General features: G+C 47.3%; 1 protein-coding gene across 1 annotated transcript; it reads left to right on the top strand.

Moving 5' to 3' along the window:
* The first annotated feature begins 35,285 nt into the window (after positions 1-35,285).
* On the top strand, positions 35,286-67,020 carry SLC25A37 (solute carrier family 25 member 37). Its single transcript, XM_073588593.1, has 4 exons — positions 35,286-35,731; positions 53,105-53,333; positions 54,601-54,657; positions 59,480-67,020. Exons 1-4 carry the CDS (start codon positions 35,537-35,539, stop codon positions 59,980-59,982), a joined length of 984 nt encoding a protein of 327 aa, XP_073444694.1. The 5' UTR covers positions 35,286-35,536; the 3' UTR covers positions 59,983-67,020.
* The last annotated feature ends 5,069 nt before the right edge of the window (positions 67,021-72,089 follow it).

The following is a 72,089-nucleotide window of genomic DNA, read 5'->3' as shown; positions in this document are numbered from 1 at the left end:
GGCTCACCTCTAATTGTTCATCCATCAGTGATTGTAAATTAGCAAGAGCTTCCTGTTCATCCTTTGTTGGAAAGAGTTCAAAATTCTGAGACTTGAAGTGCAATTTTTTAAAAATCAACTTTCTTGAGTAGAGATGCAAATCCTTAATTACCGTGAACGGGTCTAAATAAGATGAAGGGGAAAATGTTAACCCTCTCTGCAGTAATTTAATCTGTATATCAGTCAATTCATGACATGATAAATTTATTACCTTAAGAAAATCTTCTCTTTGATTCTTATTAGGTCCATTATGTGTTTGATTTATTCTACCATTTCGTCTTGTTTTAGGACCATTCCCCAGTTCCATTTCCTGGCTTTCATTTTCGCTGGCTGATGATATAGATTGTACTGATGAACTCCGTGAAAAACCACGTTTAGTCGAAATTTTTTTCATTTGCCAACGAAAAATTTTTCCTGAGGCGTAGTCTGAGCGATCCCGCTCATATTTATTAAATTTATCTGAACTTATGTTCTTTTCCCATTTTTCCATATCTTTTTCCAAGTTAGTAATAGCTTCCTGAAATAATGTCGCCGTCATATTTGTTTGTAATTGCTTTTGTAAATCCTGCAGTTCATCATCAATCTTTTTAAGAGAAGATACATTTTTTTCAATTATTATTTGAATGAATTCCAGGGAACAGGTATTAGCAGCCTTGATCCATCTTTGTGTCAAATTTTCATCTTCAAGATCAAATGTTGGATATACCTGTATCCTTAATCCCCTTGGTACAATTTTCTGCTCCCAATAATTCTCAAGTGCTGTTTTAGTCCACCATAATTTAGTTTTTTTGTGAAGGATATCCTTATATCTTTTTAAATTCTCCTGACAGGTGATAGATGTGTGGCCAACTCCTATTCCTGTGCCTTTCTTAAATACATCAGTAGCTTTTGCCAACCAGGTGGTTTCCCTGGTTTTGAAATCCATGTTCAACGGACCACTGTTGAAACAACAGTACTATATAATTATTATTGCACAAAAAGGTCCTTAAGCAACCCCAGATAAATTAGTCCACTCAGAACAATTTATGTAACAAAATCAGATGCTTCAAAAAACTATCCATTTGTTTTTTTTGAAGAAAAGAGAGTGAGACATATATGATATAAAAATATAAATCTAAATCTTTATTAATCCATCCATATACATGTTAAAAATAAGAAAGGTTTAGGAACAAAAAGAAGAGGGACAATGGGTCTAAGATAATTTATGCCACCTGGTAAGTGCCATGTTCAAAAATAGTTCCATGAGTTCTAATTAGTATATAAAGTAGCCATAGAGTAAATTTAAAGCAAAGTGACACATTTACCATTTAAAAATCTATAACAGATTAACATTAATCAGGTATCTCAATGCCTTGAAATATATTATACCAAAAATTGCATCATCGCACACTATTAAATGTCCATTTCTACTGTGCATTTAAATAAATTACTAAGACTCATGACTAACCGCTGTATCACTCTTATAAACTAGCACATAAACGCTCCCATAAGCATGGGGGAATTAATGATCACGGACACATTACCTGGATCCTGGTGGCTAAATAATTGTAAACGAAAGCCCAGTCCCTCTGCCCCGACGCGCACGTTTCGCCCAGCTTCATCGGGGGGCGTGTCTGGGCAGAGGGTGAATAGCCCTTAAATAACAGTCAGAGGCTCTTAATTAGCGGTTTTAATTGTTCACCGGGTGTACATGATGTTCTATGGCGCAGGCGCAGATCACGCAACGCTCTTGTAAAAAGACACAAGCGCGCGGCCCGGTGGGTTACCCACAATCCACCTCACCAATCAGGTGATCAGTGGGCGGGCACACCAACGTTCTTGGCCGCGCGTTATGTATCGGGAGCGAGCGCGACACAGCACATGCGCACTTCAACCGTACACCCGTGAAGTAACATCAAACAACTTGCACAGAGGTAAATACACCGCGATATCGCAATCAATACATATGACAATTAAAGCAACCATAGGAAACGCAGGAAATACACAAATCATACCCTCCCAAAATCATGTAGTGTTATCCATAACAATATACATCATGCACAAATGCACAAAGTCAGCAACAATACAGTAACAATTTTCATCATAAATACAAACTACACTTATCATTATTACTGTGCAAAAAGTGACAAATTCCAATGTTTACATTTATTTATAGAAAAATATATTGATGTAAAAATTCTACATACAAAAATAAAAATAAAAAATATTAAATAATAATTTGCAAGTGTCATATACAGTGAACACTGTCCGATACCAAACAAAGGCCTACTTGCACTTCAAAGGGTGTGATTTATCAAGCCATATGTCCTTGCAATAAGGCTTACATTGGATTAACAACTCGAGAATTAAAGGTGCGCACAAGAGAGCACTGTTTGGACATAGAGAAAGCAAAATCGGTAGTCAATGAGGCAACATTAAAAACAATACCGCGACATTTTAAACAATATCATGGATGTAAAGCACACCTATTGAAAATTAGGGGAATCGACATGATAGATTTGGGCTTTAGGGGTGGTGATCTCGGGAAGTGCTTAGCTAGACTGGAATGCAAATGGATATTCAGATTGGGAACCTTGAGTCCACAAGGTCTCAATGAAAATGATGGCTTTGGGTCATTTCTTTAGAATTTTCTTTTTTTCTTCTGATAGTTTTTGTGGTATAGGGTGATATTTTAATTGTTTTATAGTTGTTTTAATGTTTTTATAAAATTCTTTCTTCTTCTTTTTCTTAATTTGAAAGCCCTTTAGCAGTTGGAGTATTGCTTTTGCATAGCAATTGGAGTTTTTCTGCTGTTCGTTTGGCGGTCACAAGAGGAAGAAATAAAGGGCGAAAGATTGTATCATATACATGTGGAAGGAGAATGATCGGAGGAAAGATATCAATGGAAGATGAAGAAATTCAGTAGATGAACTTTCATATGTTAGACACTGTTTTTTAAAAAATTGTTTAAAAAATTGATTGAAAAAATAATATACATGGAAATATGACCATTATGTGACTGTATATGTGAGTATAATACACTATTTGTTAATTTATTTTTCATTTGCTTATATCACGTAATTTTTGATGTATACTAAGTTTAGGGCATAGGGGACACGGTCCGATGCCTGGCCTTTGTTTGGTATCGGACAGTGTTCACTGTATATGACACTTGCAAATTATTATTTAATATTTTTTATTTTTATTTTTGTATGTAGAATTTTTACATCAATATATTTTTCTATAAATAAATGTAAACATTGGAATTTGTCACTTTTTGCACAGTAATAATGATAAGTGTAGTTTGTATTTATGATGAAAATTGTTACTGTATTGTTGCTGACTTTGTGCATTTGTGCATGATGTATATTGTTATGGATAACACTACATGATTTTGGGAGGGTATGATTTGTGTATTTCCTGCGTTTCCTATGGTTGCTTTAATTGTCATATGTATTGATTGCGATATCGCGGTGTATTTACCTCTGTGCAAGTTGTTTGATGTTACTTCACGGGTGTACGGTTGAAGTGCGCATGTGCTGTGTCGCGCTCGCTCCCGATACATAACGCGCGGCCAAGAACGTTGGTGTGCCCGCCCACTGATCACCTGATTGGTGAGGTGGATTGTGGGTAACCCACCGGGCCGCGCGCTTGTGTCTTTTTACAAGAGCGTTGCGTGATCTGCGCCTGCGCCATAGAACATCATGTACACCCGGTGAACAATTAAAACCGCTAATTAAGAGCCTCTGACTGTTATTTAAGGGCTATTCACCCTCTGCCCAGACACGCCCCCCGATGAAGCTGGGCGAAACGTGCGCGTCGGGGCAGAGGGACTGGGCTTTCGTTTACAATTATTTAGCCACCAGGATCCAGGTAATGTGTCCGTGATCATTAATTCCCCCATGCTTATGGGAGCGTTTATGTGCTAGTTTATAAGAGTGATACAGCGGTTAGTCATGAGTCTTAGTAATTTATTTAAATGCACAGTAGAAATGGACATTTAATAGTGTGCGATGATGCAATTTTTGGTATAATATATTTCAAGGCATTGAGATACCTGATTAATGTTAATCTGTTATAGATTTTTAAATGGTAAATGTGTCACTTTGCTTTAAATTTACTCTATGGCTACTTTATATACTAATTAGAACTCATGGAACTATTTTTGAACATGGCACTTACCAGGTGGCATAAATTATCTTAGACCCATTGTCCCTCTTCTTTTTGTTCCTAAACCTTTCTTATTTTTAACATGTATATGGATGGATTAATAAAGATTTAGATTTATATTTTTATATCATATATGTCTCACTCTCTTTTCTTCAAAAAAAACAAATGGATAGTTTTTTGAAGCATCTGATTTTGTTACACTGTACACACACCATACCAATACACACTGTACACACACACACCGTACCAACACACACTACACACTGTACACACACTCCGTACAAACACACACTGTACACACACTACACACACACCGTACCAACACACACTGTACACACACTGCACACACACACCGTACCAACACACTGTACACACACTACACACACTGCAAACACACCGTACACACACTACACACTGTACACACACACACCGTACCAACACACACTACACATTGTACACACACACTGTACACACAAACACTACAGACACACACTCTACACACACACACTGGTTATGGGACACTGACACTGTGTGGGCACATTAGTACACTTTATCATGGCACTTGTTATAGGACACTGGCACTGTGTGTGACACAGTACAGTTTATGGGGACATTCTGACACTGTTTATGGGACACTTTGGTGGTGGTTTTTAGGAGTCTAGCACTGTGTATGGGCACATTGATGCAGTTTATGGGGAGACTGGCACTGTTTATATGGACACCGAAGCACCATTTACCAGGACACGGTCACTGTGTGTTGGCACATCAATACAGTTTATGAGACCCCGGTCACTGTTTCTGAGGACTCTAGCACTGTGTTTGGGCACATTAGTACACTGTTTATAGGACACACTGACACTTTTATGGTGACATCCTGGCACTGTTTGGGTACTGTTAATAGAACACTGCCACTTTTATAGGGAGACCGTGGCAATGTTTATGGTGCATTCTGGCACTGTGTGTGGGTAGGTTGGTACAGCTTATGGGGACAATGGAACTGTTCATAGGGGTCCCTTGGCACTATTTGTTCATGTGTACCCTCTGCCACTGTTTATGGGGCACTCTGGCATTGTTTATGGGGACAACTGACACTGTTTATGGGGGGACATTCTGGCACTGCTTATGTGTATTGTCTGACACTGCTTATGGGGCACTCTGGTCCAGTTTATGTGTACTTTCTAGCACTGCTTATGTGTACTCTGACACATTTTATTGGGGCACTCTGGTACTGTATTGTCTGCAGGGCCAGCCCGAGAGATTACGGCGCCCTAGGCGAAACTATTTTGTTGCGCCCCTACTATTCTTGGCAGTAGATGAAAACTTGGGATATAAATTTAGGAGCAAAATAAACCACAACAACAATGATTAATTAACTCTCTCCTAACTCTTTAATCTTCTGAGAAGTTGTATAGGACAAATATATACAAAGTAATCAATAACACAAAACAAAAACGACCATAGGTAATTAAAATTTTTGTTTCCTTGCCTTTTTTTTTTTAAAAGGATGACACTAAGTCACCGAGATTAATTTGTTTAGCAACTTCAGATTCTATCGAAATTGTTGCCAACCTAACCAACCTCTCTTGCGTCATATTTGCCCTTAAATATGTACACTTTTCTTTCCATCCCTAAAACTTTTTGCCTTTTGAAAAGATTTTTTATATTTTTTTCTATTTTTTCTCTGGCGCCCCCTTTGGGTCGGCGCCCTAGGCGGCCGCCTAGTTCACATATACGTTCGGGCCGGCCCTGATTGTCTGACACTGTCTATGGGGACAATATGACACTGGGGACAAAATGACACTGAGGACAACATGGCCCAGTTTATGGGGGCACTCTGGCACTTATGTGTATTCTCTAGGACTGCTTATGTGTACTGTCTGGCGCTGTTTAAAGGGAATCTGTCACCTCAATTTGGCAGGCTATTTAAATGCCTTGTGTCCGGTCCGATGGGCGGTGTTTCATCTCCTTTCCTCCACCCCATCCTTGTTCGCTGTCCACAATATTTTCGGGAATTTGAGTAGTTGTCCTCCATAGTCGGCGCGTGCGCAATGTAATCTTGTCTCGCGCATGCGCAGTATGCTTTGCCCAACTGCAGGCAAAGCCGATAATCATTACTGCGCATGCACGGGTACACTATGTCCCGGAAGTATTTTGCTGTGCTCAGGGACATAGTTCACCGGCGCATGCGCAGTAATGCTTTACGGCTTTGCCCGCAGTTGGGCAAAGCATACTGCGTGTGCGTGAGACAAGATTGAGGGCAGAGCAGAGTACTGCAGTGCGCAGGCGCCGAGAAAGGTCAGAGAGGTCCGGCGCCTGCGCACTGCAGTACTCTGCTCTGCCCTCATTAGGGCAGATATAGTACGCCTGCACAGCAGCCGAGGGAGAAGCAAGGAGGAGGAAATCATCGTATGAAGATGGGAGGCGCCGGACGGGACAGCGACACCCATCGGACCGGACCGAACGCCGGGGTGAGTATAATCTAACTCTTTTTTCTTATCTTTCAGGTTACATTGGGGGCTTATCTACAGCATTACAGAATTCTGCAGATAAGCCCCTGATGGCGGTGCCGGCAACTGATAGGGCTAAAATGGGGTGACAGATTCCCTTTAAATGGACATCCTGACACTGCTTACGTGTACTGTTTGACACTGTTTATGGGGGCACTCAGGTACTGTTATATGCTGTCTTTGGTATTGCTTGGGTGTACTCCCTGACTGCTTATGGGGGCGCTCTGGTACTATGTGTACTCTGTGACTGCTTAGGGGGGCGCTCTGGTATTATGTGTACTCCCTGACAGCTTATGGGGGCGCTCTGGTATTATGTGTACTCCCTGACTGCTTATGGCGCCGCTCTGGTATTATGTGTACTCCCTGACTGCTTATGGGGGCGCTCTGGTATTATGTGTACTCCCTGACAGCTTATGGGGGTGCTCTGGTATTATGTGTACTCCCTGACTGCTTATGGGGGCGCTCTGGTATTATGTGTACTCCCTGACTGCTTATGGGGGTGCTCTGGTATTATGTGTACTCCCTGACTGCTTATGGGGGTGCTCTGGTATTATGTGTACTCCCTGACTGCTTATGGGGGCGCTCTGGTATTATGTGTACTCCCCGACTGCTTATGGGGGTGCTCTGGTATTATGTGTACTCCCTGACTGCTTATGGAGGCGCTCTGGTATTATGTGTACTCCCTGACAGCTTATGGGGCCGCTCTGGTATTATGTGTACTCCCTGACTGCTTATGGGGGCGCTCTGGTATTATGTGTACTCCCTGACAGCTTATGGGGGTGCTCTGGTATTATGTGTACACCCTGACAGCTTATGGGGGTGCTCTGGTATTATGTGTACTCCCTGACAGCTTATGGGGGTGCTCTGGTATTATGTGTACTCCCTGACTGCTTATGGGGGTGCTCTGGTATTATGTGTACTCCCTGACTGCTTATGGGGGCGCTCTGGTATTATGTGTACTCCCTGACAGCTTATGGGGGTGCTCTGGTATTATGTGTACTCCCTGACTGCTTATGGGGCCGCTCTGGTATTATGTGTACTCCCTGACTGCTTATGGGGGTGCTCTGGTATTATGTGAACTCCCTGACTGCTTATGGGGGTGCTCTGGTATTATGTGTACTCCCTGACTGCTTATTGGGGCGCTCTGGTATTATGTGTACTCCCTGACTGCTTATGGGGGCGCTCTGGTATTATGTGTACTCCCTGACTGCTTATGTGGGCGCTCTGGTATTATGTGTACTCCCTGACTGCTTATGGGGGTGCTCTGGTATTATGTGTACTCCCTGACTGCTTATGGGGGGCTCTGGTATTATGTGTACTCCCTGACAGCTTATGGGGGTGCTCTGGTATTATGTGTACTCCCTGACTGCTTATGGGGGCGCTCTGTTATTATGTGTACTCCCTGACTGATTATGGGGGCGCTCTGGCATTATGTGTACTCTGTGACTGCTTATGGGGCCGCTCTGGTATTATGTGTACTCCCTGACTGCTTATGGGGCCGCTCTGGTATTATGTGTACTCCCTGACAGCTTATGGGGGCGCTCTGGTATTATGTGTACTCCCTGACTGCTTATGGGGCCGCTCTGGGATTGTGTACTCCCTGACTGCTTATGGGGGTGCTCTGGTATTATGTGTACTCCCTGACAGCTTATGGGGGTGCTCTGGTATTATGTGTACTCCCTGACTGCTTATGGGGCCGCTCTGGTATTATGTGTACTCCCTGACTGCTTATGGGGCAGCTCTGGTATTATGTGTACTCCCTGACAGCTTATGGGGCGCTCTGGTATTATGTGTACTCCCTGACTGCTTATGGGGCCGCTCTGGTATTATGTGTACTCCCTGACAGCTTATGGGGGCGCTCTGGTATTATGTGTACTCCCTGACTGCTTATGGGGGCGCTCTGGTATTATGTGTACTCCCTGACTGCTTATGGGGCCGCTCTGGTATTATGTGTACTCCCTGACAGCTTATGGGGCCGCTCTGGTATTATGTGTACTCCCTGACAGCTTATGGGGGCGCTCTGGTATTATGTGTACTCCCTGACAGCTTATGGGGCCGCTCTGGTATTATGTGTACTTCCTGACTGCTTATGGGGCCGCTCTGGTATTATGTGTACTCCCTGACTGCTTATGGGGCGCTCTGGTATTATGTGTACTCCCTGACTGCTTATGGGGCCGCTCTGGTATTATGTGTACTCCCTGACTGCTTATGGGGGCGCTCTGGTATTGTACTCCCTGACTGCTTATGGGGGCGCGCTGGTATTATGTGTACTCCCTGACTGCTTATGGGGGCGCTCTGGTATTATGTGTACTCCCTGACTGCTTATGGGGCCGCTCTGGTATTATGTGTACTCCCTGACTGCTTATGGGGCCGCTCTGGTATTATGTGTACTCCCTGACTGCTTATGGGGGCGCTCTGGTATTATGTGTACTCCCTGACTGCTTATGGGGGCGCTCTGGTATTATGTGTACTCCCTGACTGCTTATGTGGCGCGCTGGTATTATGTGTACTCCCTGACTGCTTATGGGGGCGCGCTGGTATTATGTGTACTCCCTGACTGCTTATGGGGGCGCTCTGGTATTATGTGTACTCCCTGACTGCTTATGGGGGCGCGCTGGTATTATGTGTACTCCCTGACTGCTTATGGGGGCGCTCTGGTATTATGTGTACTCCCTGACAGCTTATGGGGCCGCTCTGGTATTATGTGTACTCCCTGACTGCTTATGGGGGCGCTCTAGTATTATGTGAACTTCCTGACTGCTTATGGGGCCGCTCTGGTATTATGTGTACTCCCTGACTGCTTGTGGGGCCGCTCTGGTATTGTGTACTCCCTCACTGATTATGGGGCCGCTCTGGTATTATGTGTACTCCCTGACCGCTTATGAGGGCGCTCTGGTATTATGTGTACTCCCTGACTGCTTATGGGGGCGCTCTGGTATTATGTGTACTCCCTGACTGCTTATGGGGGTGCTCTGGTATTATGTGTACTCCCTGACTGCTTATGGGGGGCTCTGGTATTATGTGTACTCCCTGACAGCTTATGGGGGCGCTCTGGTATTATGTGTACTCCCTGACAGCTTATGGGGGTGCTCTGGTATTATGTGTACTCCCTGACTGCTTATGGGGGCGCTCTGGTATTATGTGTACTCCCTGACTGATTATGGGGGCGCTCTGGCATTATGTGTACTCTGTGACTGCTTATGGGGCCGCTCTGGTATTATGTGTACTCCCTGACTGCTTATGGGGCCGCTCTGGTATTATGTGTACTCCCTGACAGCTTATGGGGGCGCTCTGGTATTATGTGTACTCCCTGACAGCTTATGGGGGTGCTCTGGTATTATGTGTACTCCCTGACTGCTTATGGGGGCGCTCTGGTATTATGTGTACTCCCTGACTGCTTATGGGGGTGCTCTGGTATTATGTGTACTCCCTGACAGCTTATGGGGGTGCTCTGGTATTATGTGTACTCCGACTGCTTATGGGGCCGCTCTGGTATTATGTGTACTCCCTGACTGCTTATGGGGCAGCTCTGGTATTATGTGTACTCCCTGACAGCTTATGGGGGTGCTCTGGTATTATGTGTACTCCCTGACTGCTTATGGGGCCGCTCTGGTATTATGTGTACTCCCTGACAGCTTATGGGGGCGCTCTGGTATTATGTGTACTCCCTGACTGCTTATGGGGGCGCTCTGGTATTATGTGTACTCCCTGACTGCTTATGGGGCCGCTCTGGTATTATGTGTACTCCCTGACTGCTTATGGGGGCGCTCTGGTATTATGTGTACTCCCTGACAGCTTATGGGGGCGCTCTGGTATTATGTGTACTCCCTGACTGCTTATGGGGCCGCTCTGGTATTATGTGTACTCCCTGACAGCTTATGGGGCCACTCTGGTATTATGTGTACTCCCTGACAGCTTATGGGGGCGCTCTGGTATTATGTGTACTCCCTGACTGCTTATGGGGCCGCTCTGGTATTATGTGTACTCCCTGACTGCTTATGGGGGCGCTCTGGTATTATGTGTACTCCCTGACAGCTTATGGGGCCGCTCTGGTATTATGTGTACTCCCTGACTGCTTATGGGGGCGCTCTGGTATTATGTGTACTCCCTGACAGCTTATGGGGCAGCTCTGGTATTATGTGTACTCCCTGACTGCTTATGGGGGCGCTCTGGTATTATGTGTACTCCCTGACAGCTTATGGGGCCGCTCTGGTATTATGTGTACTCCCTGACTGCTTATGGGGCCGCTCTGGTATTATGTGTACTCCCTGACTGCTTATGGGGCCGCTCTGGTATTATGTGTACTCCCTGACAGCTTATGGGGCCGCTCTGGTATTATGTGTACTCCCTGACAGCTTATGGGGGCGCTCTGGTATTATGTGTACTCCCTGACTGCTTATGGGGCCGCTCTGGTATTATGTGTACTCCCTGACAGCTTATGGGGCAGCTCTGGTATTATGTGTACTCCCTGACTGCTTATGGGGGCGCTCTGGTATTATGTGTACTCCCTGACAGCTTATGGGGCCGCTCTGGTATTATGTGTACTCCCTGACTGCTTATGGGGCCGCTCTGGTATTATGTGTACTCCCTGACTGCTTATGGGGCCGCTCTGGTATTATGTGTACTCCCTGACAGCTTATGGGGCCGCTCTGGTATTATGTGTACTCCCTGACAGCTTATGGGGGCGCTCTGGTATTATGTGTACTCCCTGACTGCTTATGGGGCCGCTCTGGTATTATGTGTACTCCCTGACAGCTTATGGGGGCGCTCTGGTATTATGTGTACTCCCTGACTGCTTATGGGGGGCGCTCTGGTATTATGTGTACTCCCTGACTGCTTATGGGGCCGCTCTGGTATTATGTGTACTCCCTGACTGCTTATGGGGGCGCTCTGGTATTATGTGTACTCCCTGACAGCTTATGGGGGAGCTCTGGTATTATGTGTACTCCCTGACTGCTTATGGGGCCGCTCTGGTATTATGTGTACTCCCTGACAGCTTATGGGGCCGCTCTGGTATTATGTGTACTCCCTGACATCTTATGGGGGCGCTCTGGTATTATGTGTACTCCCTGACTGCTTATGGGGCCGCTCTGGTATTATGTGTACTCCCTGACTGCTTATGGGGGCGCTCTGGTATTATGTGTACTCCCTGACAGCTTATGGGGCCGCTCTGGTATTATGTGTACTCCCTGACTGCTTATGGGGCCGCTCTGGTATTATGTGTACTCCCTGACAGCTTATGGGGCCGCTCTGGTATTATGTGTACTCCCTGACTGCTTATGGGGGCGCTCTGGTATTATGTGTACTCCCTGACAGCTTATGGGGCCGCTCTGGTATTATGTGTACTCCCTGACTGCTTATGGGGGCGCGCTGGTATTATGTGTACTCCCTGACTGCTTATGGGGACGCTCTGGTATTATGTGTACTCCCTGACTGCTTATGAGGGCGCTCTGGTATTATGTGTACTCCCTGACTGCTTATGGGTGCGCTCTAGTATTATGTGTACTTCCTGACTGCTTATGGGGCCGCTCTGGTATTATGTGTACTCCCTGACTGCTTGTGGGGCCGCTCTGGTATTATGTGTACTCCCTCACTGATTATGGGGCCGCTCTGGTATTATGTGTACTCCCTGACAGCTTATGGGGGCGCTCTGGTATTATGTGTACTCCCTGACTGCTTATGGGGGCGCGCTGGTATTATGTGTACTCCCTGACTGCTTATGGGGCGCTCTGGTATTATGTGTACTCCCTGACAGCTTATGGGGCCGCTCTGGTATTATGTGTACTCCCTGACTGCTTATGAGGGCGCTCTGGTATTATGTGTACTCCCTGACTGCTTATGGGGGCGCACTGGTATTATGTGTACTCCCTGACTGCTTATGGGGGCGCTCTGGTATTATGTGTACTTCCTGACTGCTTATGGGGCCGCTCTGGTATTATGTGTACTCCCTGACAGCTTATGGGGGCGCTCTGGTATTATGTGTACTCCCTGACTGCTTGTGGGGCCGCTCTGGTATTATGTTTACTCCCTGACTGCTTATGGGGGCGCTCTGGTATTATGTGTACTTCCTGACTGCTTATGGGGCCGCTCTGGTATTATGTGTACTCCCTGACTGCTTATGGGGCGCTCTGGTATTATGTGTACTCCCTGACTGCTTATGGGGCCGCTCTGGTATTATGTGTACTCCCTGACTGCTTATGGGGGCGCTCTGGTATTGTACTCCCTGACTGCTTATGGGGGCGCGCTGGTATTATGTGTACTCCCTGACTGCTTATGGGGGCGCTCTGGTATTATGTGTACTCCCTGACTGCTTATGGGGCCGCTCTGGTATTATGTGTACTCCCTGACTGCTTATGGGGCCGCTCTGGTATTATGTGTACTCCCTGACTGCTTATGGGGGCGCTCTGGTATTATGTGTACTCCCTGACTGCTTATGGGGGCGCTCTGGTATTATGTGTACTCCCTGACTGCTTATGTGGCGCGCTGGTATTATGTGTACTCCCTGACTGCTTATGGGGGCGCGCTGGTATTATGTGTACTCCCTGACTGCTTATGGGGGCGCTCTGGTATTATGTGTACTCCCTGACAGCTTATGGGGCCGCTCTGATATTATGTGTACTCCCTGACTGCTTATGGGGGCGCGCTGGTATTATGTGTACTCCCTGACTGCTTATGGGGCCGCTCTGGTATTATGTGTACTCCCTGACTGCTTATGAGGGCGCTCTGGTATTATGTGTACTCCCTGACTGCTTATGGGGGCGGTCTAGTATTATGTGTACTTCCTGACTGCTTATGGGGCCGCTCTGGTATTATGTGTACTCCCTGACTGCTTGTGGGGCCGCTCTGGTATTGTGTACTCCCTCACTGATTATGGGGCCGCTCTGGTATTATGTGTTCTCCCTGACAGCTTATGGGGGCGCTCTGGTATTATGTGTACTCCCTGACTGCTTATGGGGGCGCGCTGGTATTATGTGTACTCCCTGACTGCTTATGGGGCGCTCTGGTATTATGTGTTCTCCCTGACAGCTTATGGGGCCGCTCTGGTATTATGTGTACTCCCTGACTGCTTATGAGGGCGCTCTGGTATTATATGTACTCCCTGACTGCTTATGGGGGCGCTCTGGTATTGTGTACTCCCTGACAGCTTATGGGGCGCTCTAGTATTATGTGTACTCCCTGACAGCTTATGGGGGCGCTCTGGGATTATGTGTACTCCCTGACAGCTTATGGGGCCGCTCTGGTATTATGTGTACTCCCTGACTGCTTATGGGGCCGCTCTGGTATTATGTGTACTCCCTGACAGCTTATGGGGCCGCTCTGGTATTATGTTTACTCCCTGACTGCTTATGGGGGCGCTCTGGTATTATGTGTACTCCCTGACAGCTTATGGGGCCGCTCTGGTATTATGTGTACTCCCTGACTGCTTATGGGGGCGCGCTGGTATTATGTGTACTCCCTGACTGCTTATGGGGCCGCTCTGGTATTATGTGTACTCCCTGACTGCTTATGAGGGCGCTCTGGTATTATGTGTACTCCCTGACTGCTTATGGGGGCGCTCTGGTATTATGTGTACTCCCTGACTGCTTATGGGGGCGCTCTGGTATTGTACTCCCTGACTGCTTATGGGGGAGCGCTGGTATTATGTGTACTCCCTGACTGCTTATGGGGGCGCTCTGGTATTGTACTCCCTGACTGCTTATGGGGGCGCGCTGGTATTATGTGTACTCCCTGACTGCTTATGGGGGCGCTCTGGTATTATGTGTACTCCCTGACTGCTTATGGGGCCGCTCTGGTATTATGTGTACTCCCTGACTGCTTATGGGGCCGCTCTGGTATTATGTGTACTCCCTGACTGCTTATGGGGGCGCTCTGGTATTATGTGTACTCCCTGACTGCTTATGGGGGCGCTCTGGTATTATGTGTACTCCCTGACTGCTTATGTGGCGCGCTGGTATTATGTGTACTCCCTGACTGCTTATGGGGGCGCGCTGGTATTATGTGTACTCCCTGACTGCTTATGGGGGCGCTCTGGTATTATGTGTACTCCCTGACAGCTTATGGGGCCGCTCTGATATTATGTGTACTCCCTGACTGCTTATGGGGGCGCGCTGGTATTATGTGTACTCCCTGACTGCTTATGGGGCCGCTCTGGTATTATGTGTACTCCCTGACTGCTTATGGGGGCGCTCTGGTATTATGTGTACTCCCTGACTGCTTATGGGGCCGCTCTGGTATTATGTGTACTCCCTGACTGCTTATGGGGGCGCTCTGGTATTATGTGTACTCCCTGACAGCTTATGGGGCCGCTCTGGTATTATGTGTACTCCCTGACTGCTTATGGGGGCGCTCTGGTATTATGTGTACTCCCTGACAGCTTATGGGGCAGCTCTGGTATTATGTGTACTCCCTGACTGCTTATGGGGGCGCTCTGGTATTATGTGTACTCCCTGACAGCTTATGGGGCCGCTCTGGTATTATGTGTACTCCCTGACTGCTTATGGGGCCGCTCTGGTATTATGTGTACTCCCTGACTGCTTATGGGGCCGCTCTGGTATTATGTGTACTCCCTGACAGCTTATGGGGCCGCTCTGGTATTATGTGTACTCCCTGACAGCTTATGGGGGCGCTCTGGTATTATGTGTACTCCCTGACTGCTTATGGGGCCGCTCTGGTATTATGTGTACTCCCTGACAGCTTATGGGGCAGCTCTGGTATTATGTGTACTCCCTGACTGCTTATGGGGGCGCTCTGGTATTATGTGTACTCCCTGACAGCTTATGGGGCCGCTCTGGTATTATGTGTACTCCCTGACTGCTTATGGGGCCGCTCTGGTATTATGTGTACTCCCTGACTGCTTATGGGGCCGCTCTGGTATTATGTGTACTCCCTGACAGCTTATGGGGCCGCTCTGGTATTATGTGTACTCCCTGACAGCTTATGGGGGCGCTCTGGTATTATGTGTACTCCCTGACTGCTTATGGGGCCGCTCTGGTATTATGTGTACTCCCTGACAGCTTATGGGGGCGCTCTGGTATTATGTGTACTCCCTGACTGCTTATGGGGGGCGCTCTGGTATTATGTGTACTCCCTGACTGCTTATGGGGCCGCTCTGGTATTATGTGTACTCCCTGACTGCTTATGGGGGCGCTCTGGTATTATGTGTACTCCCTGACAGCTTATGGGGGAGCTCTGGTATTATGTGTACTCCCTGACTGCTTATGGGGCCGCTCTGGTATTATGTGTACTCCCTGACAGCTTATGGGGCCGCTCTGGTATTATGTGTACTCCCTGACATCTTATGGGGGCGCTCTGGTATTATGTGTACTCCCTGACTGCTTATGGGGCCGCTCTGGTATTATGTGTACTCCCTGACTGCTTATGGGGGCGCTCTGGTATTATGTGTACTCCCTGACAGCTTATGGGGCCGCTCTGGTATTATGTGTACTCCCTGACTGCTTATGGGGCCGCTCTGGTATTATGTGTACTCCCTGACAGCTTATGGGGCCGCTCTGGTATTATGTGTACTCCCTGACTGCTTATGGGGGCGCTCTGGTATTATGTGTACTCCCTGACAGCTTATGGGGCCGCTCTGGTATTATGTGTACTCCCTGACTGCTTATGGGGGCGCGCTGGTATTATGTGTACTCACTGACTGCTTATGGGGACGCTCTGGTATTATGTGTACTCCCTGACTGCTTATGAGGGCGCTCTGGTATTATGTGTACTCCCTGACTGCTTATGGGTGCGCTCTAGTATTATGTGTACTTCCTGACTGCTTATGGGGCCGCTCTGGTATTATGTGTACTCCCTGACTGCTTGTGGGGCCGCTCTGGTATTATGTGTACTCCCTCACTGATTATGGGGCCGCTCTGGTATTATGTGTACTCCCTGACAGCTTATGGGGGCGCTCTGGTATTATGTGTACTCCCTGACTGCTTATGGGGGCGCGCTGGTATTATGTGTACTCCCTGACTGCTTATGGGGCGCTCTGGTATTATGTGTACTCCCTGACAGCTTATGGGGCCGCTCTGGTATTATGTGTACTCCCTGACTGCTTATGAGGGCGCTCTGGTATTATGTGTACTCCCTGACTGCTTATGGGGGCGCACTGGTATTATGTGTACTCCCTGACTGCTTATGGGGGCGCTCTGGTATTATGTGTACTTCCTGACTGCTTATGGGGCCGCTCTGGTATTATGTGTACTCCCTGACAGCTTATGGGGGCGCTCTGGTATTATGTGTACTCCCTGACTGCTTGTGGGGCCGCTCTGGTATTATGTTTACTCCCTGACTGCTTATGGGGGCGCTCTGGTATTATGTGTACTTCCTGACTGCTTATGGGGCCGCTCTGGTATTATGTGTACTCCCTGACTGCTTATGGGGCGCTCTGGTATTATGTGTACTCCCTGACTGCTTATGGGGCCGCTCTGGTATTATGTGTACTCCCTGACTGCTTATGGGGGCGCTCTGGTATTGTACTCCCTGACTGCTTATGGGGGCGCGCTGGTATTATGTGTACTCCCTGACTGCTTATGGGGGCGCTCTGGTATTATGTGTACTCCCTGACTGCTTATGGGGCCGCTCTGGTATTATGTGTACTCCCTGACTGCTTATGGGGCCGCTCTGGTATTATGTGTACTCCCTGACTGCTTATGGGGGCGCTCTGGTATTATGTGTACTCCCTGACTGCTTATGGGGGCGCTCTGGTATTATGTGTACTCCCTGACTGCTTATGTGGCGCGCTGGTATTATGTGTACTCCCTGACTGCTTATGGGGGCGCGCTGGTATTATGTGTACTCCCTGACTGCTTATGGGGGCGCTCTGGTATTATGTGTACTCCCTGACAGCTTATGGGGCCGCTCTGATATTATGTGTACTCCCTGACTGCTTATGGGGGCGCGCTGGTATTATGTGTACTCCCTGACTGCTTATGGGGCCGCTCTGGTATTATGTGTACTCCCTGACTGCTTATGAGGGCGCTCTGGTATTATGTGTACTCCCTGACTGCTTATGGGGGCGGTCTAGTATTATGTGTACTTCCTGACTGCTTATGGGGCCGCTCTGGTATTATGTGTACTCCCTGACTGCTTGTGGGGCCGCTCTGGTATTGTGTACTCCCTCACTGATTATGGGGCCGCTCTGGTATTATGTGTTCTCCCTGACAGCTTATGGGGGCGCTCTGGTATTATGTGTACTCCCTGACTGCTTATGGGGGCGCGCTGGTATTATGTGTACTCCCTGACTGCTTATGGGGCGCTCTGGTATTATGTGTTCTCCCTGACAGCTTATGGGGCCGCTCTGGTATTATGTGTACTCCCTGACTGCTTATGAGGGCGCTCTGGTATTATATGTACTCCCTGACTGCTTATGGGGGCGCTCTGGTATTGTGTACTCCCTGACAGCTTATGGGGCGCTCTAGTATTATGTGTACTCCCTGACAGCTTATGGGGGCGCTCTGGGATTATGTGTACTCCCTGACAGCTTATGGGGCCGCTCTGGTATTATGTGTACTCCCTGACTGCTTATGGGGCCGCTCTGGTATTATGTGTACTCCCTGACAGCTTATGGGGCCGCTCTGGTATTATGTTTACTCCCTGACTGCTTATGGGGGCGCTCTGGTATTATGTGTACTCCCTGACAGCTTATGGGGCCGCTCTGGTATTATGTGTACTCCCTGACTGCTTATGGGGGAGCGCTGGTATTATGTGTACTCCCTGACTGCTTATGGGGCCGCTCTGGTATTATGTGTACTCCCTGACTGCTTATGAGGGCGCTCTGGTATTATGTGTACTCCCTGACTGCTTATGGGGGCGCTCTGGTATTATGTGTACTCCCTGACTGCTTATGGGGGCGCTCTGGTATTGTACTCCCTGACTGCTTATGGGGGAGCGCTGGTATTATGTGTACTCCCTGACTGCTTATGGGGGCGCTCTGGTATTATGTGTACTCCCTGACTGCTTATGGGGCCGCTCTGGTATTGTGTACTCCCTGACTGCTTATGGGGCCGCTCTGGTATTATGTGTACTCCCTGACTGCTTATGGGGGCGCTCTGGTATTATGTGTACTCCCTGACTGCTTATGGGAGCGCTCTGGTATTATGTGTACTCCCTGACTGCTTATGTGGCGCGCTGGTATTATGTGTACTCCCTGACTGCTTATGGGGGCGCGCTGGTATTATGTGTACTCCCTGACTGCTTATGGGGGCGCTCTGGTATTATGTGTACTCCCTGACAGCTTATGGGGCCGCTCTGGTATTATGTGTACTCCCTGACTGCTTATGGGGGCGCGCTGGTATTATGTGTACTCCCTGACTGCTTATGGGGCCGCTCTGGTATTATGTGTACTCCCTGACTGCTTATGAGGGCGCTCTGGTATTATGTGTACTCCCTGACTGCTTATGGGGGCGCTCTAGTATTATGTGTACTTCCTGACTGCTTATGGGGCCGCTCTGGTATTATGTGTACTCCCTGACTGCTTGTGGGGCCGCTCTGGTATTGTGTACTCCCTCACTGATTATGGGGCCGCTCTGGTATTATGTGTACTCCCTGACAGCTTATGGGGGCGCTCTGGTATTATGTGTACTCCCTGACTGCTTATGGGGGCGCGCTGGTATTATGTGTACTCCCTGACTGCTTATGGAGCGCTCAGGTATTATGTGTTCTCCCTGACAGCTTATGGGGCCGCTCTGGTATTATGTGTACTCCCTGACTGCTTATGAGGGCGCTCTGGTATTATGTGTACTCCCTCACTGCTTATGGGGGCGCTCTGGTATTATGTGTACTCCCTGACAGCTTATGGGGCGCTCTAGTATTATGTGTACTCCCTGACAGCTTATGGGGGCGCTCTGGTATTATGTGTACTCCCTGACTGCTTATGGGGGTGCTCTGGTAATATGTGTACTCCCTGACTGCTTATGGGGGTGCTCTGGTATTATGTGTACTCCCTGACTGCTTATGGGGGCGCTCTGGTATTATGTGTACTTCCTGACTGCTTATGGGGCCGCTCTGGTATTATGTGTACTCCCTGACTGCTTATGGGGGCGCTCTGGTATTATGTGTACTCCCTGACTGCTTGTGGGGCCGCTCTGGTATTATGTGTACTCCCTGACTGCTTATGGGGGCGCTCTGGTATTATGTGTACTTCCTGACTGCTTATGGGGCCGCTCTGGTATTATGTGTACTCCCTGACAGCTTATGGGGGCGCTCTGGTATTATGTGTACTCCCTGACTGCTTATGGGGGCGCTCTGGTATTATGTGTACTCCCTGACTGCTTATGGGGCGCTCTGGTATTGTGTACTCCCTGACTGCTTATGGGGGCGCTCTGGTATTGTACTCCCTGACTGCTTATGGGGGCGCGCTGGTATTATGTGTACTCCCTGACTGCTTATGGGGGCGCTCTGGTATTATGTGTACTCCCTGACTGCTTATGGGGCCGCTCTGGTATTATGTGTACTCCCTGACTGCTTATGAGGGCGCTCTGGTATTATGTGTACTCCCTCACTGCTTATGGGGGCGCTCTGGTATTATGTGTACTCCCTGACAGCTTATGGGGCGCTCTAGTATTATGTGTACTCCCTGACAGCTTATGGGGGCGCTCTGGTATTATGTGTACTCCCTGACTGCTTATGGGGGTGCTCTGGTAATATGTGTACTCCCTGACTGCTTATGGGGGTGCTCTGGTATTATGTGTACTCCCTGACTGCTTATGGGGGCGCTCTGGTATTATGTGTACTTCCTGACTGCTTATGGGGCCGCTCTGGTATTATGTGTACTCCCTGACTGCTTATGGGGGCGCTCTGGTATTATGTGTACTCCCTGACTGCTTGTGGGGCCGCTCTGGTATTATGTGTACTCCCTGACTGCTTATGGGGGCGCTCTGGTATTATGTGTACTTCCTGACTGCTTATGGGGCCGCTCTGGTATTATGTGTACTCCCTGACAGCTTATGGGGGCGCTCTGGTATTATGTGTACTCCCTGACTGCTTATGGGGGCGCTCTGGTATTATGTGTACTCCCTGACTGCTTATGGGGCGCTCTGGTATTGTGTACTCCCTGACTGCTTATGGGGGCGCTCTGGTATTGTACTCCCTGACTGCTTATGGGGGCGCGCTGGTATTATGTGTACTCCCTGACTGCTTATGGGGGCGCTCTGGTATTATGTGTACTCCCTGACTGCTTATGGGGCCGCTCTGGTATTATGTGTACTCCCTGACTGCTTATGGGGGTGCTCTGGTATTATGTGTACTCCCTGACTGCTTGTGGGGCCGCTCTGGTATTATGTGTACTCCCTGACTGCTTATGGGGGCGCTCTGGTATTATGTGTACTTCCTGACTGCTTATGGGGCCGCTCTGGTATTATGTGTACTCCCTGACAGCTTATGGGGGCGCTCTGGTATTATGTGTACTCCCTGACTGCTTATGGGGGCGCTCTGGTATTATGTGTACTCCCTGACTGCTTATGGGGCGCTCTGGTATTGTGTACTCCCTGACTGCTTATGGGGGCGCTCTGGTATTGTACTCCCTGACTGCTTATGGGGGCGCGCTGGTATTATGTGTACTCCCTGACTGCTTATGGGGGCGCTCTGGTATTATGTGTACTCCCTGACTGCTTATGGGGCCGCTCTGGTATTATGTGTACTCCCTGACTGCTTATGGGGGTGCTCTGGTATTATGTGTACTCCCTGACTGCTTATGGGGGCGCGCTGGTATTATGTGTACTCCCTGACTGCTTATGGGGGCGCTCTGGTATTATGTGTACTCCCTGACTGCTTATGGGGCCGCTCTGGTATTATGTGTACTCCCTGACTGCTTATGGGGCCGCTCTGGTATTATGTTTACTCCCTGACTGCTTATGGGGGCGCTCTGGTATTATGTGTACTCCCTGACTGCTTATGTGGCGCGCTGGTATTATGTGTACTCCCTGACAGCTTATGGGGCCGCTCTGGTATTATGTGTACTCCCTGACAGCTTATGGGGGCGCTCTGGTATTATGTGTACTCCCTGACTGCTTATGGGGCCGCTCTGGTATTATGTGTACTCCCTGACTGCTTATGGGGGTGCTCTGGTATTATGTGTACTCCCTGACTGCTTATGGGGGCGCGCTGGTATTATGTGTACTCCCTGACTGCTTATGGGGGCGCTCTGGTATTATGTGTACTCCCTGACTGCTTATGGGGCCGCTCTGGTATTATGTGTACTCCCTGACTGCTTATGGGGCCGCTCTGGTATTATGTTTACTCCCTGACTGCTTATGGGGGCGCTCTGGTATTATGTGTACTCCCTGACTGCTTATGTGGCGCGCTGGTATTATGTGTACTCCCTGACAGCTTATGGGGCCGCTCTGGTATTATGTGTACTCCCTGACAGCTTATGGGGGCGCTCTGGTATTATGTGTACTCCCTGACTGCTTATGGGGGCGCTCTGGTATTATGTGTACTCCCTGACTGCTTATGTGGCCGCTCTGGTATTATGTGTACTCCCTGACTGCTTATGGGGCCGCTCTGGTATTATGTGTACTCCCTGACTGCTTATGGGGCCGCTCTGGTATTATGTGTACTCCCTGACTGCTTATGGGGCCGCTCTGGTATTATGTGTACTCCCTGACAGCTTATGGGGGCGCTCTGGTATTATGTGTACTCCCTGACTGCTTATGGGGGCGCTCTGGTATTATGTGTACTCCCTGACTGCTTATGGGGCCGCTCTGGTATTATGTGTACTCCCTGACTGCTTATGGGGCCGCGCTGGTATTATGTGTACTCCCTGACTGCTTATGGGGGTGCTCTGGTATTATGTGTACTCCCTGACTGCTTATGGGGGTGCTCTGGTATTATGTGTACTCCCTGACTGCTTAGGGGGGCGCTCTGGTATTATGTGTACTCCCTGACTGCTTATGAGGGCGCTCTGGTATTATGTGTACTCCCTGACTGCTTATGGGGCCGCGCTGGTATTATGTGTACTCCCTGACAGCTTATGGGGGCGCTCTGGTATTATGTGTACTCCCTGACTGCTTATGGGGGCGCTCTGGTATTATGTGTACTCCCTGACAGCTTATGGGGGCGCTCTGGTATTATGTGTACTCCCTGACTGCTTATGGGGGCGCTCTGGTATTATGTGTACTCCCTGACAGCTTATGGGGGCGCTCTGGTATTATGTGTACTCCCTGACTGCTTATGGGGGCGCTCTGGTATTATGTGTACTTCCTGACTGCTTATGGGGCCGCTCTGGTATTATGTGTACTCCCTGACAGCTTATGGGGGCGCTCTGGTATTATGTGTACTCCCTGACTGCTTATGGGGGCGTTCTGGTATTATGTGTACTCCCTGACTGCTTATGGGGGCGCTCTGGTATTATGTGTACTCCCTCACTGATTATGGGGGCGCTCTGGTATTATGTGTACTCCCTGACTGCTTATGGGGGCGCTCTGGTATTATGTGTACTTCCTGACTGCTTATGGGGCCGCTCTGGTATTATGTGTACTCCCTGACTGCTTATGGGGGCGCGCTGGTATTATGTGTACTCCCTGACTGCTTATGGGGGTGCTCTGGTATTATGTGTACTCCCTGACTGCTTATGGGGCCGCTCTGGTATTATGTGTACTCCCTGACTGATTATGGGGGCGCTCTGGTATTATGTGTACTCCCTGACTGCTTATGGGGGTGCTCTGGTATTATGTGTACTCCCTGACTGCTTATGGGGCCGCGCTGGTATTATGTGTACTCCCTGACTGCTTATGGGGCCGCGCTGGTATTATGTGTACTCCCTGACTGCTTATGGGGGCGCTCTGGTATTATGTGTACTCCCTGACAGCTTATGGGGGCGCTCTGGTATTATGTGTACTCCCTGACTGCTTATGGGGGCGCGCTGGTATTATGTGTACTCCCTGACTGCTTATGGGGGTGCTCTGGTATTATGTGTACTCCCTGACTGCTTATGGGGCCGCTCTGGTATTATGTGTACTCCCTGACTGATTATGGGGGCGCTCTGGTATTATGTGTACTCCCTGACTGCTTATGGGGCCGCGCTGGTATTATGTGTACTCCCTGACTGCTTATGGGGCCGCGCTGGTATTATGTGTACTCCCTGACTGCTTATGGGGCCGCGCTGGTATTATGTGTAATCCCTGACTGCTTATGGGGGCGCTCTGGTATTATGTGTACTCCCTGACAGCTTATGGGGGCGCTCTGGTATTATGTGTACTCCCTGACTGCTTATGGGGGTGCTCTGGTATTATGTGTACTCCCTGACTGCTTATGGGGCCGCTCTGGTATTATGTGTACTCCCTGACTGATTATGGGGGCGCTCTGGTATTATGTGTACTCCCTGACTGCTTATGGGGCCGCGCTGGTATTATGTGTACTCCCTGACTGCTTATGGGGCCGCGCTGGTATTATGTGTACTCCCTGACTGCTTATGGGGGCGCTCTGGTATTATGTGTACTCCCTGACTGCTTATGGGACCGCGCTGGTATTATGTGTACTCCCTGACTGCTTATGGGGCCGCGATGGTATTATGTGTACTCCCTGACTGCTTATGGGGGTGCTCTGGTATTATGTGTACTCCCTGACTGCTTATGGGGGCGCTCTGGTATTATGTGTACTCCCTGACTGCTTATGGGGGCGCTCTGGTATTATGTGTACTCCCTGACTGCTTATGAGGGCGCTCTGGTATTATGTGTACTCCCTGACTGCTTATGGGGCCGCGCTGGTATTATGTGTACTCCCTGACAGCTTATGGGGGCGCTCTGGTATTATGTGTACTCCCTGACTGCTTATGGGGGCGCTCTGGTATTATGTGTACTCCCTGACAGCTTATGGGGGCGCTCTGGTATTATGTGTACTCCCTGACTGCTTATGGGGGCGCTCTGGTATTATGTGTACTCCCTGACAGCTTATGGGGGCGCTCTGGTATTATGTGTACTCCCTGACTGCTTATGGGGGCGCTCTGGTATTATGTGTACTTCCTGACTGCTTATGGGGCCGCTCTGGTATTATGTGTACTCCCTGACAGCTTATGGGGGCGCTCTGGTATTATGTGTACTCCCTGACTGCTTATGGGGGCGCTCTGGTATTATGTGTACTCCCTGACTGCTTATGGGGGCGCTCTGGTATTATGTGTACTCCCTCACTGATTATGGGGGCGCTCTGGTATTATGTGTACTCCCTGACTGCTTATGGGGGCGCTCTGGTATTATGTGTACTTCCTGACTGCTTATGGGGCCGCTCTGGTATTATGTGTACTCCCTGACTGCTTATGGGGGCGCGCTGGTATTATGTGTACTCCCTAACTGCTTATGGGGGTGCTCTGGTATTATGTGTACTCCCTGACTGCTTATGGGGCCGCTCTGGTATTATGTGTACTCCCTGACTGATTATGGGGGCGCTCTGGTATTATGTGTACTCCCTGACTGCTTATGGGGGTGCTCTGGTATTATGTGTACTCCCTGACTGCTTATGGGGCCGCGCTGGTATTATGTGTACTCCCTGACTGCTTATGGGGCCGCGCTGGTATTATGTGTACTCCCTGACTGCTTATGGGGGTGCTCTGGTATTATGTGTACTCCCTGACAGCTTATGGGGGCGCTCTGGTATTATGTGTACTCCCTGTCTGCTTATGGGGGTGCTCTGGTATTATGTGTACTCCCTGACTGCTTATGGGGCCGCGCTGGTATTATGTGTACTCCCTGACTGCTTATGGGGGTGCTCTGGTATTATGTTTACTCCCTGACTGCTTATGGGGCCGCGCTGGTATTATGTGTACTCCCTGACTGCTTATGGGGCCGCGCTGGTATTATGTGTACTCCCTGACTGCTTATGGGGGCGCTCTGGTATTATGTGTACTCCCTGACAGCTTATGGGGGCGCTCTGGTATTATGTGTACTCCCTGACAGCTTATGGGGGCGCTCTGGTATTATGTGTACTCCCTGACTGCTTATGGGGGCGCTCTGGTATTATGTGTACTCCCTGACAGCTTATGGGGGCGCTCTGGTATTATGTGTACTCCCTGACTGCTTATGGGGGCGCTCTGGTATTATGTGTACTTCCTGACTGCTTATGGGGCCGCTCTGGTATTATGTGTACTCCCTGACAGCTTATGGGGGCGCTCTGGTATTATGTGTACTCCCTGACTGCTTATGGGGGCGCTCTGGTATTATGTGTACTCCCTGACTGCTTATGGGGGCGCTCTGGTATTATGTGTACTCCCTCACTGATTATGGGGGGCGCTCTGGTATTATGTGTACTCCCTGACTGCTTATGGGGCCGCTCTGGTATTATGTGTACTCCCTGACTGCTTATGGGGGCGCGCTGGTATTATGTGTACTCCCTGACTGCTTATGGGGGTGCTCTGGTATTATGTGTACTCCCTGACTGCTTATGGGGGCGCGCTGGTATTATGTGTACTCCCTGACTGCTTATGGGGGTGCTCTGGTATTATGTGTACTCCCTGACTGCTTATGGGGGCGCGCTGGTATTATTTGTACTCCCTGACTGCTTATGGGGCCGCTCTGGTATTATGTGTACTCCCTGACTGATTATGGGGGCGCTCTGGTATTATGTGTACTCCCTGACTGCTTATGGGGGTGCTCTGGTATTATGTGTACTCCCTGACTGCTTATGGGGCCGCGCTGGTATTATGTGTACTCCCTGACTGCTTATGGGGCCGCGCTGGTATTATGTGTACTCCCTGACTGCTTATGGGGGCGCTCTGGTATTATGTGTACTCCCTGACAGCTTATGGGGGCGCTCTGGTATTATGTGTACTCCCTGACTGCTTATGGGGGCGCGCTGGTATTATGTGTACTCCCTGACTGCTTATGGGGGTGCTCTGGTATTATGTGTACTCCCTGACTGCTTATGGGGGCGCTCTGGTATTATGTGTACTCCCTGACTGCTTATGGGGGTGCTCTGGTATTATGTGTACTCCCTGACTGCTTATGGGGGCGCGCTGGTATTATGTGTACTCCCTGACTGCTTATGGGGCCGCTCTGGTATTATGTGTACTCCCTGACTGATTATGGGGGCGCTCTGGTATTATGTGTACTCCCTGACTGCTTATGGGGGTGCTCTGGTATTATGTGTACTCCCTGACTGCTTATGGGGCCGCGCTGGTATTATGTGTACTCCCTGACTGCTTATGGGGGTGCTCTGGTATTATGTGTACTCCCTGACTGCTTATGGGGGCGCGCTGGTATTATGTGTACTCCCTGACTGCTTATGGGGGTGCTCTGGTATTATGTGTACTCCCTGACTGCTTATGGGGGTGCTCTGGTATTATGTGTACTCCCTGACTGCTTATGGGGGCGCTCTGGTATTATGTGTACTCCCTGACTGCTTATGGGGGCGCTCTGGTATTATGTGTACTCCCTGACAGCTTATGGGGGCGCTCTGGTATTATGTGTACTCCCTGACTGCTTATGGGGCGCTCTGGTATTATGTGTACTCCCTGACTGCTTATGGGGGCGCTCTGGTATTATGTGTACTCCCTGACTGCTTATGGGGGTGCTCTGGTATTATGTGTACTCCCTGACAGCTTATGGGGCGCTCTGGTATTATGTGTACTCCCTGACAGCTTATGGGGCGCTCTGGTATTATGTGTACTCCCTGACTGCTTATGGGGCCACGCTGGTATTATGTGTACTCCCTGACTGCTTATGGGGGCGCTCTGGTATTATGTGTACTCCCTGACTGCTTATGGGGCCGCGCTGGTATTATGTGTACTCCCTGACTGCTTATGGGGGCGCTCTGGTATTATGTGTACTCCCTGACAGCTTATGGGGGCGCTCTGGTATTATGTGTACTCCCTGACTGCTTATGGGGGCGCGCTGGTATTATGTGTACTCCCTGACTGCTTATGGGGGTGCTCTGGTATTATGTGTACTCCCTGACTGCTTATGGGGCCGCTCTGGTATTATGTGTACTCCCTGACTGCTTATGGGGCCGCGCTGGTATTATGTGTACTCCCTGACTGCTTATGGTGGCGCTCTGGTATTATGTGTACTACCTGACTGCTTATGGGGCCGCGCTGGTATTATGTGTACTCCCTGACTGCTTATGGGGGTGCTCTGGTATTATGTGTACTCCCTGACTGCTTATGGGGCCGCTCTGGTATTATGTGTACTCCCTGACTGCTTATGGGGCCGCGCTGGTATTATGTGTACTCCCTGACTGCTTATGGGGGCGCTCTGGTATTATGTGTACTCCCTGACAGTTTATGGGGGTGCTCTGGTAATATGTGTACTCCCTGACTGCTTATGGGGGCGCTCTGGTATTATGTGTACTCCCTGACTGCTTTTGGGGCCGCGCTGGTATTATGTGTACTCCCTGACAGCTTATGGGGGCGCTCTGGTTTTATGTGTACTCCCTGACTGCTTATGGGGGCGCTCTGGTATTATGTGTACTCCCTGACTGCTTATGGGGGTGCTCTGGTATTATGTGTACTCCCTGACAGCTTATGGGGCGCTCTGGTATTATGTGTACTCCCTGACAGCTTATGGGGCGCTCTGGTATTATGTGTACTCCCTGACAGCTTATGGGGCGCTCTGGTATTATGTGTACTCCCTGACTGCTTATGGGGTGCTCTGGTATTATGTGTACTCCCTGACAGCTTATGGGGCTGCGCTGGTATTATGTGTACTCCCTGACAGCTTATGGGGCGCTCTGGTATTATTTGTACTCCCTGACAGCTTATGGGGCGCTCTGGTATTATGTGTACTCCCTGACTGCTTATGGGGGTGCTCTGGTATTATGTGTACTCCCTGACAGCTTATGGGGCGCTCTGGTATTATGTGTACTCCCTGACTGCTTATGGGGGCGCTCTGGTATTATGTGTACTCCCTGACAGCTTATGGGGCGCTCTGGTATTATGTGTACTCCCTGACTGCTTATGGGGCGCTCTGGTATTATGTGTACTCCCTGACAGCTTATGGGGCCGCGCTGGTATTATGTGTACTCCCTGACTGCTTATGGGGGCGCTCTGGTATTATGTGTACTCCCTGACAGCTTATGGGGGCGCTCTGGTATTATGTGTACTCCCTGACTGCTTATGGGGGCGCGCTGGTATTATGTGTACTCCCTGACTGCTTATGGGGGTGCTCTGGTATTATGTGTACTCCCTGACTGCTTATGGGGCCGCTCTGGTATTATGTGTACTCCCTGACTGCTTATGGGGCCGCGCTGGTATTATGTGTACTCCCTGACTGCTTATGGGGGCGCTCTGGTATTATGTGTACTCCCTGACTGATTATGGGGGCGCTCTGGTATTATGTGTACTCCCTGACTGCTTATGGGGGTGCTCTGGTATTATGTGTACTCCCTGACTGATTATGGGGGCGCTCTGGTATTATGTGTACTCCCTGACTGATTATGGGGGCGCTCTGGTATTATGTGTACTCCCTGACTGCTTATGGGGCCGCTCTGGTATTATGTGTACTCCCTGACTGCTTATGGGGCCGCGCTGGTATTATGTGTACTCCCTGACAGCTTATGGGGCGCTCTGGTATTATGTGTACTCCCTGACTGCTTATGGGGCGCTCTGGTATTATGTGTACTCCCTGACAGCTTATGGGGCCGCGCTGGTATTATGTGTACTCCCTGACTGCTTATGGGGGCGCTCTGGTATTATGTGTACTCCCTGACAGCTTATGGGGGCGCTCTGGTATTATGTGTACTCCCTGACTGCTTATGGGGGCGCGCTGGTGTTATGTGTACTCCCTGACTGCTTATGGGGGTGCTCTGGTATTATGTGTACTCCCTGACTGCTTATGGGGCCGCTCTGGTATTATGTGTACTCCCTGACTGCTTATGGGGCCGCGCTGGTATTATGTGTACTCCCTGACTGCTTATGGGGGCGCTCTGGTATTATGTGTACTCCCTGACTGATTATGGGGGCGCTCTGGTATTATGTGTACTCCCTGACTGCTTATGGGGGTGCTCTGGTATTATGTGTACTCCCTGACTGATTATGGGGGCGCTCTGGTATTATGTGTACTCCCTGACTGATTATGGGGGCGCTCTGGTATTATGTGTGCTCCCTGACTGCTTATGGGGCCGCTCTGGTATTATGTGTACTCCCTGACTGCTTATGGGGCCGCGCTGGTATTATGTGTACTCCCTGACTGCTTATGGGGGCGCTCTGGTATTATGTGTACTCCCTGACAGCTTATGGGGCGCTCTGGTATTATGTGTACTCCCTGACAGCTTATGGGGCGCTCTGGTATTATGTGTACTCCCTGACAGCTTATGGGGCGCTCTGGTATTATGTGTACTCCCTGACTGCTTATGGGGCGCTCTGGTGTTATGTGTACTCCCTGACAGCTTATGGGGCCGCGCTGGTATTATGTGTACTCCCTGACAGCTTATGGGGCGCTCTGGTATTATGTGTACTCCCTGACAGCTTATGGGGCGCTCTGGTATTATGTGTACTTCCTGACTGCTTATGGGGGTGCTCTGGTATTATGTGTACTCCCTGACAGCTTATGGGGCGCTCTGGTATTATGTGTACTCCCTGACTGCTTATGGGGGCGCTCTGGTATTATGTGTACTCCCTGACAGCTTATGGGGCGCTCTGGTATTATGTGTACTCCCTGACTGCTTATGGGGCGCTCTGGTATTATGTGTACTCCCTGACAGCTTATGGGGCCGCGCTGGTATTATGTGTACTCCCTGACTGCTTATGGGGGCGCTCTGGTATTATGTGTACTCCCTGACAGCTTATGGGGGCGCTCTGGTATTATGTGTACTCCCTGACTGCTTATGGGGGCGCGCTGGTATTATGTGTACTCCCTGACTGCTTATGGGGGTGCTCTGGTATTATGTGTACTCCCTGACTGCTTATGGGGGCGCTCTGGTATTATGTGTACTCCCTGACAGCTTATGGGGGCGCTCTGGTATTATGTGTACTCCCTGACAGCTTATGGGGGCGCTCTGGTATTATGTGTACTCCCTGACAGCTTATGGGGCGCTCTGGTATTATGTGTACTCCCTGACTGCTTATGGGGGCGCTCTGGTATTATGTGTACTCCCTGACTGCTTATGGGGGTGCTCTGGTATTATGTGTACTCCCTGACTGCTTATGGGGGCGCTCTGGTATTATGTGTACTCCCTGACAGCTTATGGGGCGCTCTGGTATTATGTGTACTCCCTGACAGCTTATGGGGCGCTCTGGTATTATGTGTACTCCCTGACTGCTTATGGGGGCGCTCTGGTATTATGTGTACTCCCTGACTGCTTATGGGGGTGCTCTGGTATTATGTGTACTCCCTGACTGCTTATGGGGCCGCTCTGGTATTATGTGTACTCCCTGACTGCTTATGGGGGCGCTCTGGTATTATGTGTACTCCCTGACTGCTTATGGGGGCGCTCTGGTATTATGTGTACTCCCTGACTGCTTATGGGGGCGCTCTGGTATTATGTGTACTCCCTGACTGCTTATGGGGGCGCTCTGGTATTATGTGTACTCCCTGACTGCTTATGGGGCCGCGCTGGTATTATGTGTACTCCCTGACAGCTTATGGGGGCGCTCTGGTTTTATGTGTACTCCCTGACTGCTTATGGTGGCGCTCTGGTATTATGTGTACTCCCTGACTGCTTATGGGGGTGCTCTGGTATTATGTGTACTCCCTGACAGCTTATGGGGCGCTCTGGTATTATGTGTACTCCCTGACAGCTTATGGGGCGCTCTGGTATTATGTGTACTCCCTGACTGCTTATGGGGGCGCTCTGGTATTATGTGTACTCCCTGACAGCTTATGGGGCGCTCTGGTATTATGTGTACTCCCTGACTGCTTATGGGGGCGCTCTGGTATTATGTGTACTCCCTGACTGCTTATGGGGGCGCTCTGGTATTATGTGTACTCCCTGACTGCTTATGGGGGCGCTCTGGTATTATGTGTACTCCCTGACTGCTTATGGGGGCGCTCTGGTATTATGTGTACTCCCTGACAGCTTATGGGGCGCTCTGGTATTATGTGTACTCCCTGACTGCTTATGGGGGCGCTCTGGTATTATGTGTACTCCCTGACTGCTTATGGGGGCGCTCTGGTATTATGTGTACTCCCTGACTGCTTATGGGGGCGCTCTGGTATTATGTGTACTCCCTGACAGCTTATGGGGCGCTCTGGTATTATGTGTACTCCCTGACTGCTTATGGGGGCGCTCTGGTATTATGTGTACTCCCTGACTGCTTATGGGGGCGCTCTGGTATTATGTGTACTCCCTGACTGCTTATGGGGGCGCTCTGGTATTATGTGTACTCCCTGACTGCTTATGGGGGCGCTCTGGTATTATGTGTACTCCCTGACTGCTTATGGGGGCGCTCTGGTATTATGTGTACTCCCTGACAGCTTATGGGGGCGCTCTGGTATTATGTGTACTCCCTGACTGCTTATGGGGGCGCGCTGGTATTATGTGTACTCCCTGACTGCTTATGGGGGTGCTCTGGTATTATGTGTACTCCCTGACTGCTTATGGGGGCGCTCTGGTATTATGTGTACTCCCTGACAGCTTATGGGGGCGCTCTGGTATTATGTGTACTCCCTGACAGCTTATGGGGGCGCTCTGGTATTATGTGTACTCCCTGACAGCTTATGGGGCGCTCTGGTATTATGTGTACTCCCTGACTGCTTATGGGGGCGCTCTGGTATTATGTGTACTCCCTGACTGCTTATGGGGGTGCTCTGGTATTATGTGTACTCCCTGACTGCTTATGGGGGCGCTCTGGTATTATGTGTACTCCCTGACAGCTTATGGGGCGCTCTGGTATTATGTGTACTCCCTGACAGCTTATGGGGCGCTCTGGTATTATGTGTACTCCCTGACTGCTTATGGGGGCGCTCTGGTATTATGTGTACTCCCTGACTGCTTATGGGGGTGCTCTGGTATTATGTGTACTCCCTGACTGCTTATGGGGCCGCTCTGGTATTATGTGTACTCCCTGACTGCTTATGGGGGCGCTCTGGTATTATGTGTACTCCCTGACTGCTTATGGGGGCGCTCTGGTATTATGTGTACTCCCTGACTGCTTATGGGGGCGCTCTGGTATTATGTGTACTCCCTGACTGCTTATGGGGGCGCTCTGGTATTATGTGTACTCCCTGACTGCTTATGGGGCCGCGCTGGTATTATGTGTACTCCCTGACAGCTTATGGGGGCGCTCTGGTTTTATGTGTACTCCCTGACTGCTTATGGTGGCGCTCTGGTATTATGTGTACTCCCTGACTGCTTATGGGGGTGCTCTGGTATTATGTGTACTCCCTGACAGCTTATGGGGCGCTCTGGTATTATGTGTACTCCCTGACAGCTTATGGGGCGCTCTGGTATTATGTGTACTCCCTGACTGCTTATGGGGGCGCTCTGGTATTATGTGTACTCCCTGACAGCTTATGGGGCGCTCTGGTATTATGTGTACTCCCTGACTGCTTATGGGGGCGCTCTGGTATTATGTGTACTCCCTGACTGCTTATGGGGGCGCTCTGGTATTATGTGTACTCCCTGACTGCTTATGGGGGCGCTCTGGTATTATGTGTACTCCCTGACTGCTTATGGGGGCGCTCTGGTATTATGTGTACTCCCTGACAGCTTATGGGGCGCTCTGGTATTATGTGTACTCCCTGACTGCTTATGGGGGCGCTCTGGTATTATGTGTACTCCCTGACTGCTTATGGGGGCGCTCTGGTATTATGTGTACTCCCTGACTGCTTATGGGGGCGCTCTGGTATTATGTGTACTCCCTGACAGCTTATGGGGCGCTCTGGTATTATGTGTACTCCCTGACTGCTTATGGGGGCGCTCTGGTATTATGTGTACTCCCTGACTGCTTATGGGGGCGCTCTGGTATTATGTGTACTCCCTGACTGCTTATGGGGGCGCTCTGGTATTATGTGTACTCCCTGACTGCTTATGGGGGCGCTCTGGTATTATGTGTACTCCCTGACAGCTTATGGGGCGCTCTGGTATTATGTGTACTCCCTGACTGCTTATGGGGGCGCTCTGGTATTATGTGTACTCCCTGACTGCTTATGGGGGCGCTCTGGTATTATGTGTACTCCCTGACAGCTTATGGGGCGCTCTGGTATTATGTGTACTCCCTGACTGCTTATGGGGGCGCTCTGGTATTATGTGTACTCCCTGACTGCTTATGGGGGCGCTCTGGTATTATGTGTACTCCCTGACTGCTTATGGGGGCGCTCTGGTATTATGTGTACTCCCTGACTGCTTATGGGGGCGCGCTGGTATTATGTGTACTCCCTGACTGCTTATGGGGGCGCTCTGGTATTATGTGTACTCCCTGACAGCTTATGGGGCGCTCTGGTATTATGTGTACTCCCTGACTGCTTATGGGGGCGCTCTGGTATTATGTGTACTCCCTGACTGCTTATGGGGGCGCTCTGGTATTATGTGTACTCCCTGACTGCTTATGGGGCCGCTCTGGTATTATGTGTACTCCCTGACTGCTTATGGGGGCGCTCTGGTATTATGTGTACTCCCTGACAGCTTATGGGGCCGCTCTGGTATTATGTGTACTCCCTGACTGCTTATGGGGGCGCGCTGGTATTATGTGTACTCCCTGACTGCTTATGGGGGCGCTCTGGTATTATGTGTACTCCCTGACAGCTTATGGGGCGCTCTGGTATTATGTGTACTCCCTGACTGCTTATGGGGGCGCTCTGGTATTATGTGTACTCCCTGACTGCTTATGGGGGCGCTCTGGTATTATGTGTACTCCCTGACTGCTTATGGGGCCGCTCTGGTATTATGTGTACTCCCTGACTGCTTATGGGGCCGCTCTGGTATTATGTGTACTCCCTGACTGCTTATGGGGGCGCTCTGGTATTATGTGTACTCCCTGACTGCTTATGGGGGCGCTCTGGTATTATGTGTACTCCCTGACTGCTTATGGGGCCGCTCTGGTATTATGTGTACTCCCTGACTGATTATGGGGCCGCGCTGGTATTATGTGTACTCCCTGACTGCTTATGGGGGCGCTCTGGTATTATGTGTACTCCCTGACTGCTTATGGGGGCGCTCTGACCGTTGAAGCTGTCTCGGTGTCCCGGTGATTCTCCCATTAGTACAGGATACTCTGTGGGGACTGTGGCGGCAGTGAGGGCCCCGGAGCAGCAGTGTGCGGAGTCTTTCCTGTGAGCGGCGCCATCACACAGCTGGGGCTTGCTGTTGCTTTTCATGGCTGTCACACAGTAGGATTATGTAACACTAAACATTTCCTTACATTTATGGCAGAGGGTTTGGTTGCAGTGCCCGGAATGTGTAGCGCTCAGCAGCCGCTCTGCTTTGTAGTCCTGGAGGTGAAGCACAGTAGTCCCGATGGCTGCTGTAGTTTGGGCAATATCTGAGGTATACAATGTGCTGTGCATGTGACCATTACAGAAGCCAGCAGAAAAGCTGCACTGTGTGTCCTGCTGTCTAGACCTGTGGTAGCTGAGGTGATGAAGACAAAGAGTCAGTGGTTCGCTGTCCCTGTCCTGAGTGTCCCCCCCACCCGCTAATAGCTGCGGTCCCTTTAAGACAGGATGCCTGGCAAGTCCAGCCTTCCCCACGTGTAGCAGCACTGCTGAAGTCTCCTCCCGGCCCCCATTCAGGAAGAAGCTGCAAGGAGGAAAAAAGAGCAATAATGTGTCTCGGCTCCCAGTGGTGAGCCAGTCCCCTCCTTCACATCAAAGAGCCGGCTCTTCGCGCCGCTGCGGCCGAGGACAGCGGACCAACAGGTAGCTCCGCCCTCTCCGTGACGTCACCTGAAAACTAGTAGGCTGGAAAGGAGAGTTTTGGCTTCAGTCTGCGGGCAGAGCTTGGCCTGCTCGCTACACTTACGGGGAGGGGTCTGTTCTCCGATGTCTGTCAACTCCATGGAGCTACGGAGCCCCGGTCTCTCAATGGAAGCAAGGGAGGGAGTTCCCGCCTTGCCGGGCGAAGGTGACGAATACGAGAGCTTACCGGAGGGAGTCTCTCCGCTGACGCACATGACGGCCGGGGCTGTGGCTGGGATTCTGGAGCACACAGTCATGTATCCGGTGGACTCTGTCAAGGTGAGAGGAGCCCGGGAGGGGGCGGGGCCGGGTGACAGGTGTCATGGAGCATGGCTGTGACAGGACAGTGATGCACCATCACCTCCTGTGTGTGCTCTCAGTGGCCCCCACAGGGTGACCAGTAACCACCCCAGTGCAGGCCAGTGATGGCGGGGGCTATTGGTGACCTGTGGCTTGTGACACTACAACTCCCAGCATTCTCATGATGTCTGAAGCTGGTAGGGCATGCTGGGAGTTGTAGTGTCAAACTATCAAGTGAGCTACAGCTCAAAGAGAACCAATATATATTGTAAGGGGTCTGCAGAGACACAGAGGTTGGGGGACAGCCAGGGAGCTTTAGAAATTCTTTAACGGCTGGAAGATGGATCTTGTGCATACATAGGTCCACCAGGATCTTCTCCGCTGTTATCTTGTTAGTAAAGCGCCATCAGGTTACTGGGCTCCTCTTCGCCTTGTTCCTTCCATTCTTCCGACTATGATGTCCGTCTTGCACAAACAGAGAAACCAAATATGGGGAGTGATCTTAATAAAGTTTTCAGACCATGCTTCCTACTTCACACTAACTTTCTTATTCTGGGGCCAGTGGAGGTTTTTACATATACACTCCTATGAATTGGGAAGGGGTGGCAGTTCCTATGGAGATGCCCTCGCTTCTTTTTTGTGGATGTGTCCCTGCTCTGGTTGGTATAACTTGATGGCTAAATCCCTAGTACACATGTGGAGCTCTCATTGCTGTACATGCAGTGTAAGGTCATTCTTCCTTTTGCCTGTGTCTGCTGTCGGTGAATTGTGTGACTTGTGATGAGTAGATCCCCTGCATAGCTGTTAAGTATTTTTCACTTTGTCGGGTGGACTATAAGGATTTTTATATTTTATAAAAGTTCAGAACTGCATGCAGCATATTCATCTCCGTCACATATACTGTCAGACACAGAAGAAATGGCACAACTGGCTGGTTGACAGATCCCATCCCATGGCGGAAACCCAGAAAATCCAATTATGGTTAGTGGGGCGCTGTTGCTCTGATGGATCCAGCACTGTTTTGCTTTTGTTTTTTTTGTTTTTGTATAATTTCTCTTGTAAAAAAAAAAAAAAAAAAAACCTGAAGTAACAAGTGAGTTGTAAATTCCGCCTTAGGTCGGTTTCACACAGCCTGATATTTCCAGTACCGGAGATATGTGTGTGTGTGTAATACTTGCGGCACACGTGTCTCAACATTGTGCTGCATCAGCTCCACATGTACCAGCGCCTGGGAAGCAGCGGTACAGTTAGCATTCTTCCCCCAGCGCCGGGTGCTGGAGACGGGCTTTTATCATTCTCCCCTGCTCTGCCAACCAGGAGAGGATGATGACGACTACTAAACCCATCAGCCTACACCTGCTACCGCTAATATCAATGAGAGCAGGCAGCGGCTGATAGGAGTATTCATCAGCCTGCGCTATAAATAAAAAAACAGGCATGGGTTCCCCTGTAGTTTTGATAACCAGTCAGGTAAAACTGACAGCTGAGGACTGCAGCTCTCAGCTGTCAGTTTCAGCAAGGCTGGTTATCAATAATAGACTGTTTCCACGCTGGTTTTTTTTTTTTTTTTTTTTATTTATTTAAATAAATAGCTTGGGGGTCCCCACCGTTCTTCACAACCAGCCTTTCTAAAGCAGACCGTTGAGGGCTGCTATTCTCATGCTGCTAAGGGGCCATGGATATTAGTCCTCCCAGCCTAAAAATAGCAGCCCGCATCTGACCAGAAGAGGTACATCTGTTATCTGTGCCTGTTCTGGCGATTTGCCCAGCTCTTCCCACTTGCCCTGTGGTGTTGGCAAGTGGGGTAATATTTGTGGGGTTGATGTCACCTTTGTATCTTCTGGTGACATCAAGCCCACGGTTTAGTAATGGAGTGGCGTCTATAAGACACCTATCCAATGCTAATACTATAGTTATATTGTAGATAATCACACAGCAAGTATAAAGTCTTTTCTTTGAAATCAAAACAAAACGCACGATTCATTTTTTTAAGATAAGAAACACAGTTAGGTGAGTATAACACGTAATTCCACTGACTCCCTCATCTCCTGTAAAATAAATAAACAACAAAATCCTTCACATATGTCGTTCTGTCCCACTCCGTCATACATGTCTGGGGATGAATAGTTTTCAACCCGGATGATGCCGAGATGCAACTGTCCATGCTGAGAACCACTGGGGAATGAGCTGCTATGAGTGCATTACTAAGCCATGTGTAACGGGGGTCTACCAAGCTGGGGTACCTCTTTCAGTACCACCCCGTGTTTTCGGAGGTTCGCTCTGCGTTGGCTGGAGTCTGAATGAATGACGCTGACTGGAATTCCTTGGTTACATGGGCGCATATAAAAGATCACTGCTTCTCCACGTATTTCCAGTCTGACAACACTTTACTCACAGGACACAGAATATATCACAGATACAGAGGGCAGGCCAATAGAAAAGCGGCAGGCCAGACATGCATTACTGTGGGAATTACAAAGGTGGGGGGAGGGCGGACAAAAGGAGAATATCGTGTCCCCTCTGCCCAGGGGCGCAGCCTGTGGGCTGATGCATTAGGGACATGTATCTCACATGGAACCTATTATACATACATATAACTACACAACATATTCTGGGTGCTGAGTGGTTCTGTAACATGTAACACCATGGGTTTGATGTCACCAAACAATACAAAGGTGACGTCAACCCCACAAATGGTATCCCACTTGCCACAGCTATTGGGTAACTGGGAAGAGCCGGCAAAGTGCTAGAATTGGGGCTGCTATTTTTAGGCTGGGGGTCAATATCCATGGCTCCTTACCAGCCCGAGAATACCAGTCCCCAGTTGTCAGCTTTAGCTAGGCTGGTTGTCAAAAAATGTGGGCGACCCCACGCCTTTTTTTTTTTTTTTTTTTTTTTTTTTTTTTTCTTTAAATAATAAAAAAACAGAGTGGGCGCCCCTCTATTCTTAATAGTCAGCCTTGCTGAGGGTTGCAGCCCCCAGTTCTCAGCTCTGCCTGACTGGTTATCAAAAATACAGGCAATCCATGTGTTTTTTTTATTTATAGCGCAGGCGTATAGGGAGTATTCATCAGCCACCGCCTGATCTCTACACCTGCTGTTATTAATGGCAGCAGGTGTAAGCTGATGGGTGTAGTAGTCCCATCAGCTGCTGCCTGCTCTTGCTGTTATCAGTTGAATACAACTCTCATCATTCTTTCCTGCTCGTGCTGATCGCTGGCAGAGCAGGGGAGAATGCTGTCTTCAGCACCCGGCGCTGGGGAACATCGCTAACTGTACCGCTGCTTCTCAGGTGCCAGTGCGTGTCACTGATGACACACCGATGTTATCTACGTGCACGTGTGCAGGATGTTTTGCAGCCAGTGCTGCTGTTAAAAAATGGACATATCAGCGTATTTTGCCCACGGGCACACGGTCCCTGGTAACACCCTGACGTGCACAGACCCATTCAATTGAATGTCTACTTGTGTAAGTGTCTCCGGTATGTGTGAAAACTGTCACCACACGTATCAGAGACTCTGACATTTGAAAGGGGCCTTAGAGCTATTTGGTGTGTGGGGGTGAGGATTGCTTCATAACCGAAAAGATTGGGAAAGCTTTGTGAAAACCTCTTGTGGGGATTGTTGCAAAAAATAGCTGAAAATAATTTATCAAAAAATATTTTTTTTCTTTATATTTCACCCAATAGGTGATAAATGGACTCCACTATCAAAAGAAAGTGGATCTCAAAGTCCTCTGTGTGAATGAAGCTCTAGTGAGCATGTGAGGCCACTTCTCCATTAAAGGGGTTGTCCACTACTTTGATATGAAAAACCATATCTGCTCATTGATTCCTGCGATGACCTTGTTATGCCTCGTGAGCGCTGCAGCCCATCATTAGCCGCTAATGGGTTGCAAAGCTCACGCTTCCCTCAGACGTCTAAGGATTGCGAGTGCTGCAGCCCATTGTTAGCTACTGATCGTCTGCAGCATTCACGTGGCAGAACAATGTTGTGTGAGCATCGGGAGACTGGGTGCCAACATCACAGGAGCAACACCAGGGGTGAGTAAGTTTCTCCCCCCCACATGGGGTATTACAGCATTTAAGAAGGTGTTGTCCATGTAGTGAACAACTCTTCTAACTATCTATAGGAGTTATAAACAGTTAATGCCTTCGTGGTCACACATGCTCACCAATTCTTCATTCAAACAGTGGACTTTAGGACCTCGAGTAGTAGGGGGAAAATTCCTTACTGACTTCACATACGGCAATCGGTCTAGTTCCCTTGATCAAAGTCCCATAACCTGTAATATACTTGTATAAAGGCAACAATATGTTCTCCTCATGAGCATCTATGTCTCTTTTATTGCATCCAGTTATTTTATTTGACTTGGCAGCATCTGCCTGACACTGGGCACTAAAGTTAAGTTTGCTGTCCACCGACATATCAAAGTCTCTTTCAGTGACAGTTTTACCATTTAGTACATAATTCTATATATCTACATTAAACTTCAGTTGCCTCTTCTCAGCCTGAACCTCCAGCTTCCATATTTGTAGCGTTTAATATCCTCTACAAATATGAAAAATCTGCTGTTTGCCCTGTCCATGGTCATTAATACATTTGTTAAAAAGAAAAGGACCCGATACCGACCCCTGTGCTACCCCACTATTAGCTGTGACCCAATTAGTGTTACATTTAAGGAGTATCCAAGGCATCGCATGTAAACTGTGTTCCAAATTATTATGCAAAAAGAGTTTAGGAGTGATAAGGTTAGAATTTTTTTGTTATTTAAACTCATTGATGGTGATGTGTGTCAGGGCTCTTTATATCACTGAAGGTAATTGCAGATACCTGTGCAAATTAGTTTGGCAGGTGTGTCCAAATAAAGGCAAGACTACTTAAGAAGGCTGTTCCACATTATTAAGCAGCCTACATTTTTTGCCAAAATGGGAAAGAAAAAGGGTGTGTCGGCTGCTGAGAAGCAACAAATTGTGGAGTATTTAGGTCAAGGCATGACTACAATCAACATTGCCAAGACACTTCATCATGATCATCAAGAAGTATGTAGCCGATTCCCAGCACACACGTGTGCGTGCTGAAAAGGAAAAATTGAGGACTCTTTCCAACAGGCAATTGCGTCAGGTTAAAAGAGCAGCTGCAAAAATGCCTTGTCATAGCAGCAGACAAGCTTTTGAAGCTGCTGGTGCCTCCAATGTCCCCCAATCAACAAGATGAAGGGTCCTTCAGAGGTTTGCAGCTGTGCGTAAGCCATCCTGTCGACCACCTCTATCCACTGCACACAAGCAGAATCGGCTCCAGTGGGCCAATCGATACATGAAGACTGACTTCCAAACTGTTTTGTTCACCAATGAGTGCCGTGCAACGCTCGATGGTCCAGATGGATGGAGTGGAGGATGGCTGGTTGATGGACACCCCATGAAAACACGGCTAAGGCGCCAACAAGGAGGAGGTGGAGTAATGTTTTGGGCTGGAATCATGGGGAGAGAGATTGTTGGCCCCTTTAGGATCCCTGAAGGGGTAAAGATGAACTCCATAATCTATGTGGAGTTTCTAAAACAGCACTTCCTGCCATGGTTCAAGAGGAAGAACCGTGCTTTCCTCAGCAAGATCATTTTCATGCATGATAATGCACCGTCTCATGCTGCAAATAACACATCTGTATCTCTGGCTGCTATGGGCATAAAAGAGGACAAACTTATGGTGTGGCCACCATCTTCCCCTGACCTCAACCCCATTGAGAACCTCTGGAGCATCATCAAAAGGAGTGTCTATGATGGCGGGAGGCAGTTCACATCTAAGCAACAGCTCTGGGAGGGTATTCTGTCCACATGCAAAACAATTGAAGCACAAACCATCCAAAAACTGACAAATTCAATGGACGAGAGAGTTCAGAGGCTTCTTTCCAACAAGGGGTCCTATGTGCAAATGTAACATCACCGAGAATAAAGTTTTGACTTGAAAACTGATTTCATTTTGTAATAAGCTGATAATGCTTATAATTTCACAATTGACCATTTTGTTCAAAATGTAAAAAAAAAAGTTGAAAACTCTACTGTGCATAATTTGGAACACGCATTTTGAGTGTTTCTTATTTTTAATAATATACTGTTTTCATAGGCAGTTTGTTCAAAAACATTGCAATTATACTAGAATATTAGATGATTGGAAAATAACAATGACTGCAATTCATATAGGTAATTTAGAGAAAATATGAGGAAATATTTTTCGCATAACTTGGAACACAGTGTAGTTGTTTTTTTTTTTGTTTTGTTTTTTTTTTTTTATAATTATTCAAGACGTATATAAGGTAAAGCACAACATTTCAACCACAAACTACGGTAAGTTAACAAGCCATCAACTGAAAGTGATCATGCACTGAGAGGGCGGTGCTGTTCATAGAATGATTACCTCGTCCACGTCATCTCGATCTGAAGACGGCATGCCCAGAGTACTTCCTCGGTGAATAGATCGACTAATATTAAAAGGCGTAAGAAATCATGCTGACAGGACCACTGTTATTAGATATCTGGGCCAATAGTATTACCTCTAGGAGCTCACGAATGCTTACTACAATAAACACATGTCCTATGCCCAGTGCCCCAATCACTACTACAGATAAAGGGTAGGGATGGTCCAACCCCTTGGACATTCATTGGTCCCTTAATAGCGGCAGTTTCCTCTCCTCTCTGTGCAGCATGACTGCAGGATGGTGGAGTTGGAAAAGAGCGCCATTTGAGCATATGTGGCGCTGCTCTAGTGAAACTATTGTAGTGGTAGAAACTGCTTAGATTCTTGGTAGCTGGACCCTCATTGTGACACTTGGGCAAGAATACCCCTTTAATCAATCTAGATAGTTTGGTGACACCACTAGGCGGAGGTGGCTGTTTGACAGCTGCGACACATGCAGGGATTACTTAACAGGCAGTCCCTGCATGTGTTGCGGCTGTCGAACAGCTGCGGGGACTCGAGCATAGTATTCGAGCACGCCAAAGATACTGTGTTAACACCCAAGCATGATTGGATAACACCTTATCCAAGCATGTTCGCTCATCACTACCGTTCACGCTTTTTCTCTTCCTCAGGCTCAGGCCTGCTGTGTGCTATTTGCGCCTTTTCTCAGTGGTTTCGGCCTGCTCTGCACTATTTGCGCTTTTTCTCTCTCGCAGGCTTCGGCCTGCTCTGCTCTATTTGCCCTTTTTCTCTCTCGCAGGCTTCGGCCTGCTCTGCTCTATTTACGCTTTTTCTCTCTCGCAGGCTTCGGCCTGCTCTGCTCTATTTGCCCTTTTTCTCTCTCGCAGGCTTCGGCCTGCTCTGCTCTATTTGCCCTTTTTCTCGCTCGCAGGCTTCGGCCTGCTCTGCTCTATTTGCCCTTTTTCTCGCTCGCAGGCTTCGGCCTGCTCTGCTCTATTTACGCTTTTTCTCTCTCGCAGGCTTCCGCCTGCTCTGCTCTGTTTGCGCTTTTTCTCTCTCGCAGGCTTCGGCCTGCTCTGCTCTGTTTGCGCTTTTTCTCTCTCGCAGGCTTCGGCCTGCTCTGCTCTATTTACGCTTTTTCTCTCTCGCAGGCTTCGGCCTGCTCTGCTCTGTTTGCGCTTTTTCTCTCTCGCAGGCTTCGGCCTGCTCTGCTCTATTTGCCCTTTTTCTCGCTCGCAGGCTTCGGCCTGCTCTGCTCTATTTACGCTTTTTCTCTCTCGCAGGCTTCGGCCTGCTCTGCTCTGTTTGCGCTTTTTCTCTCTCGCAGGCTTCGGCCTGCTCTGCTCTGTTTGCCCTTTTTCTCTCTCGCAGGCTTCGGCCTGCTCTGCTCTATTTACGCTTTTTCTCTCTCGCAGGCTTCGGCCTGCTCTGCTCTGTTTGCCCTTTTTCTCTCTCGCAGGCTTCGGCCTGCTCTGCTCTGTTTGCGCTTTTTCTCTCTCGCAGGCTTCGGCCTGCTCTGCTCTGTTTGCGCTTTTTCTCTCTCGCAGGCTTCGGCCTGCTCTGCTCTATTTGCCCTTTTTTCTCTCTCGCAGGCTTCGGCCTGCTCTGCTCTGTTTGCGCTTTTTCTCTCTCGCAGGCTTCGGCCTGCTCTGCTCTATTTGCCCTTTTTCTCTCTCGCAGGCTTCGGCCTGCTCTGCTCTGTTTGCGCTTTTTCTCTCTCGCAGGCTTCGGCCTGCTCTGCTCTGTTTGCGCTTTTTCTCTCTCGCAGGCTTCGGCCTGCTCTGCTCTGTTTGCGCTTTTTCTCTCTCGCAGGCTTCGGCCTGCTCTGCTCTATTTACGCTTTTTCTCTCTCGCAGGCTTCGGCCTGCTCTGCTCTGTTTGCGCTTTTTCTCTCTCGCAGGCTTCGGCCTGCTCTGCTCTATTTACGCTTTTTCTCTCTCGCAGGCTTCCGCCTGCTCTGCTCTGTTTGCGCTTTTTCTCTCTCGCAGGCTTCGGCCTGCTCTGCTCTGTTTGCGCTTTTTCTCTCTCGCAGGCTTTGGCCTGCTCTGCTCTATTTACGCTTTTTCTCTCTCGCAGGCTTCGGCCTGCTCTGCTCTGTTTGCGCTTTTTCTCTCTCGCAGGCTTCGGCCTGCTCTGCTCTATTTGCCCTTTTTCTCTCTCGCAGGCTTCGGCCTGCTCTGCTCTATTTACGCTTTTTCTCTCTCGCAGGCTTCGGCCTGCTCTGCTCTGTTTGCGCTTTTTCTCTCTCGCAGGCTTCGGCCTGCTCTGCTCTATTTGCCCTTTTTCTCGCTCGCAGGCTTCGGCCTGCTCTGCTCTATTTGCGCTTTTTCTCTCTCGCAGGCTTCGGCCTGCTCTGCTCTATTTGCCCTTTTTCTCGCTCGCAGGCTTCGGCCTGCTCTGCTCTGTTTGCGCTTTTTCTCTCTCGCAGGCTTCGGCCTGCTCTGCTCTGTTTGCGCTTTTTCTCTCTCGCAGGCTTCGGCCTGCTCTGCTCTGTTTGCGCTTTTTCTCTCTCGCAGGCTTCGGCCTGCTCTGCTCTGTTTGCGCTTTTTCTCTCTCGCAGGCTTCGGCCTGCTCTGCTCTATTTGCGCTTTTTCTCTCTCGCAGGCTTCGGCCTGCTCTGCTCTATTTGCCCTTTTTCTCGCTCGCAGGCTTCGGCCTGCTCTGCTCTGTTTGCGCTTTTTCTCTCTCGCAGGCTTCGGCCTGCTCTGCTCTGTTTGCGCTTTTTCTCTCTCGCAGGCTTCGGCCTGCTCTGCTCTGTTTGCGCTTTTTCTCTCTCGCAGGCTTCGGCCTGCTCTGCTCTGTTTGCGCTTTTTCTCTCTCGCAGGCTTCGGCCTGCTCTGCTCTGTTTGCCCTTTTTCTCGCTCGCAGGCTTCGGCCTGCTCTGCTCTGTTTGCCCTTTTTCTCGCTCGCAGGCTTCGGCCTGCTCTGCTCTGTTTGCCCTTTTTCTCTCTCGCAGGCTTCGGCCTGCTCTGCTCTATTTACGCTTTTTCTCTCTCGCAGGCTTCGGCCTGCTCTGCTCTGTTTGCGCTTTTTCTCTCTCGCAGGCTTCGGCCTGCTCTGCTCTGTTTGCGCTTTTTCTCTCTCGCAGGCTTCGGCCTGCTCTGCTCTGTTTGCGCTTTTTCTCTCTCGCAGGCTTCGGCCTGCTCTGTTCTATTTGCGCTTTTTCTCTCACGGCTGTTCACGCTCTTGTTGTCCAATCTTGAAAATCTAAATGACAGGAGTTTATTAATGGCGTTTGTTTTGTCGCATCCCGACAGCAGGATATAGTAAAGTAATGTAGAACGTTTCACCCTCTGGGGAGAGAGCGACTCTTGAGCTTGTATATTATTGTACTGGGAAATGAGAACTTTTCTGGCAGTGGCACAAGATGCCAGCTCTTTCGAAATCCCCAAATTTCCTTGAAGTCTTGTGGTAAGCGGCGTGTATCTTGTAATGTGGAGGATTTCCAGAATTGCTCTAGTGAGCGGGGAAAGCGTCCATCACGTGGCGGGCACGGTACATAAACCAGCGCTGGCAGGCGGCTCTTATTTAGTGGTAACATTCACTGCGAGTTCATAAAACGTGCAGTTTATGCAGCACACGAGAGGCTCGGCGGCACTGCCAGGGCTGGACGTCTCCTCATGAAGGCCTAATATCAGGATCTTGCTAAATGCTTATATAACTTCCACACCCAGCCTGTTTGGCTGAATGACAGAGGTAAAAGTGCTATGTCATTCCCGGTGTGCGCTGATGAACGTTGTGACATGTTCTGTTAGGGGCAGATGTAGCAGAGCCTGATGTAGCTGCTTTCTATCGGTGTGGGGCAGATGTAGCAGAGCCTGATGTAGCTGCTTTCTATCGGTGTGGGGCAGATGTAGCAGAGCCTGATGTAGCTGCTTTCTATCGGTGTGGGGCAGATGTAGCAGAGCCTGATGTAGCTGCTTTCTATCGGTGTGGGGCAGATGTAGCAGAGCCTGATGTAGCTGCTTTCTATCGGTGTGGGGCAGATGTAGCAGAGCCTGATGTAGCTGCTTTCTATCGGTGTGGGGCAGATGTAGCAGAGCCTGATGTAGCTGCTTTCTATCGGTGTGGGGCAGATGTAGCAGAGCCTGATGTAGCTGCTTTCTGTCAATGTGAGGCAGATGTAGCAGAGCCTGATGTAGCTGCTTTCTATCGGTGTGGGGCAGATGTAGCAGAGCCTGATGTAGCTGCTTTCTGTCAATGTGAGGCAGATGTAGCAGAGCCTGATGTAGCTGCTTTCCTTGTGGATCATGACTTGGTGACAAGTTCATTTACAATTCATCACGGTGTTGGGCCAGTGCAATATTTGATAGGTTTGTGTTGCCCACCTCTCTAATTAGTCTGTGGCTGAGTGTCGTACACTTGCCTGGAGACCCCTGTTTTTATTTTATTTTATTTTTTTTTTTTTCAAAATCTGGACATCCAAGATGAGAATCTGATTCAATTGTAACTAAGCTTTCAGCAACATATTAGACATTTTGATCAGTGGGGATCCGACTCCTGAATCCCCCACTGTTTACTATAATGAGGGGCCATAAGCATTCAGCTGGTCCTTCTGCCCCTTTGTTTGTGTCCCCCCCACTGCTCAGCCGATCCTTGGAAATGGAGAAAGTTTGGTATACCGCTCTGCTCCTTTTTATATGATCAACAGAGGCAGACAAAGTGTAAGGGCTTGTTCAGACAAGCTTACAATCGATCCGTGTACTGTCCTTAACCAAAACGGCTAGCCTACGGGACCGCACGCTGACCAATGCAAAGGTGTAATTCACGCGACCGGTTCTACATGCGTACCAATGGTCGGCTTGTAAAAAAAAAAAAAAAAACAAACTTAAGGTTATGTGCACACGGAGTTTTTTGCCTCTGCGGATTTTGTAGTGAAAACCGCAGATAAATCTGCAGGACTTTTGCCTGTGGTTTTACACCTCATAATGGATGAGGTGTGAAACTGCAGCGTTTCTGGACAAAAGAATTGACACGCTGCGGATTGTAAACCGCAGCATGTGCACAGCGTTTTCCAGTTTACCATTGAAAACAATGGTACTGTACAACGCACCTAAATCTGCTGCGGACCCGCAGCTGCAAAAACGCTGCGGATCCGCAGCAGAATCCGCACCGTGTGCACATACCCTAAGTCAACGGTCGAGCAGAAGTCAGATCACATACGGGTCAGCAATTAACATAGAATACTACTGTATTTGAAGGCTGTGTTCAGTGTTTTTTTAGCGGTTTTTACCGTGGTTTTCACTATAAAACCGCTAAAAATAAGCAGCACAGTCATTTCTATGCATTTTGAACTTTTTGTGCACATTGATGCGTTTTTTTTACCGCAAAAAAACCGCATCGCGGTAAAAAACGCAGCATGCACATTAATTTTGCGGATTTTTCCACGGTTTAGGCTTCTCCCATGCTTTTAGAAACCGCTGCGGAAAAAAACGCATCAAAACCGCGCAAAAAACGCCGCGGAAAAATAGGTGCGGTTTCTGGGAAGGGATTCAGGTTTTTGAGCAGAAATTTTCTGCAATGTGTGCACTTAGCCTTATTTGTTGATACCATGCGGATGAAAAAAATGGTCAGTTTTTCATCTAGAATAGAACACTATGTTGCATTCGCTTATCTGAAGTTGGGCTTAGTACGAGCTTGGATATCCGAGTCACGTGGTCCATGTACAGACTGTAATGTCTCCTGACCCGCTGTAAACCGCCTCATATATGCCTTAGGTCACGACCAGTCCCATAGATCATGATCCATACATTGACTATGTCTCACAGATGTCCTAATTCAGCCTGAAGAGCACAATGGTCAGCTACGAGCTCCTGTCCCTTGTTGTAGTGACCATGGGGCAGAGTACCAGGATCCTCAACAAGCTCAACTTCTAACCTCTTACCATGACCTCTCAAGTGACTAATTTTTTTTTTTTTTTTTTTTTTTTTGGGAGGAATGTAAAACCAAAAATTGATATACCTAGAGCATGCATTAAAAAGAAAAGAACGCTCACATGTAGCTTCAATATATGATTTCCATGTTGTGGAAAGTTCGGAGCTCTGCTGTGCTCCAGCCTGCTGTAGGTATCACTCTCCCGCTGGCCGGGGTGACTGATGGCAGCAGGACACGAGCTCAAACAAAGCTCTTGATCATTTATATATGAGCCATCAACAGAATTTTTTTTTTTTTTTTTTTTTGCAGTGCCTGAAAACTTTCCCTTTTTTTAGGTTTGGATTCCAATTACACTGGTATAAAAGTGTTATTCATTGATAACAAATCAATGGAGGCATAAATCATTAACCAATTGACGGTTGGATTCCAAATAGCCCAGAAGTTCAGAGTTAAGACATTAAATTTACCAGCATATCCATCTTGTGTGAAATTCAACATGGCAACCTATAATGTGTCCTTATTATATGTATGCCCCTACACAACTGTATGGACTCCTGATAACGTCTGGACGTGCTCCTGATGATGACGATGGAGTCCTGGAGAATCTCCTCCAGACTCAGATTAAACCATCACTGACCTCCTGGGCAGTCTGGCTCTACTTGGCTGAATGAATACATAATGTCCCAGAGGTTCTCAATAGTATTCAGGTCTGGGAAGGTGAGGACCTATCGATGGCTTTATCATCCAAGAATTGCCGACATCCCCTGGCCACATGAGGATTGGCATTGCTCTGCACTAAGAGAAACCCAGAGCCACTCTGTAAAGTCTGACAGTAGCTCTGAAGATTTCCTCCTGGTACTTATCACCTATCATGTGGAGGTTTGTGCAACACTTTAAGGAGATGCCTCCCCAGAACATTAGTGACCCACCACCAAACTGGTTATTCTGGATGATGTTGCAGGCATTACAACATTCACCATACTGCCACTTTTGTAACGTGCGCAGCCGCAGTGTGAACCAGTGCTTATCTGGTAAGAGAACGAGGTGATAATGGCGGACCTGCTGAATCTGGTGATCTCAGGCGGATGCCAATTGTGGGACTGTGAGCTGAGGCCTCCTGCCCCCACAGTGGACGTGATGCTTATCCTGCTGCTGGGTTGATGCACCTCTTTGGTCCTCATGTCCAGATATTTTTGTGTAATTGTTTGTTATTTGAAATGTGATTTGAAATCTGCTAGAAGCTCTTGACCCTGTGCTGAGATACCCAGCAAACCATCTTACAACAGTCCCATCCTGAAGGAACTGGATGGTCAGTGCAACCCTAATGGGTTGCAGGTACCACCTTATGCCACCAGCGACAAGGACTCTAGCAAAATGCAAAACTGGAGAAGAAATCAGTCAGGGAATTTCCCACACAGCAATGGCATAAAGTGAGACTAGGGACTTTTTTTTTTTTTTTTAAGTGGCGGAGGAATACAGTGCGGAAGGATACCTACCGTCATTGGATTCCTGCAGCCCGTAGAGAACGGCAGCAACAGCTGATGCTGCAGTTCTCTACCCAAGATCGTCGTGGGACACACTCGTGGACTGCTTCGGATCGTGGGTGAGTATTTTTGTGGTTTGTTATGTTAATATTTATTCCGTAAAAGACAATGGCTTCGGGGAACAATGTGACAAGTATTGGTAAGTATGTTACTCTATGTTATATGTACTGTATGTCTATGTATGTATTGTATGAATGTATTGTATGTAGTATGTAGTATGTATGTAGTATATATGTAGTATGTATGTAGCATGTAGTATGTATGTAGCATATATGTAGTATGTATGTAGCATGCATGTAGTATGTATGTAGCATATATGTAGTATGTATGTAGCATGTAGTATGCATGTAGTATGTATGTATGTAGTATGTATGTTGCATGTAGTATATATGTAGTATGAATGTAGCATGTATGTAGTATGCATGTAGCATGTAATTTTTTTTTTTTTTTTTTTTTTACATTCAACACATTAGCCGGATGATGGGACTACTACTGTCCCATCATTGGCTAATGTGTCAATCACTGTCATGGTAGCAGGCATCGCCCGATGGGACTTGTAGTCCCATCGGACGATGCCTGCACAGCCCCCCGGCAGGCCGGCACAGCCCCCCGAAAGGCCCGTACAGACCCCAGAGAGGCTGTACAAGGGAAAAACAGGATTTTTCTTATTCCGATACCGGAAGTCCCATAGACTTGAATGGGACTTCCGGTATCGGAATCGGCGATACCGATACTTTTTTTTAAGATCGGCCGATCCATTCCAATCCGATACTTTGAAGTATCGGACGGTATCGCTCAACTCTAACTGTGACGTGTAAGTGTTCCCAGAATTTTTTTTCTTAGCAGTGTGTGTGTATATAATGAAGTTCTTGCAAAAGTAGAGGATGAGGAAGGAGCGACGCAATCTCGTCTGCTTGCCGATAGGCACTTTACACAACTAGATCTCTTTATTACATCAGGCAGGATTACCTAACAATCGCTTTGTTTCTCCTCTGCATGTTCTGCATCGGAGGGACGTGGCACCTTCTAAATGTTTAAGGGACTTGATGTAAGATTACCAGCTTACTGCACATCTGAAGTGAAGAGGAACGTGGCTAAACTTTGCAAAAATTGTCTCCGCAGTCCCATTTGACTTCCATAGACTTTAGAGCAGGTCCATTGACTCTCGGCATGGAGAAATTGAGTAGGTTGGTAGCTTTTTATGTCTTTAGGGTAATATGTAAAGCTTCTCCAATGTCATTGTCATGAAGGTCATGGTCTCGTGGTTATATATAGTGGTCGTTATCTTTAGATTTTTCCCAATGTATGACACTCTGTGACACAAGTCATGGCTGATCGGTGTGTCCAGGACAAATTTTTATCTGAAGTTTTACAATGACTTCAAGCAGTGATCTCTCAAGGGTAGGGGGGCTACGATGACCTATATATATGTATAAATGTGTTAATTGGCTGTCCTCGGACGCCCTCCATCCTAGCTAAACTCTATCCAATATCTTAAATAAGTTGATGATTTGGTCAGGAAAACTCCAAAAGTGGCAAAACATTTTTTTAAAACTTTAAGACCAATTCAGACTTTTGTCGTGAAACTATTTTCAAATGACGCAAAAACGTTGGGCAGTCACAATCCGATCCGGCAACTTAGCGAAAAGTCGTCTGCGCTTACCCAAGATGGGTTGTGATATGCACACCTGACAAGTTGATCGTACTTTACCCCCCAAAAAGTGGGACAAAATTTGACAGATTGGAGTAGATTACTTGTGGTGGTGCATGGCAGCTGAGAGATGCGCCATTACGTGGTGCACACTACCTAATCGATTTGGTACATCTTTTTCTGGTGGACTCTTCAATGCTGGAGTCCAGATCGGCCTTCTTTATGATCTGGGACCATGTCTCCATCCCTACAGCTTGGCGTGTCTGGGGAAATTGCAGCAGCGTCTTGTGGATCCATAAACGCAACACAAGTGCCATTACCAGCAGTCTTTCATCCTTTCTATGGGCAGCAGGCACCGGAGAGGGCAGATATGGAAGCCACCGAGGTCGGGATATCCATTCCAGACCTGTGTCACTGATGGAAAGGAATTGCTGGTCACAACCCGGTTGTCTTACCACCAGCTGTCACTTTCTGTGCCAGTCTTTAGCGGATGCTTTTACAAACCCTGTCAAGTATGCACATGCCCGGTAGCAGGAATCCTTCCTCCCAGTAACCCTCCGTGTGTGGAGGTGGCGCTGATGCGCTTGGTTTACCAGCAGATCGAGGATTAATTCTTCTCTAGGGTTGTGTAATCTGGCTTGCGTAATGCACAAGGTTCAGATTTTTATCGCCGAGACTCATAATCCTATTAGACATTAGTTGGACGTTTGCCATCCGCTGTAATGCGCACCCGGTGCTCAACACACATGGTATTTTAATTGGGGGATAAGCAGCGATCGGGTGTTTTGGTGCTACTTGTCTCAGGGAAAGAAAAGATCAGACTTGGGCATTGATTCATTATTGCACTGGCACCCACTTTTTTTTTTTTTTCCAAGTTTTTGATCTTTTACGCCTTTTTTTTTTTTTTTCCTCTCCTAGTCCATTTTATGTGTTTTCTTCACTTTTTTTCATCATTGTGTGTGGGTTTGACGCTTCCATATGTTTGCAGCTGATTTATTAGAATTATTTAAAGAGAAGGCAATGTTTTAACTTTTTTCGATTAATCGTTAGTACACAAACATTGTAATATTTCTTAGATAACTGCTTTCGCCTCCAGGACTGAGCATTCATTGTCACAATTTCCGGGTAAAATCTGTTTTCAGTGAATACAGAAGGTTCCATCACTGAGATGAGAGCTCATAGTTGGTGCTGGGTAAGGTTCTATGTATCTTTGGGGGAGGAGCTCTCTTTAGCTCCTCCTATCTACATTGAATGTTATCAGCACCAACTGTCATTTCCTTTTTCAGTGATGGAATATGTCTTCATTGAATACAGATTTCACTCCTGAATTGAGTGTGAAGGATCAGTTCAGGAGGAGAAAGAAGCAGATTTCTCTGAAGATATCAAAGTTCCTTATTTTCATGTATACTATTGATTTATAAAATAAAATTGAAAATAACGGTTTTCTATAAAAGTTGCCATATTTTTGCCGCAGACGTTCTCCATTCTCCCCCCCCCCCCCCCGCCGGGAGTATGTGCATTTGTGATGTTAATGCAAACCTTTTGTCATTTTAGAAGAACATGTGTTTTTTTTTTGTTTTTTTTTTTTACTAAGACATCGCAAAACTGGGTAAAGAGATAATTATTTATTTTTTTTGTGCAAAAGTCATGAACCCACTTCTGCCATTTTGAGGAATTTGGCACCCAAAAAGTCAACGAAGACAAAAAAAAAGTGCAACAGATGAATCGGACCCTTTGTCTGCACAATAGACATGAGATTGTGGAGATGGTAAAAATGCGGCCGTCTAATCTAACACCTGATGTTCTGACCTAGTTTAAGCATCTAATTTTTATGCAATTTTTTTTTTTTTTTCTTTCTGCTATTTTTCAGACCAGAATGCAGAGCTTGCAGCCCGACCCCAACGCTCAGTACCGGGGAGTCATGGAGGCGTTGAGGAAAATGATCCGCAGCGAAGGGCTGCTGACCCCCTTGCGAGGAATCAACGTGACGGTGCTGGGAGCCGGGCCGGCACACGCCCTGTACTTCGCCTGCTATGAGAAAATGAAGACCACTATAGGAGGCATGATTAATCATGCGGGCAACAGCCACGTGGCTAATGGTAAAGTCCCCATCCCACCTCATGCTTCTTGCTGGTTGGTCCCCGGAAGTTTCTGCCTGACTGCTGACTGACAGGTTTCTCCCTATGTGAATAGGAAGAGACCGGTCACTTCAGGTGGGTTGGCAGTGCGAAGCCGCTCGGGACCCGCCTGTCCGACTAGTCCTCTGTGCTGCTTGTCCCTTGCTTTCCCCCGACAGTTTTGTGGATAGTCGAAATGATCACCAAATTATTTCACTAATTGTTTGCTGTTGGTTTAAAAATATGCCCTAAATGTCCTATAGATGCGGACCCCGCCATGCAATCATGGCTCTATCCATTCACTTCTATGGGGGCTTCCAGGTATCTGAATAGACAGAAGCTGTGTCTCTGTTCCTGACAGCGAGAGACATGGCTGCCACTATGTGAGGTGCTTAGGAGCATGGTGCATATTGTGTAAGCTCCCTCTAGTGGTGACAGCTGCTATCGAGACTGTTCTCTCTTAAAGGGATTGTCCACTACTTTGATATTGATGACATTCAATATATCTTGGCACCCACCACCACTCGGCTTATATCGCCTCCAGTAGATGTCTGATGTAACAAATTCTGAAAAACATCCCGTCTGTGCTCCGTGTAGTGACCGCTCCTGGGTCCTGCAGAGCAGCTGTTCCCATTCAGTTCAGTAAGAGCTGATCTGCAGCACCTGAGAACGGCCACTACACAGGGTACAGAGCTGCCATTTACATCAGCCACTGCCAGAGGTGATAATGGGGGGGGGGGGGGGGGATCATTGGGAATGTTGGGTGTCGGACTTGATATTCATGACTTATTCTCAGTATAGGTCCTTAGTTTCAAAGTAGCTGACAACCGCGTTAAGTCTAAATCTGGCCATACATATTAGATTACTGTGTGTATCGTCTTGCTCCCACTTTCCCTGATGGTGGATGTCAAAAGAAGGGACCCGGATGTTGGATTTCGGCCTCTCCGATAGTTTTGTTCTGACAGGAGACTTTCCACTGCGGCTTACCCTCCTCAACCCATTAAAAAACAAAACAATGCACTTTCACTCAAGTGTAGTGTGCATGGGGGAGGTAGGGACCGCTGCCGGCCACGTGACTGGCGTGTATGTACGGAGTGTGGCCAGCCATAATCTGTGCAGAGGGGATTTAGTGCTTTCGAAAGGAAAACCTGAGCGCAAGTCACTATAGAGTCAGGAATCAAAATTGTGTGCAGATTAATTACTATTTCTATAAAATGTCTCTTATGACTAGTTCTTCATTTGTCTGCAGGGTTGGCAGGAAGTCTGGCAACGGTGCTGCACGATGCCGTCATGAACCCAGCGGAAGGTACTTCACATTCCCATTTTTCCATCCCCCTCTGCCTGTGTGCTAACCCTCTGACTCTTGGACCCATTTCCTTTTCTTTCTTTTTTTTTTTTTTTTTTTCCTTGCACTTTTCAATTATTTATCCATTTACTTGATCTGTTTTTTCTTTTTTCAAAATCTTGGCTCTGTCAGTAATGCTAAACAAGTGTTTGTGTGAACCTCAAATATATATTATTAGTCTTTAGCACAAAGCGTTCATTTGGTCGACAGCGATTCCTCTACATACACTCGCAAATTTACATGCCTGCTCAATTTGGGTGAGTGCGCATGTTTCCTATGTGAAAAGTGGAGAAAGCTGCTGTCACACTACTGCTAGTGGACTAGTCATTAAAATCTAACGTGCCCTATGTCTGCTGTCGGGAGCGCTTGGATGACCCCATACAATCTTGTATACGAAAGATGATCATCAAAGCCATTGAATTTGGCGAGACCGGCCGACCATCCAAAGTCTGTGCGGATGTCCTGACTCTCCTCAACGGCGCATGTTGGGAGAAAAATGTTTTTCATATTGGGCACCGTTCAGACAGCCGAATACAGACCTCGGTGCACGGCTTATCCGCAGGTCACCTGGCTCAAACCTACAGGCATGTATGAGTCTGTATGTTCAGGTTTGGGAGTCCCACCATGTCTGGGCACAGCTGTGTGTATACGCACCCTGAAATATGGCTGTATGAACACGGACTAATGGGTATATCTATCGTCCAGCCCACTTGCACATTTATACATTTAGAAATGTAGGTCATCGCTTCTCGGCAGGACACTGCAGCTGATCCAGATCGTGACTCAGATTTGCTTCATGTGGAAACACTCTGTCCGTGGCTGCCCGGGAACACTCTATCCGGGGCTGCCCAGGAACAGGAGGCTGCCCAGAAACAGGAGGAGGCAGGAGCATTGACATGTAGTGTCGTGGCACCATGGTGGCTAGCAGTGTTATAGAGGCACTGTGGATTGTACAGAATTTGCCGCAGAATGCAATCCACACGATATTACACTTCCCTCTTTTTGTATTAATATTGACCGCTGTGAGACCACAGAGGAAAAGTTTGAGAAGCCCCTGGTGTAAGTAATGGCCAGTGTACAACATGGCTGCAAAAATATCCCATCCTGGATCCCAGGGCGAATGCTCTTACACACGCGTTTGTTGGATTCGGTGTCCTGACGACAATGTCATCATTGACGGCGTATCCTTCTAAAAAGCCTTTAGCCAATTTATACTTGACCTCTGACGATTTCGGATAGTCTTTAAAATATTTGCCAAAGGGAAAAACTACAGGACCTCATATCTGTTGTAAGCCATACAGGCCTTGTAATCATTAACTTTGCAGTCGGGAGTTTACTGTATAGAGTTCAGTTTCCTTGAAGGCTTTACGGGCAGACCGACGGTGTACACATCTTACACAGAAAGTGTGCGAGATCCTCTGATCCCTTTTACATTTTGGCAGGCAGATGAGTAGAAAGGCCGAGCTTGGTTTCATATTGCAGACAATGTAATGGTTTTCTGCTGCAGAGAGTTTCCTTACAGCCAGAAAGGTGAGACGGGTTACTTCTGGATGGAAGACAACTATCTACAGCAGAAGCCTTTTCCCACAGCTTTAGTAGCAATATATGACCTGCACAAGGCACTTTAGACTGTGAGCAGTATATAAAGAATTTCTCTGTATATGTCGAGAAGATCAGTCATTGCATCCTCACACCCATAGTAGGATTTTTTTTTTTTTTTTTATAAAGGGTTTTTCCCCAAAATAGGATAATGGATAACTTACTGATCACTTGGTCACTGCTCCATTCATTGTCTAAGGGACCGCTATTTCCGGCATGAATACAGAGATGTACGAGGACCGGCGTTCTCTCTTTTTAGCCACATCGTCACAAAAAAATATTGTTTTTGGATAACGGGAACAATCTGGGAATACTCAAGACATATATGGGCTGATTCATCATGCGGTGATTCCTTGAAACGTCACAAAATTATAATGAAACTTGTGGCGTTGCAACTTTTGGCTTCGCTCGACCAACTTTTTGAAAACTGGACATAGTCGGGTGCAGCTTGGAACGTTTATGACAATTTGCACCACAAAAATGGTGGAAAGACAGAAATATAATCTAGCTCATGACGGCAGCACGATGGCTGAAAGATGTGTCAAATTCATTAAAAGGCTCCTGCATCGTACATGTTACCTCGACGCGCGCTGGATCTAGACTGGTGTATGAGAAGGAAGGCTTGGCGCATCTGCCCCATAGTTAGGTGTATTCATTGCTCTACCTGGCATCTTCAGGGGGTAGGGTCACACGAGCGTAAAAATTGATCAGTTTCTTCCAGAAAAGTGGGACTTTTTTTTTTTTTTTTTCTCATTTGTAAAACATCCTTTTTTTTTTTTTTTTGTTTTTTTTTTCTACAGCAGCTATTAATCATTTACAGTTTTGTATGTTACAGAACTGCAATGTGTCCGTAAAAATTAAGCTTTACTGTGGTGTCTCCAATTTATTTATTTATTTTTTTTGTACACATAGACTTGAATTGGGCGAGTATCATCTGATAGGGGAGAAACTAGTGCATGCTGCAACTGTGGTCAGTGGGAAAACAAAAAACAAAAAAAATATGTTCATGTGCACTGCCCCATTGGTCCGAGTACAATCTGTTTGTTTTTTTTTTCCACTGAACATACAGTGGTGTGAACGAGGACCTAAAGTGATTGGTATCTGATCCATAGGCTGCTATGCTAAGAATCATGCAAGTTCAGGTAGCCAAGTGACAAGCTGCACGTTAAAAAAAATTAAATTTCTTCGTCATAGTAAACTTGTGTGGCTTTTTTACAAGTTTACGATGGCGGATAATTATTTTTTTTTTTTTTTTTTTTTTTTTTTGCTGATATAGCAGAAAGTCATGACTTGTAAATGTACTTATAAAAGTATATTGTCGAGTTTTCTCGTACTCCAACTAAAATAATGGCAATATATGAAATGCACAAGGCACTTTACACTGTGAGCAGTATGTAAAGAATTTATATGTCAAGAAGATCGGCCATTACATCCTGACACCCGTAGTAGGTGTCTTTTTAAAGGGTTATTCCCAAATTAGGGTAAGGGATAACTTACTGATCACTTGGCCACTGCTCCATTCATTGTCTAAGGGACATCTGTTTCCGGCAATGTATACGGAGGAGTACGGGGACCGGTCTTCTCTCCTTTTAACCAAATCGGCACAAAAAATGTGTTTGGGTAATGGGAGTAATCTGGAAATTCTCAAGACGTATATGGGCTGACTTCATCATGAGGTGACTCCTTGAAAAGTCGAGGCTGGCGTCGCACTTAACATATCGAAAATCTTTCCGAGTCTCCCTGCCAAGAGTCACACGAGTGTCATGAGAGTATAATCCGATTTGTCACACCTAGCATCCGATTTGCATCCGAATGCAGTGCGATTGCTATGCGATTTTTTTTTTTTTTTTTTTTTTTTTTTTTAATATGCGCTTTTACATATAGCAATTCTGTCATTTATACATCGTTTTCAAAGGAGATATTCTTCAGTACACCATAGAATCACAGCAGGAGCCGACAGGATAGTAGAGATGGATAACCTACAGTAAATACAAATAGAATAGGTAGATAGTACTAGTTCAGTGTTTGTGCAGGTTACTGTGCATGTATTTAATTAAAGATTATTTTTCGAATAAAATGGCGTGGGCTTCCGCATAATTTTTGTAACCAGCAGAGGGAAAGCTGACAGTTGAGGGCAGACGTTTATAGCCTGGGAAGGGGGAAATGCCAATGGAGCTTCCCAGGCTATTAATATCAGCTCACAGCTGTATAATTAGCCTTTACTGGCTATTAAAATGGGGGAACACCCCCCCCAATAAAAAAAAATGCCGTGGGGTCCCCCTATAATTAATAACCAGCAGACAGGCTAGGCAGACAGTTGCGGGCTGATTATTAATAGCCTAGGAAGGGGCCATGGATACTGCCCCCCCCCCCCCAGGCTAAAAACATCAGCTCTCAGCCGCCCCAGTAAAGGCGCATCTCTAAGATGCGCCATTTCTGGCACTTGGCCTCGCTCTTCCCACGTACCCTGTAGCGGTGGCAAGTGGGGTGATAGTTGGGGGGTTGATGTCAGCTTTGTGTTGTCAGGTGACATCAAGCCCTGAGGTTAGTAATGGAGAGGCATCAATAAGACGCCCCCATTACTAAACCCATAGTCACATTGTATTTTTTTTTTTTTTTTTTGCGCACCATAGACTTGAATTGAGCGAGTCTCATCTGATACGGAAGAAAGTTGTGCATGCTGCAACTTTGGTCAGTGGTAGAAAAAAAACAAACACTGACACTCATCTGCATTGTCCCACTGGTCTGAGTACAGTGCGTTTTTTTTTTTTTTTTTTTTTTTTTTCTCCACTGAAAATGCTGTGATGTGAACAAGCCCTTAGTGATTGGTGTTTGACCCATAGGCTGCTGTGTCTCACGGATACACTGTACGAACTGTGTATTCTTTTGTGGTGCCAAACCTAGGTAAGAATCATATGAGTTCAGGTATCTAGGTGACAAGCTGCACGTTAAAAAATAAATATATTTTTTCACAATTGTAAACGTGTAAAAAAAAAAAAAAAAAAAAAAAAGTCAACTTTTTTTTGACTCTTTTACAAACTTACAGATTTTTTTTTTTTTTTTTTTTTTTTTTTGCTGATGTAGCGGAAAGTCATGACTTGTAAATTTACTCATAAAACGTATATTGACGTGTTTTCTCATACTCCAATAACTGATTATATATTTTTTTTTTTCCCGTCACTAGTGGTGAAGCAGAGAATGCAGATGTACAACTCCCCCTACAGGAGCATGCTGCATTGCATCCGGACCATGAGCAGGACGGAAGGCGTGGGAGCTTTCTACCGGAGCTACACCACCCAGCTCCTCATGAACATTCCTTTCCAAGCCATTCACTTCATCACTTATGAGTTCACCCAAGAACAGCTGAATCCACAGCGGCAGTACCACCCCGGCTCTCACATAGTGTCCGGAGCCATCGCCGGGGCGGTGGCCGCTGCAGCCACAACCCCGCTAGACGTGTGCAAGACGTTACTGAACACTCAAGAGAACATGGCCCTCAGCTCGGTAAACATCAGCGGACATCTTTCGGGCCTGGCCAATACCGTAAGGACGGTGTACCAACTTGGAGGGGTAGGAGGGTATTTCAAGGGCGTGCAGGCTCGGGTCATTTATCAGATGCCTTCTACCGCCATTGCGTGGTCCGTGTATGAGTTCTTCAAGTACTTCCTGAGCAAAAAGAAGCAATAGGTCTACAAACATACACTGCGGTGGAAGAAGAAGCCATTGCCGATCGAGCCGGATATGGGAATCAGTATTTTTATATAAAAAAAAAAATTCCATTTATTTGATACTTTGATTACAGCCATGCAGGACACCACGTTTTTGGTGCCCGACATCTCCACCAAATTAAGTGCCATTTGTGTCTTGGACCTTCCTGATTTCTGATGGCTCGTCCTCTGGTACACTGTTGGACCTTCCTGATTTCTGATGGCTCGTCCTTGGGTACACTGTTGGACCTTCCTGATTTCTGATGGCTCGTCCTCGGGTACACTGTTGGACCTTCCTGATTTCTGATGGCTCGTCCTCGGGTACACTGTTGGACCTTCCTGATATCTGATGGCTCGTCCTCGGGTACACTGTTGGACCTTCCTGATTTCTGATGGCTCGTCCTTGGGTACACTGTTGGACCTTCCGGATTTCTGATGGCTTGTCCTCGGGTACACTGTTGGACCTTCCTGATTTCTGATGGCTCGTCCTTGGGGACACTGTTGGACCTTCCTGATATCTGATGGCTCGTTCTTGGGTACACTGTTGGACCTTCCTGATATCTGATGGCTCGTCCTTGGGTACACTGTTGGACCTTCCGGATTTCTGATGGCTTGTCCTCGGGTACACTGTTGGACCTTCCTGATTTCTGATGGCTCGTCCTTGGGGACACTGTTGGAACTTCCTGATTTCTGATGGCTCGTCCTCGGGTACACTGGTGACCAGCAATGCTGGCTTGTAGTTTTGCTGTAACAGCATACAGGTATATATTATACAGAGAGTTTTATAGCGGCCAAGATGGCTGCCCACAAGTCCGATTTTTATATATAAACCTATATCTATTTATTTATGCTATTCTTGTAGCCGCATAACGCCAAGAATAAGAAGACGCACAAGTCCGACACTTTTAATCCAGAGAATATTATTAATATTGTGAGGTTCTTTTGAGAATGTAAAATTTGTTTTAATGTGTATATTTTATTTCTTTATTTTAAATTGTGGAACAAACGGGGTTAATATTCCGGGTGTGAATGTGTTATGTGCAGATGGTAATATAGGATCGTATACTTATTAACAGGAAATCTTTTCGCTCCCCGATTGTCAAGGTATAGGTCCTAGCATGCTTTGCAGCTTGTTGGGGCATGCTGGGAGGTGTAGTTTAACGATATGGAGAGCTTGGCTCTTGGTGTAATTTTTAGTTGTCAGTCCAGGGGGGGGTTTAAAAAACAAAAACAAAAAAAAACATACATTTGGCTCATCTCCATATGCTTTTGTCTATGCAGGAGGAAATCCTAAGAAAAGGCCAAAAGGGTGCAACTTGCCTGGTGGATAACCCTCTGCCCTATATTGGCATTTTTTTGGTGTGCTTGACTCTTTCAGTGGAGTATAATGGATTTTTAGTAACGCTCTTTTTTAAAGAAACACTCCTCCTCGTCCTCCTCTTTCTCCTCCTCCAATCAGTTTCCATCCTCTTCATATATTGCTATCATATTATATAGCACTGTGTACTTACAATTGCTCATTTTGTCCTTCTACCCAGTTAATTCTTCTCTTTTCCATTGGGTCTATGACATCACATTATTAAAAAAAAACATAATTGCTTCACCTGTGCAATACAAAGGAAATCCTGAAAACATGATCTGTTGGTGGGCCTTGGGGACTGGAGTTGAGGAACCCTGGTGTATATAGTCATGTGACCACTATTCGGGGGGGGGGGGGGAGGTGAAAAAGTTTGAAACATTCCAATTGTTTCTATTAAACCTTGTTTTGTGTCTACAGCTCCTGTGCAGATTGATGCGTATCCGTGGTATCTAATTGTATAATTTAGTCCTGAATCCATCATTTCTTTTGTCTGCCCGGGGGAAAGGAGTAGGCAGTTGCCTAGGACCTTGTTGACATGGGGTGCATTTATAGATTTTGGGAAAGTGGCTAGTAAAGCTGTAGGTACATCTGTGCAGTGTGGGTTTCTCTGTGCTACAGGGGCGGGACTAGTCCTACAGGCGCAGACTTTGCTGTGCGACTGGTGAGGTCTTTGAATTGGCGCTTCTCTATATGGGGAACAGCAAGTGATGGCAGTGGAGGGGCTTACTGTAGCCCTCTTGGGCATGAAGAGAGCATGTCCCTCCTCTGCTTTTTGCTGAAAGTTTAATAAGAAGTTGAAAATGTATATGTAAGGACATATGACTGCAGAATTTTTGTTTGTAGTCTGTTACCATGGATACTAATAGGCCTGCATAGGAGCTGTATACTAAAAAAAAAAAAAAAACTACCTGCAGAGTGATTACATAATCTTAGTGTTTTAGCAGCATTTGGACAGTAAAGGTGGGCGGACCCCAAAGCTCCCGGAGTGCTCTTCCTCTTGACCTCCCCATACACCTGATCCGTCAGTTTGGCAGAGCATGCATCTCTGCTGGAAGAAATTAACTCGAGACAAAGAGCTTGCGTACAAAGAGAATTTAAAATTAATCTTTATTAAACATGATAGAATATATAGTGCTAATGCCAAATCAGGCTCTTTATCTAGAGTTAGTATAGTGCACTTTGGAGTTCTGTACAATTTTGCGATATTGGGGTATTGTTTAACATCTTTGGTGAAAGCTCCGCTCCTTTGAGACCAAAGGATTGAGCATATTGAGATTCAGCATGCCTGCTGCTGTAGAGAGATTTCTACATTCCTTAACCCTTCTGAGATTGGTCTTCAAGTCCTGCTGCGACTTATCCAACACCACCTACCATCGTCACCACCACCATCCTTCATCGTCATCACCACCACCTACCATCATCAACACCACCATCCATCGTCATCATCACCACCACCACCATCCATCATCATCGTCACCATCCGTCGTCGTCATCACCACCACCATCCTTCACCATCGTCACCACCACCATCCTTCGTCACCACCACCCATCACGAGGGGCGCATTTAATACCCTGTAAAGCTTAAAATGCCTTAAATGTCATTGCATCATTTCAGCATCCAACTAACACTATTATTGCATGACCGCCCTCTTGCCTTCATGTCATTGCAGTGACCTCGCTGCCCCCTGCTGGTCACTGCACGTTTTGCAGTACAGTATGGCAAGAGTATAAATAGGCGATTATTATAGGATATTTATACACATGGCGAACACTAAAATTCAAGGCTGCTGATGGATTAAGAGGGGGTGATATTGCATAAAGTTTTATGCTATTTCGACTGGCTATTATTTTCAGGCACAGCTGACAACTTTTGTCAATTTACTCATGATATTGTCAATCAATACTTGTTTAGTTGGGGAAGGACCCTTAGTGACACTAAAGGGGGTAATGTAGTGCTTTGTGACCCCCATGGAAATCTGAAATAGAGCAAGTCTGAAAGAAACATGATTTATATATTTTAAAAATATAAGTATCTAAAAATTGGAAAAAAAAAAATAAAATAAACTCTCTCGCTTTGTATATTTTCTGGACATCTCTCTTTTATATGCAGCTCTTATTTTTTCTGTTTAGCCCTCTGGTGGTTGATCATGGTATTGGCAGTAACAGAATTTTTAATTTTTTTTTAAAAAATGGCACTTTCAGCAGGTTTCTGCTATATAATCTGACCGCAGCATGATGTAGGGCTTGAGACCCTGAGTCCAGTGATGTATCACTTAGTTTACTGGGTGCAGCAGTTGTGATAGAATCAAAGTTTTCTCTGCTGCAGATCTAGCAGAGCTCAGAATGCCGAGCTGTGTATAACCCCACCCACACCACTGATTGCTTTCTGTCAATGCACAGTGTACTCACAAAGCTGCCATTCGGGGTTTGGTTGGACCAGGAGGCATGAAACAAAAAGGTCTCTAATAATAATCTATTGAAAAAACGTTGCTGGAATCAGAGCCTCTTCCCCTACATCGTGCTGCTCTCGGATTGCATGGCAAAAGCTGCTGACAGGTTCCCTTTAATGCAGCAGTTTACCTTAGCACTATGCAAGTTGTGATGAGAGGGCAGAAAGTGGAACAGAAGGATTAAAAGCCATTTGCCAACTTGTTGTTTAAAGTGTAACATGTAGGACATGTTTTGTTTCGCAAATGGGGGGGGGGGGGGTAGCCTACAAAATCTGTGATCTCTATTACTAGATATCCCGTTTCTATGCCCGTTCAGCTTGGCCGAAAGCCAAAGTGCCTGTTTTTTCCTGTGGCAGAGATAAGCGGCTGTCGGGCACACCTGATGGAGCGTATTGTCTGGGCGAAACACTTATACGGGTACAATTCCAGCCTTGTCGACAGAAGACTTTTGGGGAAACATGGGGATGCATTTTGTTTTTATTTTCACATTTATGAAATGATCCACCAAATTTGCTTTCAAAGCAGAGAAGTATTATGGCTCCGTAAATATTTCACATTGTATGGCGGAATAACCCGTCACCTGTAGACTTCTCATGGGGCTTTTAACATTTCTTCATGCCTTTTGGAGCAGATACAGATGTGTGAACTTGTGAAAATGTTGCCCTGTTCCGTCAGGCGCTGTAATGAGCACTGTTTGGAGGCACCATATGGCGGCGCACACCAAGTTTTGGTGATGATGGTCAAACATATGATGATTGGAGAATTGTATATCTGAAATTACGACTACTAAACTCTTTCCAGTACGATTTATGTCAATAAGATTGTAGGTGCAAGTGTATGGTGAGGGGCGGCACTGTACGCCATGTGTTTGTGTCTTACTACTCATCTGTATAAATGCCCGTAAACCTTAGATGAAAGTTGGCGAAACCTGCCGATTTTGATGGGACGGGCGACCTCTCTACCGGCCCCCACACACATTGAAGTTCAGCTGAACCCATTGAATTTGTCAGATCGGCCAGTATGCCCAACGCTCCGGTGTATGGGGGAGTGGACTGAGATGGCTCATGGGTCCAAAAGCTATTTAATATCAGTGGCGGCCTTTTAGATATATGGGTTTGTACAAACTTGCTTGGTGGCAAGGATGGGATTGTGGGTGAAGGACTGGGCATGTTGGATCTAGTCATGTTCAATCCCATGGGTAATAACATGCTTGCCATAGCAGCAGCTTATCTTTTAAAATACATGCACACTCACCCTTATGGGGGGGTGGGGGGAGGCACAAGCGGCCGGATCACAGTGATGGGGGAGGCATAAGTGGCCGGATCACCGTGATGAGGGTGGGGGGAGGCACAAGTGGCCAGGTTCGAAATTTTCAATAGTCAAACTTTTTTATTTTTTTATTAAATCTCCACTTTTAATGTTAGGAATAACTTTACCTCCTATCCACAGGATTGGTGGTAAGTTGCACACGGGTGGGGAAAGAGCGTTGGGATCCCCACTGATCCTTGGGGGAAGAAGCTTATTATGTGCCTTATAGCTGAAATTTGTCACTTTAGGCCTTTTTGTGTGTTTTTATATATGTATTTTTTTCTAATATTGGGAATATATTTTAACTATTGCTTGAGATTTATTTATTTTTTTTTGCTAAATATTTTGCTGCAATATCTATTGACATTATGTAATTTTGCACATTTCTTTCTACACGGGGTTCCAGAGGCCTTAAAGGGATATTCCCACCTCCAAGATCTTATCCCACTTATGTTACTAGTTGTAATATTAGTAAATAGCTCCAGTTAGAATTGTAGTATAGTTCTCCTGATAACTTATGTTGCTTACCCCATGTGCAGAACATTGCAGTAGTTTAGATATCCGTGGTTACAACCACTCATACAGTGACAGTTGCTAGTGGTCGTAACCTTGGCTACCTAAGCTACTGCAATGCCCTGCACATGGGGTGAGCAACATAGCGAATCAGAAGAACTATACTACATTTCTAATTGGAGGTATTTGGTTATATATTGTTATATCTACTATAAATCGGGATAGGAGATGGGAACCAGAAAATGTGTGGCCCATAGTAGACCATCAGGGCTCAGCTCTGGAAAAAGGAAAGCCAAAAAAAGCAACAAAGCTTTTTCCTTTGACACTGGCCTCGGTCAGACGGCCGCCATGTGGCTCTTTCAGACTCCAATCACCATGGATCTCTTTAGTAACTTCACTTTAGTTCTACCAAGGGAGATGCGGGGGGGGAGGGGTTGCAGCTGTAATGAGTAGAGTTGAGCGACTTTGGTCGGATCGGGTTTCGTGAAACCCGAATGAAACAAAATAAGTTTCAGATGAAACTCGTCCGACTAGAGCAAAACAAAGTCGGAGTTTCGTCCGAAACCCGACCCCAATGCAAGTCAATGGGAAATAAAAGTCGGACGAAACTCCGACTTTGTTTTGCTCTAGTCGGACGAGTTTCATCTGAAACTTATTTTGTTTCATTCAGGTTTCACGAAACCCGATCCGACCAAAGTCGCTCAACTCTAGTAATGAGGACCCGAAATTATGACCGGTGCCTGACTGAGGCCTTTGCCTGTGTCCATAGGGTTAGACTGCAAATGGATTTTGCAGCGGATTCTGTGCTGATCCACATCCCATGAACGCCAAGTTTCTTCAACCCCTGTTCACATGCAGCCGAAAATCTCTGCATTAGTTTTCAGCTCTGCTGTTGGGGGAGGGGGGATATAGCACAAAAATAAAGAACTTCTTATTTATTTTCTTTGGATTATGCACGGAAAAATCAAGGATTGGCCCCAGTACATTACAATGGAGCACATCCAGGGCAGAGAGCAATCAAACCTTGTACTAAATCTATTATGGGTTTGCAGTCTGACCCATGTGAACACAGCCCTATAGTACATGGTGTGTGTGTGTGTGTGTGTGTGTGTGTGTGTGTGTGTATATAATATATCCTTCCCCCGCCTCCGCTCCGGGATGAGGACTTTTTTTTAAAGGCGTTCTCCATTGTTAAAATATTATATGATGAATTCCTTGAGCTCTCTACAGTCGTCACTGCCTGAGGTGTCTCGCACTCTGCGATCTCCTCTGTGTCTATAATGGACGAGGAGGATATGACTTTTGTAACTTGTATGCTAGTAATGTTTGTGCTGCTAATATTGGACACTGGAGCTTTCAAATAAATATCAATTCTTGAAATGTTGAACTGTCTTTGTTTTTTATTCCGCAGGACCATTTGTTTGGAGGGTGATGACCCCTCTCTTCCCATTATCATGAGTCTTTGACTTGCTGTATTTACTCATATTCCCCTCCTGATCACTAGGTGGCGCTGATATCCCGTGTGACCGCTCCATTATGTTCCTTCCCGCATTGTCACAATAAACAGTCTTGTCCCCTTCTGTCCTTGGCTTGTTTGCATGCAAATCATTTGTGTACTTAGAAAATAAAGGAGAGTTTTGGTTTGGACAATGTCCCGTCACACCACGTGTGTTATCCATCTGTACAGCTCAGAAATCACACTTTACACTTTTTCTTTATAAGACAGTGGATTTACCAGTTTTGAAGTGTCCATGTAAAAATCCATTAATGTGTTCCCTTTTGTTTAAATGCGCTCCATGTAATAATTTTTACTGTGATCTCCTCAACGACAATGATCCAGATCTGAGACTCCTCCTCTCCTGCCTGTCCGTGGGATCAACCCTCCCGAGCCGCCTGTTTTAGTTTGGGATTTTATCTCATGGACTCCTTCTGCCAGTGATGGTTTTCAACTGATATGTTTGATACAAAAAAAAAGGTAATTTAGAAGGTTTAACTCTGAGAAGTCATGTGATGGCGTTTAGGCTATGTGCCCATGTTGCATAAATGCTGCGGAAATGTCCGCAGCATTTCTGCAACTCCTTGCCGCGGGTAAAGCGCATGCGGAATTTGCATGCGTTTTGCTGCAGAACACAAGCGTTTTGCAAGTGTTTTTAGCTTGCAGAATGCTTGCGATTTTTAAGCATTGCTTGGAAAGGTGATTGACAGGTTGGTCACATGTGACCAACTTTTTACTACTGATGCTGCCTATGCGGCATCAATACTAAAAGATAGGTTGTAACAAATAGGGATATGCTCACCTTCTGATGGCCCCCGGAGCTCTCGCCTCTCATCGACCCTGCCGGCAAGCTCCGTTCCCAGGGATGCATTGCGAGAATCAACTCAGATGACGTAGCGGTCATGCGACCATGACGTCATCTGGGGTGATTTAGGCAATGCATCCCTGGGGCCAGAAGATGCTGGCAGCGTGGCTGAGGGCCGGGAGGACTCTGGGGGCCATCAGAAGGTGAGTATATCCCTATTTGTTATTTTAGTTCTATTTTTACAGGAATATGGTACCCAGGGCATGTAGAAAAGTCTCCTCTCCTCCAGACCCTGGGTACCATCCACACAAGAAGCGCTTACTTTACGCATGGTGGTCATAGCCACATGCGTAAAGTGAGCGTTTCAATGCAATCCTATGGCTGCGGAATTGCCGCGATTCCGCAAAATTAATGGACTTGCTGCCGCTTTTACCGCGATTTCTTCAGTGGTAAAATCCGCAGCATGGGCACAGCAACTGCGGAATCCCATAGGATTGCATGGGGATGTGTTTTATTACCGTTTCCACTGCGGCAAAAAAAATGGCAAAAATGCGTAACGCAACATGGGCACACAGCCTTAAAAACAGATTGTGTCCAGCTCTTTTTTTTTTTAAGAAAAAAAATTATGACAGGGAGCCAAGGAAGGCCACAAAAATCAGGAATTCTTTAATAGGTTATAGAAAAAAAGTCCGGACAGGTGCTTCCCAAAATAATGGTAACAGGGAGTTGGTCACTGAGGATCAAAAGAAAGCAGAATAACTAGGATGGGGTCATTGCGATGGACCTATACCTAAGGGTGTGTTCACACGCTGCGGCTCTGCAGCGGTTTTGGCCCTGCGGATCCGCAGCAGTTTCTGCTGTGGTGTACAGTACCATAATATCCTATGGGAAATGGAAACCGCAGTGCAGACGGTGCAGATTTTTCCGTGCGGATTTGCGGCGGTTTCTAATCCACAAAGAATTGACATGTCAATTCTTTCTGCGGATTCCGCTGCGGTTTACCATCTACTACATTGTAGAGGTGATAAACCGCAGGGTAATCCGTAGATAAACCGAAGGGTCTTTTGACCTGCGGATTTTGCAAAATCCTCGTGGATCGATCCGCAGCGTGTGTGCACACCCTAAGGGCTCATACCCATTTGTGAGAGACTCGCATGAAAACCTGGCACAGCCGCCAGCTCTCAGACCGGAGCGTGTGGCTGCATAGAAATACATGTAGCCGCACGCTCCAGTCCGAGTGCCGGCGGCTGTGCCAGGTTTTCATGCGAGAGACTCGCCCGAGAATCGAGCGAGGATCTTGCAAGTAAATTTGAGCCCTTAAGCAAACCTCCTGATTCCAACTTCTCAATTTCCATGACTGACACCACCAAAATGGGCTCCAACTCCATGACTCTGACTACCCAGCCCTGCTCCTTACTGCAAGCCTCCTCAGCACACAACTATCCAGTGATGAAGGCCTCCCCAGTTGGCTAATTTCTCAGGAATAGATGGGTCTCTTCCACTGAGGACCGTTTTTGAGAAACAATCCACTGAGAGATTTAGAGCCAGGGGTTACAGTGGCCAATACATCAGGGCTGGATATAAACAGGCCAGGTCAACGAAAAGGGACGATCTGCTTATGCAGGTGAAAAAACAAAGGAATGAAATTTTGATGTCAACTTTATCTCTACCTCTAACTAGCACTGGGATCGGATCCGTGGGATCCTGAATAAACATTGGTCGATCTTGAAAACCGACAGTTGTGGCAGCCCGTTTACTGTCGGCCCCGTGCATGACACAGCGGAGAGGGAAAAATCTAAGAGACCACCTTGTAAGAAGCCACTGTGGCAAAACAAGTCATTATTTAATTCAGGTGACCCAAAACTTGGCTGCTTTCCCTGTGGTACATGTGTGGCGTGCCCCATCATCCTCAGATGTAAGACCTTTTTTTTTTCTTTTTCCCCATCTGACGGGAGCAGGGAATATAAGATTCGCTACTTCAACAAATACAATATCACACGTGATATATTATGCCACATATCCCTGCTCCCCGATTTTCATCGGTCTTGCATCTAGAGAGCTAAAAGTGAGAACTCACAAACATGTATGCGATATTTTGGCTGCCAAGGAAGTGTCCGATGTGTCGACAACTTGACACCTAAAACTCTACGAAGACGCTTCAGGGCCATCCACGGATCCAATCTATGTGGCCTGAAGGTTAATGGCAACGGTAAGATTCATGGTGGCATCAAGGGTGGAAATATGACAAATCCTGGCCCAACGTGAATGTCGGTGGATTGTCACCCTCGACACTATGTCCCCAAGAAGAGTTAATGAAAAACTAAGCGTCGTCCCGCTTCTGTGACCTGACCCCGTTCGTGCCCAATACGGCTCGCATGTCCCTTTCCGCCAAATAGTACCTTAGTGTCCTATATGGTTGGTTTTCTCTACAATTCTGATGTTTTACTTTTGTCTTGCCCATTTTTTATTTTTTTTTTTTTGCTGGTTACCATCCTATGTGCCGTGATTCCCTGATGCCTCTTTGGATTCTCAGCATACATTCAGAATGCACTTCCCTCTTCTCATTGGAGTTATAAGAATGGTGACCATTTTGGCAGAATTGTATTGTGACTCAGTGATACTCTCTCCTCGCAGGTTCACTCTCTGCCATTGTTCTTATTGGACAGGATATATATTCTTGGACTATCTTTTGATGATGGTTGTTACTCACACATTTCTCAGTTTTTGCCATCTATAGCCCCATACACTTTCTATTCCACATGAAATGCAATATGCACTACCGATGGATGAGCTGATATCGTAAACATCTATGCCCCATCTGGTCGGCACATATTTAAGCATCTGAGGCAGGACACGCATCTATACCCCTTCAATAAAGCAGGTACGTGAAACGCGCATCAGGGGCTACAAGGAGGGCTTCAGTAGTCTGGGCTAACTCTGGGTAAGCAAATGTGATTTCATGGCAGCTCATGTATTTTAGCATACACTGCACATTATTCAACTAGTTGACTCATCATTGATCTGGGTATGTTCACATACGTCTGGTGCTGCCTGTGTACATCCTGGTGACTCATCTTTTTGCCTTCCCATGTCTCATTGGACCTCCACCCTCTCCTTGCCTTCTTCTATGTCTCCTCCATAGTTCATGATTTTGTTACTTATTTGTGTATTCAGTATGTTTTTAAGCTAATGTTCAAATAAAATTTGCATTTTATACTACTACCTTGTGGTTTATGGCTTACTCCTCCTCTCCATTCTTTGTATGTGGGAAAACTTGCAAAATTGGCAGTGTATCAAATTCCTATTTTCCTCACTGTATACCCATGCCCTTATTCTCTCCTATTCCTTGGATGAACGTGATCAACATTTTTTTTTTTCAACTGTAATAACTCTAACTTCAAGATGATAATCTCTGTATCTGTGGTAACACTGGTACCTTCTAACTAATGAAAATTTGGTTCATTGGTTGATAAATGAATTGTCAACGGATTTACAGGAAAAGGTAGTTGAACTGTATAAAACAGGAAAGGGATACAAAAAGATATCCAAGGAATTGATAATGCCAGTCAGCAGCGTTCAAACTGTGAATAACAAATGGTAAATCAAGGGCTCTGTAAAAAGAAAACCACGGTCAGGTAGTCTAACAAAAATGTCGTCCACAACTGCCAGGAAAATTGTTCGGGATGCAAAGAAAAACCCACAAATAACATCAGCTGAAATACCGGACTCCCTGAAAACTAGCGGTGTGGCTAGATCCACAATAAGGAAAATGGGCTGCTTGGTCGAGTTGCCAGAAGATAGCCATTACTGTGCAAATGCCACAAAGTAAATCCCCTACAATACGCAAAACAGCACAGAGACCAGCCTCAAAACTTCTGGAACAAGGTGATTTATATTGTTTAGACCAAAATTGAAATTTTTGGCCACAACCATAAACATTACATTTGGAGAGAGGTCAACAAGGCCCATGATGAAAGGAACACCATTCCTACTGTAAAGCACAGAGGTGGATCAACAATGTTTTGGGGATGTGTTAGCTACAAAGGCACAGGAAACTTGGTCAAAGTTGAAGGAAAGATGAATTGAGCATGTTATCAGCAAATACTGGAGGCAAATTTGCACTCATCAGCCCAGAAGCTGCTTATGGGATGTACTT

The sequence above is a fragment of the Dendrobates tinctorius genome, unplaced genomic scaffold, assembly GCF_039654945.1.
Source record: "Dendrobates tinctorius isolate UK_male_01 unplaced genomic scaffold, ASM3965494v1 ptg000104l, whole genome shotgun sequence".
Lineage (NCBI taxonomy): Eukaryota > Metazoa > Chordata > Amphibia > Anura > Dendrobatidae > Dendrobates > Dendrobates tinctorius.
This window is presented reverse-complemented; position numbering and strand designations above follow the sequence as displayed.

Coding starts and splice junctions, on each gene's coding strand:
- SLC25A37 (XM_073588593.1), top strand. CDS start 35,537: ATGTCTGTCAACTCCATGGAGCTACGGAGCCCCGGTCTCTCAATGGAA. Junction 35,732..53,104: donor ATCCGGTGGACTCTGTCAAG/GTGAGAGGAGCC, acceptor GCTATTTTTCAG/ACCAGAATGCAGAGCTTGCA. Junction 53,334..54,600: donor CAACAGCCACGTGGCTAATG/GTAAAGTCCCCA, acceptor ATTTGTCTGCAG/GGTTGGCAGGAAGTCTGGCA.